This window comes from Myripristis murdjan, chromosome 1 (genome assembly GCF_902150065.1).
Source record: "Myripristis murdjan chromosome 1, fMyrMur1.1, whole genome shotgun sequence".
Taxonomy (NCBI): Eukaryota; Metazoa; Chordata; class Actinopteri; order Holocentriformes; family Holocentridae; genus Myripristis; species Myripristis murdjan.
In genome coordinates this window covers 20,942,272-21,013,133 of record NC_043980.1, presented here as the reverse complement: position 1 = coordinate 21,013,133, position 70,862 = coordinate 20,942,272, and the positions used below count along the sequence as shown (strand labels likewise).

The 70,862-nt window shown below is 41.1% G+C and overlaps 5 protein-coding genes across 10 annotated transcripts; 2 read left to right on the top strand and 3 right to left on the bottom strand.

The window, feature by feature from the left end:
* The first annotated feature begins 10,714 nt into the window (after positions 1-10,714).
* On the top strand, positions 10,715-14,444 carry cdk2ap2 (cyclin dependent kinase 2 associated protein 2). Of its 2 annotated transcripts, none has more exons than XM_030062366.1 (5): positions 10,715-10,840; positions 12,451-12,606; positions 12,827-12,918; positions 13,263-13,383; positions 13,592-14,444. In XM_030062366.1, the coding sequence occupies exons 2-5, from the start codon at positions 12,552-12,554 to the stop codon at positions 13,657-13,659; spliced, it is 336 nt and encodes a 111-aa protein (XP_029918226.1). In that variant the 5' UTR covers positions 10,715-10,840; positions 12,451-12,551; the 3' UTR covers positions 13,660-14,444. The 2 variants fall into 2 exon arrangements, with proteins under 2 accessions (XP_029918226.1, XP_029918216.1); XM_030062356.1 differs by having other exon boundaries at positions 12,451-12,639.
* Positions 14,445-15,115: 671 nt separating this feature from the next.
* aip (aryl hydrocarbon receptor interacting protein) lies at positions 15,116-21,069 on the bottom strand. Its single transcript, XM_030062643.1, has 7 exons — positions 20,937-21,069; positions 20,171-20,353; positions 19,873-20,061; positions 18,730-18,906; positions 18,392-18,533; positions 16,639-16,868; positions 15,116-16,469 (listed from the first exon to the last, which is right to left on the bottom strand). Exons 1-7 carry the CDS (start codon positions 21,033-21,035, stop codon positions 16,464-16,466), a joined length of 1,026 nt encoding a protein of 341 aa, XP_029918503.1. The 5' UTR covers positions 21,036-21,069; the 3' UTR covers positions 15,116-16,463.
* A 2,156-nt stretch (positions 21,070-23,225) lies between these two features.
* On the bottom strand, positions 23,226-29,384 carry tmem134 (transmembrane protein 134). Of its 4 annotated transcripts, none has more exons than XM_030062315.1 (8): positions 29,180-29,384; positions 27,500-27,827; positions 27,336-27,403; positions 27,133-27,219; positions 26,408-26,484; positions 25,734-25,787; positions 24,642-24,695; positions 23,226-23,627 (listed from the first exon to the last, which is right to left on the bottom strand). In XM_030062315.1, exons 2-8 carry the CDS (start codon positions 27,710-27,712, stop codon positions 23,545-23,547), a joined length of 636 nt encoding a protein of 211 aa, XP_029918175.1. In that variant the 5' UTR covers positions 27,713-27,827; positions 29,180-29,384; the 3' UTR covers positions 23,226-23,544. The 4 variants fall into 4 exon arrangements, with proteins under 4 accessions (XP_029918175.1, XP_029918170.1, XP_029918193.1 ...); XM_030062310.1 differs by having other exon boundaries at positions 27,500-27,793; positions 29,180-29,383; XM_030062333.1 differs by having other exon boundaries at positions 25,743-25,787; positions 27,500-27,793; positions 29,180-29,378.
* A 498-nt stretch (positions 29,385-29,882) lies between these two features.
* serping1 (serpin peptidase inhibitor, clade G (C1 inhibitor), member 1) lies at positions 29,883-36,481 on the top strand. Of its 2 annotated transcripts, none has more exons than XM_030062288.1 (11): positions 29,883-30,164; positions 30,551-30,598; positions 32,416-32,533; positions 32,835-32,984; positions 33,168-33,473; positions 34,124-34,339; positions 34,583-34,726; positions 34,900-35,103; positions 35,204-35,343; positions 35,430-35,652; positions 35,940-36,481. In XM_030062288.1, exons 2-11 carry the CDS (start codon positions 30,551-30,553, stop codon positions 36,185-36,187), a joined length of 1,797 nt encoding a protein of 598 aa, XP_029918148.1. In that variant the 5' UTR covers positions 29,883-30,164; the 3' UTR covers positions 36,188-36,481. The 2 variants fall into 2 exon arrangements, with proteins under 2 accessions (XP_029918148.1, XP_029918156.1); XM_030062296.1 differs by having other exon boundaries at positions 29,884-30,164; positions 32,425-32,533; positions 35,940-36,187.
* Positions 36,482-38,177: 1,696 nt separating this feature from the next.
* doc2g (double C2-like domains, gamma) lies at positions 38,178-70,639 on the bottom strand. Its single transcript, XM_030051961.1, has 11 exons — positions 70,566-70,639; positions 67,669-68,080; positions 66,971-67,050; positions 64,896-64,970; positions 59,897-60,006; positions 50,066-50,192; positions 49,717-49,773; positions 47,831-47,955; positions 43,975-44,056; positions 43,529-43,625; positions 38,178-39,858 (listed from the first exon to the last, which is right to left on the bottom strand). Exons 2-11 carry the CDS (start codon positions 68,060-68,062, stop codon positions 39,719-39,721), a joined length of 1,287 nt encoding a protein of 428 aa, XP_029907821.1. The 5' UTR covers positions 68,063-68,080; positions 70,566-70,639; the 3' UTR covers positions 38,178-39,718.
* Between the last annotated feature and the right edge of the window lie 223 nt (positions 70,640-70,862).

The following is a 70,862-nucleotide window of genomic DNA, read 5'->3' as shown; positions in this document are numbered from 1 at the left end:
TGGGCTCTTTTTTTGTGTATCACAGTGCAAGCTCAAGCCCAAAGTACAAACTCACTTGGGGGGGGGGGCAGCAGATTTTAGGTAATTTTCTGATCAAAGTTTGTGGCACATTAATGGCATCAGCAGGTGAAGTAAGGCATCAATCATGGCCAACAAATCCATCTAGAATTAGTGCTAGTTTTAAATCTTTGAGACCTTTTACCTCTCATCCAGGTGGCTTCATCAGCTCTGGGTGTGTGGATAAGATGGATAAGACAGAACATCTTTAAGATAAATACGTCTCGTGTCCTTCGACTTACACTTCTAAATAAACTTAACTATGACATGGATGAATGAGAGTCTACACTTTGTGAAGCCTTTGGCACCGCCACTTACTACTGCACCTTTCTTACATCTCTTCCCATAACTGAGGAGCAAGGTTGTCATTTTTAACAGCACTTTTATAGCTATCTTAGGCTGTATTGCTCCTCTGAGTGACACAAAAGATAAATCTGGAGCCCTACAGTGGTTTAATGAACACACTAGGGCTTTGAAGTACATCTGTAAAAAGGCTGAACATGGAAGACAAATAAGCTACAACGTAGACATTTTGAGAAAACACTTGCACAGACAGCAGTTAAGGAAGTTCATTCTGTTCCTCAGATCTCATCTCTCAGAGCTGTTATAACCCCAGAGTTTCATTCACCACAATTCAACATGTGACCAGCTCTCCTGTCAGCCAGAAGATCAAATCTTCCCCTGAAAATGTGATGAATTTCCAAAGCACTTCATCAATAAAAATTCTCTTATTAGGCTCCAGATTACACAACAGGGTGGCAACACTTCACCTCTTTGTTTCATCATTGGTTCTCAACCTCTTTGAATTCATATCTCTTCCATCTTAAACAGAGATCATTACACAATTGAAAGCCATATCATGTCCCCTAGATATCAGTTTCTATTACAGATTTTTGACTTCCTTGGCCGATACAGCTTACATATCATGAACAGCTCACTGGCTACTGGTTGCACTTGTGTTCCTTCTTATTTCAAACATGCAATTATCCAGCCACTTTGAAAGAAACCTAATTTTGCTCCTCTGCACCTCAACAGATACAGACTAATATCTACATTTACAGTCCAGTAATGTCAATGAATAACAATGGCATTTTTTAGAAATTTAAATCTGGTTTTAAGATCTTATCATAGCATAGAAACTGTCCCTTTGAGGATTACTAATGATCTCCTGGTTGCATCTGATTCTGGCAACTGCTCAGTTTTGATATTCCCGAGCCTTAGTGCTGCATTTCACACATTTGACCACAGAATCATGCTCAGTGAACTCGACCAGTGGGTCGGTATGTCTGACTCTGTCCGTTGTTGGTTCAAATCATTTCAACCACAGAACATTCACTGTTGATATTGGTAATGCCTCATCTTCCACTGCTCATCTTACTTCAGGATCTTAGGCTGTTACTGTTTTCAGTTTACATGTGTGGGAGTGGCTTGTGGGAGCAGTGCCAGAGTTAGCCTAATTGGCACTGATGCTACGTGATGTATGATTATGCTTTCTGCTCTTATGCAGTAGCTGTTGGACCTGAGCTCCCTCACACACTCTCTGGCCCCAGAGGAGGACAATTGTTGTGTTTTACTACTTTGTGAAACAGAACTGTGCACAAACCATGTTAGGCTATGTTAGCAGAGGTGAATGCATGCAAGTTGTGTATTCATGTTGGGAGTGTGTCTGGAAAATAAAGAGGGCAATGATGATAATGCTGGTGATGTTGATGATGATGGTGATTGTTATTATTATTGTTGTTGCTGCAAAATGAAGTACAAAAGCTTCTGTTTGTCTTGATATGAGTTACTTTGTGAAACTGACAAACATCAAGCAGAAAATATGGCTCTATCACTACTTAATATAGCTACTATACAAGAGATGAAAGACTATCTATGAAATACATAAAATCAACTGTATATCTCTCTGTTTGCTCGCCTAACGAGAGTCAAAAAAGTCACACCAAGACTACTACTATTGGTAAGCCTGACTTTGACTTTGAAAACAACTGATCCAAAATACAGACTCATGCTGCTGTGCCTTCTCACTTTTTAAATTATTCAGAGTTGACTGGCTGAGTCCTGCTCCACCTGCCAAAGCAGCTCTCCAGCAGGGGGTGAGATAACATTGGAGAATGAAAGAGAGTGGACCGGTATGAGGTGAATTTTTGAGGCTGCATTGTAGCCATTGGGACTTTGCTACACAATAGCTTATAACTGGGGCATGTAACCTAGTAAACTGGGTCAAGCAGCCGGATGGGCAGGGATAACCCTTACCACATCCAAATTCAGCCTGGGGCCAGATGCATATAACTCTGTGTAGTTTCAAGACTAAAAATCAGTGTACACACAAAAGCACAAATATGCATGTACACACATTGTCTCAGGTTTATAAAACATGTGTTCTGTTTTACACGTCTCAGTCGCTGTGGAATTGTTTGCAGTTGCATGAGTCTAATGCCCACTCCTTTAATGAGACACATGTGGAGGTTGACATACTCCTTATGAGCCTTATTTCCATATAAATTGCTGTAACTGCTCATTCATTCTTTAGACATTGCAACAACAAAGACATCAAAGAAAAAAAACACAATTTTGCAGAATGTGAAATTGAAACAATGGTTGGAGAGGTTGAGAAAATGAGGGGTATTTTGTTTTGAGGTCTCAACACCGGTATTGCCAAGAGAATAAAATATGTGGAGTGGCAAAGACTGACTGACAAATTCAGTCAGCCCTGGACCCTGGATGGAGTTGAAAAGAAATGGTGTGACTACAAGTGTGAGGCCAAGAAGCACATCAGCGTTCACTGTGCAAGTGTGCGAGCTACAGGTGGAAGAGAGGGGAACCCACCGCTCTCCAAAATACATGAAAGTGATGGAGACTGCATGGTTTCTTGGCAAATGTCCTTTTAAAAGCAGAGTCTCTTGGAGCACACAACTCCTGGACACGTGAAGCAGCACATAAGCTTCTCATCATTTTGGGCCAGAAAAAATAAACATCTGTTCTCTTCTCAGTCTTGCATCGCCTCTATCAATGCCAAAGCCAGCACTGAGTCATTATGCACAGTCATGATGCACGACTCTGCCTATTTATAGTCCTCATAATGACTATTAATCGATCAAGCATGTGCCGATCACGTGTGTTGCGCGACACATTGCAACAGGTATATTTTCACTCACAGTATAAAAGACACATAGGCTGGTGCAACAACTCTGTAGACATGGTGTTAAGCGTGCATGGAGGTGTGCACCTCACTGCATGCTCTGTATTACTAATTATTACAGCATATGCATTGTTTATACATGTGCCCCCTTGGTGTACGAATTTCATCGGTCAAGCAAAATTCACAGCCAAACACTTCACAAGAAGCTAATGTTAATGCAGTGTAAAGTAGGTTTCATTAACAAGTAGGTTAACTGAAAAGACTTATTAGCAAAAGAAGCTAAATGAACACTGAAGCTATTTTAAAAGCTTGAATTATTCACAAATACCTTGTATGCTTTTCAGTAAATGCTTTAGTAAAGTTTCATCATATATTTAGCATGTCTTTGTGACTTTAGTCTGGCTGGGATAAATTAATTTCAGCACATTTCACTTATTTATTTATTTATTTATTTTGCTAAGTAACTGTTAACTACACTCTGCTCCCACCCGTCACTTGTTAATCAGCAGTTAAGCCAATTTACCTCATTTTACCAGAGAATATTTGCTGAAAACATGTACAGGAAGAGGGTGCTTGCTTCGGCTGTTTTCGACTCAGAGCAACAAGAACAAAAGCTGACCAAAAAACACAAAAGAGCCGTGAAAAAGAAGAGGAAAGACCAAGCCAAGAATCATCAACTCGACCGAGGTGGTGGGCTAAGTTGCTAACAAAATACGTTTCATTGCAAAGTAAAGGCATTTACGCTTACACTGGAAAAGAGCAAAGGCCTTATGCTTTAAAAAATAAATAAATAAATAAAATAAAATTACAAACTATGATTTTATTTGATTTTCTTATTAAATGTTAAAATTTCATGTTCAAAGCTGCACATAACCAAGAAGTGTAACACTAAAGTAGTTTTCACTTGATTGTTTTCCCTCTCCATTATCAGAGTTTCTATCGTTTGTGCTGCCATTCCTCCTCATTGAGGCTCCGCTGCTACAATCATATACTGATGTTGATTTTTGCACATCCTGCTCAATACTGGCAGGTGGAGGAGACATGACCTCATAACTCACCACAGAATAAAAGAAATCAGTACTTACATGGCACAGTCATGATTAAAGCCACACATTTATGAGCTGGTGTTTACATAGAGGTCATCCACACTCCTGCCCAGAAGGCACAGGCACGTAGTCTGGTTTGAAGAGCATAAAATCCATACCAAGGAGAAAAAAAGAGTAATAGTATGTCTAATGACTTATTTTTAACCAATCTCTCCATGTGGTTTTACGTCTGCAGAAAGCCACAGAGGACAGGACCGGGTGCATCCTGTGGTGGGAACACTTTCCACATGATATCCACATATATTATTTTTTATAATTATACACTATGAGTATCTATCTATCTATCTATCTATCTGTCTGTCTGTCTGTCTTGATGTCAAGAATCTACGTACCCATTGACAAACTGATTTCATTAACACCAAAACCAAAAAACTCCAAGATGAAAGTTGTAAATTTAGAGCAAAAAAACTTGGATATTTTCTGAGATTTAAAGTTGTACATTTACAAGAAAAAAAATCCCAAATTCATGCGAAAAAAGCTTGAAAATTTGGAGATTATGAAGTCACAAATTTATGAGAACAAAACTTGGAAAAATAGTTTTTCTTCTTTTTCTCAGTCAAGGAACCACATTGCCTCACTCTGCAAGGTTGCATGAGCCACACACTGCCGACGCTGCCGCTTGCCATCATGGATGTGTAAGATTGCTGCGCGTGATGCTTGCAGTTCATGGCCTGATCATATTAATCAAAATATACTTTGCAATTGTTATGTTCTGAAAGCTAATCCCATCCCAAGCCAATAGGAGGCGCTATGTAAGTGCTGTTACAGAAAGAAGGAAATTCAAGGATTCAAGGATTTTTATTTGTCATATCTAGACATGCTGTGTACATGAAAGATACGAAATTAAGTACTGAGGTCCCGGTAAGCAACAACAACAACAACAACAAAAACAACAACAAAAACAAACAAACAAAAAACAAACAAAAAAACAAAAAACAAAAAAAAAAGCCTAAAAAAAACTAAACATACAGCAGGAAGACATACAAGTTTAAGACATAATAAATGAATGAATAAATAAATAAATAAATAAATACATAAAGTGGCATAGAAATGGAGATTCACAGTGGTTCAATTATTGAATACAGGGTGTCCATAAGGTCTCTTTACAATTTAACAAATTTATTACAAAAGCAAATGAAGAGACAAATCTGTGGAAATTATTACAAAATGAAGAGTAGATATTTAAGTTTTTTGCCTCATTTAATACACCTCTATATAGGCACCATTAGTTGCACGAAGCACATCAAGACAGTACTCAATTTCTTGCCATGTTCACTGTAGCATACACTCTTAGAAATAAGGGTTCCAAAAGGGTTCTTCTTGAGGGGCTGAGGTTCTACCCAGAACCATTTGCTTCTGAAAAACCCTTTTTTGAAGAAAGGGTTTTTCAAGGGTTCTTTGTAACACTAAATGTTCTGGTAAGAACCGTTTTGATCCAGAGAACCCATTTTGGAAGAAAGAGTTCTTCAAGTATTGTTGAAAGCATGGGTATAAGATCCTCACACTACATCCTACATTAATGTAATTAAACTTGCTCAATAAAGAGGCAAATAAACAAATATAATCATCCCAGGGAGAATTTTCCTGTTGAAAAGACACTTAAACAGGGTACCAGCTCTGAGTCTTGAACCCTGCTCTCCCATGTAAAAGATAAATGTGATACCACCCATCCACCTCTGCTATGTAATTAAACAATACATGTTGAATAGACCTCTATCCTGTCTTGAACCCTCAATCTTCAAAATAGCACTGCTATGCCGTTACCTACTGAGCCACCATGCTATATTGTTATGCTATGCAACTACAACCTCTGGAGGGAGGAGCTCATGAGCCATCAAAAGACAGATAAAAAAAAAAAAGAAAATTATTTTGTTTTTGGAGAGTGGGCAGTTAACCATCCTCATCGATTTTTCCTTGAGTATGGATAGTGCAGGGGCTGGTGGGATGATAATGCCGGGACTTGAACCCCGATCTCCCAGAGGAAAGGCTGAGGTCCAGTGTGTCAGGCCAGGGAGCTGGCTACCCTGTCAATGGCCATGTGCGTGGCCATGTGCGTATTCCACTCTAATATCAAATATAGACAAAGAAGTCTTCTTCTTTTTCTTCTGTCGCTAGTTCTATGTTTTCTCCCATCGATATCCTCCATGATATTTAAGTCTTTCATTAGCTGAAGGCGGACTGCAGTCTCCTGGCTCTTGCTGCTGTTCGCCATTCCGTTTTCCCCGCTTGCAGGTAACCATAGCAACAAAGACGCCACAGAATTCCTTGCGAGTCGAGCATGCGCAGTCGTGACTGAATATTCCGGTTTGGGGCATTTTCCGACTAAGGTGTTTACATGGCCCAATATTCCGGTTGGAACAGGCATATGCCAGGGGTCTGATTCGGAATTCTCTCTAACTGGAATATGAGCTTAATCGGGTTCGGTGCGTGTTTACATGACACGTGCACAACCGGAATATTCGCAATATTACGGTTAATACAGGAATAAGGTGTGCATGTAAGCGTGCTCAATGTGGATTGCGTCACATGGTCTGCCCTTCTCTACAAAACTGGTGTGACACATCAATAGTGATTACTGTTTACAAAAAAGGGTGACTAGAGGCTGGACTGAAGTGACAGAAGATCAAAAACTTATAACAAAAAAGAATTAAGGTAAGCTAAATCAGATTTCTTATTTCAGCAAGCTTGACTCTAGTTAAGGACTTTTATGGTGAAAGGTGGACTATTTTAATGCAAGCATTTGTTTCTTGTTTTGATTTTTTTTTTTTTTTTTTCGTAGAATGAGTTACACAGCTTGGACAACAACTGAAGTGTGCCACTGGCTTGAGCAAGAGGGTTATAACTTAATAACTTGTATTCCTTTTTTGTTTTGAAGAGAATGATATTGATGCAACCGTTGAAATTCTCTCTGAGAGGATGTCAGAGAGATTCAATCATCAATAAAAAAAACAAGCGCAATTCCTCAAGTATCTTGAGCTCTTGAGTTGAAGTCATCATCGCCATCATCATCATCATTGTCAACAATACTAGTTCCAGTCTGTTCAGTATATTTCACAAAGCTCGGTCTAACATATTCTTGCATTTTTCCATATTACAAAGACCTCATGATGAGCAAACAGCTGGACCTGCTTCACTGGGTCAGTTTGCTTTCCTCAAAGCATTAAAGGATGCACTTGAGGCAAGCGACCCAGAACTTTTGTCCCCTTGGAGAAATGATCCAAGCACTGTATGACATCCTCAGCAGCCAAACAATGTAGGTTACTTTTATCATTATTATGGAAAACTACTGCACATTGTAGCTTTAAATTGAGATTATACTCCATATAATGGCACTTTAAGACAATATGTTCAACTAATTCTATTAATTCTCTCCCCAACCAAGGTATTCCTCAGCTAAACAATATACAGAGATTTTAAGCCTGTTCATACGCAGATATCCCTTCATGCGGGAGAAAATTGGTTCAGGACATGTGAGTAAGCACAAAAATAAGTCTGTTAATGTATGTTTGCATATCTTAATTGTATAGATATAGCTAGTGTACATACTGTATCTCAATATATAATAAATAGGAAATGCATTCACCTAATGTTCACATTTGCCAAAAATGAGTGTATCTATCTTTTACTGTATAGATGAATTTTACAAAATGGCTTTATGTTGACAAATCTGGACAATTCTGAGGTCAACAATCATCTCATTTTCCACTGCACTATCCCCTTAAGTAAACGATTCATCTCTTGGTTGTAGAATGCTTTACGCGAGTCTAACAAGTTCAAAAAGGAAAGGCGACCCCTTATTGGTGACTCAATGGTGCAACAAATGCGTGCAAAATTTTCTGTGGCAGGATCTGGAAGGAAGCGCCATACTCTGGGTCAGCCAAGCCAGCTTCTCTACATAAGCAGGCCCGCTGTAAGTCTTTGGAAACAACATATAACTTAAGCATACTTTTTTTTTTAAAATGATCATGTACACTTCATCTGAGTGGTTACCTCTTACCATATTGTTGTGTCATGCATCATAGGCTCAGGAAGATGGAGACTTTGGAGAGGATGAAAGGACCATTCAAGCTCATATCCAAGATATGTCTACAGAGATGCTTAAAGTACACCCAGATGAGGAATCATTAAAGGAGGGAATGAGACGAACACGTGCTTACCGAAAAACCTTCATGGCAAATGCCAAGGCCGAGGAAATCACTGAAAAGTTTCCAGCACTGAGGCTTCCTAAAATAGTTGGTATCTTCAAGCATTGAATTGATCATATTTAAAAATGTCTATTATTGCATTTATGATAATCAAGTATTTAGAGCTAATATATTTTTTGTCCCTCCTTTCAGCTTCTGTGGGAGATGAAGGCACAATTCCTTGTTGAGGCTGATCACAAAATGGTCACACAGCTGGATCAAATGGCAACAAAAAATATTCAAAGAGCATCTCTGTGTGACATGATTTTTTTTTTTTTTTTTTTTTTTTTGCTTCATTAGTTTTCCTAATGTAATGGGTACTATTGGGTACATGAAATTCTTGTGTTATGTTTTGTTTAAAGGGCTATTTAGGTAGTCAACAAAGAAACATAAAGTACTTGAAATGTAAACTTTGGTAACAGTTTTAGTTTATGTTTGGGGTCAAACTGACCCCTAAAAGATGTTAGTAAATTTGAACATAACAGGAGGGTTAATGTGGAAACTTTGTGGGGTTCCCTCACTTTCATCTGATTCTATTCCACTGTCACCATTAGTGCTGTATGTGCCCATATGCTGATTGCTCTCATTGTACCATGCATTATTTTATTGTTTGTAGATAGTTAACTGCTTCATCTGGTGCAGTGTAAGTCTACCTTGGATTGATGCTTTTGTCTTCTCTCTCTGCCATGTCACCATTGCTGGAGATTACGTGATGTGATTATAGCATGATGTGTCTGGCCTGAATCCTATTGTCATGTTGCTGATTCCACAGGACCTATGCTCACTTTTGACTTGTTTTCCCCTCGGACCTACAAAGCCTCTCCTCTTCTGTTGGGCTGTCCTCAGAGACTCTCCCCTCCTTATCCATAATTGTTCCAAGTTTTTTTTTTTTTTTTTTTTTTTTTAAATAAAACAAAATTCTCATTAAAATTGTTTGAATGTGTCCTCAATCTCAACATTGTAAACAACCACAATATAGTATAAGTAATGAAATAATTGTTTTGCCTGATCTGTAGAATATAATATGGTTCGTTCTTCACAGAACTCTCAGAAGAGGGTTATTGGGGAAACCCTTGAAATATGAAAGGGTTCTTAATGGAACTCCCTGGATGGGATCTAGATGAAACCCTTCAAATATGAAAGGGTTCTTAATGGAACTCCCTGGATGGGTTCTAGATGAAACCCTTAGAAGGTGGAGACCATTAATGGTGGCAATGGCATCAATGATCTTTTGCTTCAGGTCATTGATGTCACGTAGCTTTGTTCAATACATGATATCTACACGAAAAACTTTGATAACCACTGATTACATAGAACAAAGCTGATTAACATATCTCGTCAATTGCTTTTGTAATAGATTTTTTAAATTGTAAAGAGACTTTGTGCACACCCCGTAGAAGCATTTGTACTTTGGAGGGACAATGCTCATTTGGATGAGGTGAACTATTTTTCACCTCATCCAGTTTTTTCTCGTAAATTTGTGACTTTATAATCTCATAATTTTTTCAGTTTTTTTTTTTTTCTCATAAAGTAATGACTTGAATCTCAGAAATTCAGTTCAATTCAATTCATTTTTTTTCTCTCTGAATATTACCCCATCTCCAGCTCTCCCTACAGTGGCACTAATATGCTGTTGTAGTTATGCATAATTCATAAAATAATTAGTCTGAACTATCATAAGTTTGATTAAAAATGTAAATGTAGGTTTGATAAACCACATTTTATATTCAATATTCCCTCCGGCTTTCCTGAACATGTCAAACGTGTGGTTTAAACCTGCTGCCGGACAAGCCAGACAAAAATCAAGAAAATGGATTTATGGTTGAAACATATCAGCAAGAAGTGCGAAATTAAGGAAAAAAAGAAACAACAAAATATCCCAGGTATCAGGGTATTGTTTCAGATGCTGGACTGTGCCTCTGCTTTTTTCCTACCTTTTTCCACTGGTCAGGGGGTGCTTGGCTGAAAAAATATTTCAATTATTGAAAAACGTTTGAGAATCACTGTGCCTATGTGTGTACTGCCTTAATTTCTTATAAACAAACAAACAAACAAACAAATAAATAGTGGTTTCCCCACTTGAAGAAAAGTTAAAATCGCGTCATATTCTGGCGTTGTTCAGTGTTTCAGCTGTTTAGTCCACTTGACCAGCCTCTACTTGATACGTTTGGGACACTCCAGGCCCCACTGTAGTCTACCCTCCTTTGAGTTTTTGACTTGCAGACTTCCGCCAACGGCGTAGTGGTCTGCGTAAAGAGCGCAGCTGCCCAGCCTGTCATGCGCAGACTCGCACACAAAGGAAGAGAAGCGCTTGCCTCCTGTAGAGGATCTGATAATCTCTCCCTAGAAAGGTAACAACTAACTGTTAGTTTGGATTTTATGTGAAGCTCTCAATGGTCGCCGGCTCACAAATTGCCTCTGTTTCCTCAAACCGGTCCTTGTTTTTCTGTAGCGGTGTTCGTGGTTGATGTGCCTCTCATGTTGTTGTGCTAACCGGCATAACGACCGAGCTAGCGAGGCTAGCCGCCGTGTAGCTAACCTTATGGTAGCTAGCTCGGCTAGTTTCCACTCAGCTAATGTTAGCTCTGTCGATTCAATACAGCTAGCGTAGCTCGGTTTGTGTGGTGTCGACCACCGGAATCTGGATATCCGTGTATTGAAAAGATTTTATTTGGTTTAACACACAATTCAACAACTTTCAATTCAGAGCCAGGTACCAGATTTGATTTATTAGTGATCAGTGTTCAATGTAGCCTGACAGCTCTATAGATTAACTTTACTCAGGGTTGAATGGCTACTCTAACACCGGACGCTAACAGCGTTAAGATAATCTTAAAACACTTAGCTAAGGACTTTAATATTGGCTTGAGTTTTATTTTATTATTTTTCAAGCAGACGGCAAGTGAATGAAGGAAACTGAGTGTGTTGTGTTAGCAATGTGATGGCAGGACGAGTGTGTGTGTGGAGTGTAAGTCTGCATCCGCTTGTAAAGTAATTTACAGCCCAGCGCCGGGATTATGCAACGCTAAAGCTAGGTCTTTTTGTTTTTCACTGTCTTAGATAATTATTGTTGCAACATCACCACCTCTCATCTGGGTCGTTGTTGTTCCCCATTGCGGGACTGCGCCTCCTACCGCACATTTGCCTACGATCCCCAGTTTGGATTAGTACTATTTATTTTATTTTATTTATTTATTTATTTTGCCAGTAAAGCCCCTTGTGAATTGTAATCATAATAATAATGATAATAGTCAGCCATAGTCAAAGTATTTTAATTGTAAAACTGTCTATTAGAGTAGTTTCATTTATTAGGTTTAAATGTGTAAAATTCAAATGTTTGTCCGTGTTTGGGTCCTAGTAAGCAGAGTTAACTATCCATACAAGAAAATACTAACTGCAAATCATCCAGTGTAATCATTCGTTATTCTCAGCCATTCTTCTTTGACATGCTGATCGCTTGATATAGCTACAACATTACTGGACAAAAAAGCTCATACTAAATTTAGTATGTTTAGACCACACTCAAGTTACAGTTTTGTAACAGATTCAAATCACCACAATACTGAAATTTGGTACAGAAAGTTGTATCATTTGAAATTTAATTGAAACAGGTGCTGGTGTGTGCTTGCCTATAAGCAAGGCAATGTTAGTCACAATTTGCCAGTAGGTTTGATATAAAATGCTGTCTTATAACAAAATCAGAAAACTTGCCTACTAGTCCTCATAGCACTAGTAGATGCACTAAAGCACCAGTCTTGCAAAAGATCTTAATGCTTTGCAGGACACTGACCTGGGCCACTTGGCTTGAACTCTCCATACATAGTCCATGCCTGACCTATATGATGAGTCTTTCAGTCAGTGTACATTAGGTTCCCTCCTGTTACTATTTATATCCCATGTTTGAAAACGTTTATGATATCTCTTTCTGTTGTCTTGTCTGTACACATGACCTGTTCATCAGCTCTTAGGAGCTCACCACCACCAGTAAAGCTGTATAAGCACCGGGTTGACGGGACCGACGGAAGTGGCGCGTCATACGGGGAGCTGTGTAGTGACATCGCCATGAGTTATAAACCCATTGCCCCTGCGCCGTCTGGCTCAAACCACACCCCTCCAGGTTCTCTGACACCAGACTGCTTTTATGTTGCTGGTATTCCTGCAGTTATTGGCCAGTTGCCTTGCCTGTGTGTTTTGCATATATAGTACACATCAGTACACATACATGAAACATGTTAACCCACCTTACTCACAATGCATTGTTTGTGGATTGGTTTTGTTTTTGTTTGCAAAACTTGTGTCATGTCAGACTCTCATTCCTGTTTCTCTCCTCTCTGCAGGTTCCAGTGTGCCCTCCCCATCCTTACCTTCCTCATCCAACTTTAGACCAGCTTTCAGTGACTTTGGCCCACCCTCCATGGGCTTTGTTCAGGTACATCCGGGCTGCAGATATCCCTGCTGTTCGATGGGCTTGTGCAGAGGTCATGTTTATACAGTTAAAACAGTATCCAAGCCATTACAGCTGTAGTGTGTTTTCTGTGGACTTAAAGTGAATAGTGATAGGGGCTCAGAAAATTGTGTACTCTCATGGCTTTGTTAGATCAAAGTGCATCTGATGTTAAATGTGATCATATTATATTAGCAAAAGTTCTGTATCTATTCCTCTCTTCATCTATACCTGCAGCTTACATTTGCAGGCAAGTTTTTTTGTGATTTGTTCATCATTTGCATTATTTTTTCCTCCCCAAACATGCATTTGTGCACACACATGAACAGCCGGTCAAAGTGTCCCAAGGGTCCACCTACAGTGAGCTTCTGTCAGTCATTGAGGAGATGAGCCGTGAGATCCGGCCCACATATGCTGGGAGCAAGAGTGCGATGGAGAGGCTAAAGAGAGGTATAGTTGACTGGCACACCCACCTGTTGTCATGTAATGCATTACGACATTGTCATCTCTGCTGTAAAAGCTGTTCTGTATACATCTGATTGTGCTGTAGCTTAAGTACACATGCATTGAAAAGACTGATATTTTTGCATCTTCATCCCATTAATGTTAGCCATAGACTGAGCTACTCTTTTGTGCATCTTTTGTTACTCTTGTTCAGGTATCATTCATGCCCGTGCACTGGTCAGGGAGTGTCTGGCAGAGACGGAGAGAAGCGCCCGCACATAACCTTGTGGAAAGATCCCCTCATCCATCCCTGTCTTTCTTCTGTAGAAGCCAGCGCTCATGAAGATCCCATCATCTTTTTTTTTCCCCCAACCTCTGTTTCTTTCCTTAATTTGTATCCCCCCACCTTTTGTGCTTTTCTCATCTGCTTTTTATAGGCTCCATTATGTTCCTCTTGTCTCCACTGTACCCTGAATTCCTTTACTCCCTTTTTCTCCAAGTTAAGCTCCAGCCTTTATTTTACCTATGGGGTGTATTCAAAATATGTATAGTTCAGGTTATAGGAAGAGCTCAGAGCCTTTTTTTTTTTTTTTACCCATTTTAGACAAGTGGGGGGTGGGGTGGGATTTGAACATGTTACTTAGCTGAGCGATTGGTAAAAGGCAGTCTTTATTAAATGAATATAGCAGTTTGCTCGTTTTTTTTTTTGTTTTTTTTTTGCCTAATATCTGACATCTGACCAAGAAAATTGTCAGTTTTATATTTAATGAATGAAATCAATGTACACACTTCATCTCTCCAAGCTGCTGTACTGAATGCCACTTGACAACCAAAAGACCTGTTTGGCACCATATTCATGTCTGTGCAAAATCATCTGGGCATCTTGAATATACCCCAATGCCACCGATCATTGCTTTGCGTTTCTAGCATTTTGTAGTAGCCATGCATACTAGATGTTTCTCCACTCCAAAAACTCTGTACATCTCAAGTCAGTTTGTTAGTACGGTAATTTTGTAAACCAGATTTTTGCAGTTCGGTATGTATATCTTAATTAAATAATTGAAAAAAAAAAAAAAAGTTTTCAGTAGGTGTTTTCATTTATGTCAATGAAATGCTGATAATGCAGTCTGTCAGTTATTGAAGACAAGTCGACTTTAAAGTGGGGTCTAGGGGCCCTTAAGGGGCTAACAAGGGGTCTTAAGCAAAATTTCACTCTAGTTGAATTTACTAGAAATTGCTGCAACATGAGCCTATGTTTAAGTCTTACCCACTTTGAATCTATAGCCTAATCTATGTCAGTGTTAATGTGTACGATCTTTTTTTTTTCTCAACACAAACCAATGAATGTTTTTTTTTTATCTATTGTAAAATCACTTCAAATCACATCTCAAGTATAACTGACTCTTCAATAGCCAACATCACCAACACCTTGGGGACGTCTGTTATTACCTGTCTTGTTACATAATCTCAAACTAAAGCAGCTTTTCTAGTTCTGACTGATATCATAATCACATATTATATGGCTCGTGGAAAAGCAGATGTGTACACGTAGCCATATTGTGACAAAACTGCTCCCAGCTTCAGCTTTTTTTCCACACAAATACATTAAGAAAAATAATACAAGGGGCATCGTGAAGGGGCTCAGCAAGGCGAGCACTGGATCTTGAGGGGTCCCATCACTAATTTTACGGGGCTAACTTTGACAAGGCAGCGTGAAATTATATGTTAAGATGCAAAGTCAAGATAACCGATGGGCTTTTATTTCCTTCAGTGTCTGCAGTGACTACAAGAACTTGATGTGGAAAAAAAGAGATTAAACATTTATTATCAGTTATACATATGCACAGCCTCAGTTGCACCTCACCTCATTTTAACAGGGTGGTTTAATGACCCAGTTCTGCTCATGAAGGGAGACACGTTTGTCTTTACAATAAAAAAAAAAAGTTAAGCAAGGGAGATACTGAGGATTTTGCTGAGTAAATATTGACAAAACATAATTGCAAAGAATAAAATTTGAGTATGGTGTATATATATAAACAAGACAAAAGTATGTGTGATGACGATAACACTAATAACACTACTCCATGTGTCATATTTAATGATTGTCACAACTTTTTCCAGCCCCACCTACCAGAGGAGAATGGGTCTCCTGCTTATTCCACTGCTTCCACTATGTGACCAATATGTAAAAGGGGCTTTAGCGGTGCAAGGCAGAGATATGCATCTGTGTGTACAATGTCCATGGTGCAATTTGGGAGGAAAAAAAGGACAAAATATTTGTAAAATTAGAGGGGTGGATTTCCTGCTGCAATACCTTGCAATCATTCCTGGTTTGCCTACAGTTAAACAATGAACTTAACATTACACAACAGCTCTGTACATAGTTGAGAGAAAGCAAGTAGCAAACGCCGCCTCAATCTATGTGAATTTAATACTGTAGCAACTTTGCTTTTGCTATTGACACTGCATAACCTACAATGCAGATTCCAGTATAAAATTCTCCTTCTGTGACAATTTTGCAAAAGGTGTCAAGGGTGACATATTGTAGACAGCCACTTCATGTGAGCAAGTTATTTACAGGGCTAACAGGAATATCAAGATTACTGAAACTACAACAGGTTAGGCAAAAAAAACAAAAACAAAAAAAAAAAAAAAAAAAATAACTACTGCTGCTGGCAAGTAAAAACCAAAAAAAAAAAAAAAAAAAAAAAACCCTCCACAGCTAGGAAGATTTTTGTATGACAGTGGGCTTTCATAACGTCAAGCTGACAATGTCCAGAAGCAATCTGCAACAGAGGCGAGATTTTCTATATAAAGGACGGGAGATAAAAAATCATAAGGCAGGAATGTCTTCCTCATGCCTTGGGTAAATCGCACCTCGATAATATCAGTACAGTGAGGGGTCAATTAAGTGTATATGTATGACATGACTGTGTGAATGTGTGGCATGGATAACAGTGTGGTGGGGGGGAAAGTGTATGGCTTTGGTGCACTGATAAAACTAGACATGTCAGCAGTGTCTACTGCTTCTCCTCCATCTTGAAATTCACAGTCACAAGCATCCTCTTGTTCCAACTCCATGAGATTCAGCCCTGTGAGGAGGAAGGGTAGCACCATTTTTTAAAAATTTAATACTTCACCATAATGCTACAATAGATCACATCAAATACAATTTTCATAAATAATTAATATTTGATGACCATGATAGAGACAGATGGAATAAGGTCAAGCAATATTACAATAATAAAAGCGCAGACTGACTGTAGTGGCGGTGGCTGGTGGCCTGTCGTTGTTGAACAGGCCTTTATAGCGACCCTTCTCCTCCTTTTCCTTGGCCCTGATTTTCTCCTCCATGGCCCGCAGCTCCTTGGCCACAGAGGGCGCCAGCGTTGGGTCCAGCTCCACCACCTTGGCAAAGTCAGCTCGTGCCTCTGTCTCATTCCACACTGCTGCATGGGCCTTACCTCGCTTGTATAAGGCCTTCACATTGTCTGTGAGGGACGGGAGACAGCAAAGGAAATGAGAGTTTTCACCGTCTAATCTTATTTATTGTCCCGGTAGCAAGCATTTACTTCATATGTTCAGAATGCCATGGTCAGGAGGGAGACCAAGGACATGGCTATAATAAAGAACTAAGAAGAAAAACTAAGAAAAAAACAAAACTCAGATCATATGGTTCGATACCACCTCAGGCAAGACATAGTTTGTAATTAAGTGACTGGGGCAGATGTTAAAGACAAAAATAAATAAATAAATGAACATGAGAGAGAATAGTCATGAAAAATTAAGTTATTATAAGATGGAAAAAAACAACAACAACAACAACAACAGAACCTATAATTTTACAATCGGTTTTACTTTATCAGCCACATGGTGCAGCCAGAAACAAATCCAGCAACAAATGAATATTACTGACCAAGAGAAAGAAACTTATATACACCTACACAGTAGATGATCATGAACCATAATGTAACTTAGTTGCATATGTTGGAGAAGAGACAATTTGCAGATTTTAAGATAGTTAGCTGTTAAACCAGACAAATAAAAACAATTTAAGTCAGTCATAATGATAACTTTCTAGTGATTTTGTTCAATCTCTGTTAAGTGTCTTTTTATATATCACGATACCTTGATTCTATTCATAATAGACTGTTTAATTATTATGTTACTGGATCCACTGCCAAACGTGTGAATTGCTTTCTGGTTTAATTTCACACTGTGGTGTTGCATACTGAGCACTGATATGTAACTGTGACTTCAGTATGTGTTAATTGAATAAAGCACTGGCTGTCAACCATCACTAAAACCCTATAGCTCACAACACCGGTGTTGCAAATCTAAAAACGATATACAACAACTACACAGCCACTGATTTCAATTTGTCCATCAGATTCAAAAGAATGTTGTGAATTAAAAATAAAAACTACTGTTGCAGCTGGGTGTAGTCAGAACCAGTCATATAGTTATCCGTATGGATCATACATTTATAGTTACATATAAGATGAATATAAAATCAGACAACTTATCTTTTCTAGATGATTCTGGCCATTTCAAACCACACACACTCACAAAATATCACAATTGTAGAGAAGGACATTTTAGAGGCACACAAGATGCAATGTTAGTGTTCCTTGTGTCATAAATCCGAGGTGAGCATTCACATCAATGAACTAATTCAGAGTTTAACAGCTTACTAGCATACGTCCGCAAGACAAGCGGCAATATTCACCAGCTAACTACTCTAGACTTTCAGAGTGAAAGTAGACAAGTCACTGGGGTGAACAAGTGAGCAAAGTCCTTCACTTATGTTTCACTGAATTTGCCACATGACACCATAACAATTCTTAACAGTGTATTCCAGCATCCCAGAAACACACTCACCTTAGTGAATCTGAACAAGCCCAAGTTCACTACACTGCTGCACCTTTGCTGACGACACTACTACTTGACAGTACATCCTGGACTGGTCGATCAATAGCAAACTACCTCTCTAGAGTCCAAAGCCAAGCCTTACCATCATATTTGAAGAGCAAGGATGAGCAGTGCTTGATGACTTCGTAGTACTGGCCCTGAAGTAACTGGCACTGGCAGTAGTTAAGAAGGAGGGGCGTGATCATGTGATCCAGCTTGATCCATGCCTCATCTCCAGGATGCTCCTGAGAGGAGGGCAAAGGCACAGGCAGGAGAGTTACAGAGGCACTTGGAGGCATTTTATGGCATATGTAAGTGTTAACACTGAAGTAGACATGACTGCACCATGATTATCTATTGAGCAATGGAGTACAGTGCCTGTACAAGAAAAAAAAACAAAAAAACACAGGAGGAGCATCAAAGGATTAACTGTCCTCTAACCTTCATCTGTAGATTTTTTAGGCAGGCAATGCCATTGTAGTACTTCTCTGTGGCCTGTTTTATCTGTCCCTGTTTGAAAAGGGTGTTTCCCTCTTCATGGATCTGAGGCACCAACTCGAGCTTCTCTTTGTCTGTCATGGCCCACATGTCAAGCTGGAAGGAGCCAGGAGGTAGCACCTGAGTGGAGGAGAACTGAGATCAATGGTGGCTTCGCACTGCACTTGGTAAAAATGAGTCAACTGCGACATGACAGGAATGGCAGGGCAGCTGTCTCTGTAGTTGTCTATTGTAGTGTTAATATTTATTTATAGGATACATAACGTAATGATAATGTGATGGTTTATTTGTAATTCTTTTTCCAGCTGTCCTCCTGCAGAGAGGTCAGAGTCACTGTCCACAGAGCTGGTATGGATCCAGTGTCTTGATAAGTCATATACGGTACTCAGTGGGGTGGATGCTAGCTAACAGACTGGCTGGGACCCACTCCAGTAATGTTTCTTTGTTAAAAAAGTTAGGGTTAGTAACAAGTAAACAGAAAATTTGTCTTTCAAGTTTAAAACATATAGGCTACATTAGAATACAAACACTGAGATACAAGAGCAACACTGGCCTGTAGAATTCAAGTGATAACAAAGCGGTTCAACAAAATGCTAATTTCAAATTAGAGGAGCTGTACCAGATGTCCTGATGTAACAATAAATACAAAGTGATTATTATGTGCTTTCATCATGATTTACAGCCCTGTAAGCATGGCTGCAACTTTAGGTGTTTCAGGCATTTAAGCATACAGCTTAAGTGTATTAGAATAAAACCAACTGAGTTATAGAGTGAGGTATCAAGACACTACCAAATCTAAAAAAAAAAATAGTAATGGTACTGGTTACAAATTTTGATTTTAACTTGGTATCTCAGTATTAATTCTGGTGACTTCCACAGTACTTATTTGCTATACTGCTGCAACAACACACATGCAAAGTTTTTAGTGTATGGTCAATGGCATTGGGACATCATCTTCACCAGGGAGGAGACATAATACCTAGCCAAACCACAAGTCAGTGGTTACTGATGTGTGCATGTATGGTCATGCATGTGCTGTCAGTAGATACAGTTAATGTAAATTCTCTTCAGTCTGTTCACACTGACCTCTAGCAGCTCTATGGTGAAAATGAGAGGCTGTGGATTGGCCTGGAGATGGTCCAAGTCCTGGTGCCCCAGAGAGTGATGGGAGTGGATTTGGGCGATGCCACAGCAGTGCCTCTGGCCCTCAAGGGGGTCTTTTCCCACACTGATGTTCCTCAGGGACTGGGACACCAGTGGGTACAGTGCTGTGTGCTGTCGGGTGAGGAGAGTATTTATCAGTACAAAGGATGTTAATATACCATATTGCAAGGTGAGCATTCGAAGGTGAGCGTATGAAATCCCTTTTGGATGTCTTACTGACCTTTGGGTCGCAGGTAAAATCTGCAATCTCGCCTTCCCTCATGGTGATGACTACCCTCTCCCACACAGCCAGCTTGAACTTCTTGCCCAGGATGAGCTCCATGGGTTTGCAGTGGCCTCCCATTTTTCTGGAGTCGTCCAGCACCGTGCCATCACACTGGCTGGTGCGGTAGTGGAAGACCACCTGGTCAAGTCGCACAGAGGAGGGTGAGATGGAAAACAAGCAGCTGATGAACACAAGAACTAAACAGTTAGCAGGACCGCATCACTAATGTTAAGTCATTTTTAGCACTCAATATCGTTGTGGTAGCTAATTTAGTTCAAACAATAGAAGAGGAATCGCGACTGGGCAGGCTCGGAGAACCTCTGATGTCCATCATTTTCTGTCCAACCACAACCACAGGAAACAGACTGACGGCACAGGCAAGCCAATCACAACTGGAAAACACATGCCATCCTGTCCCGCCCACTTTTCTTACCATCAGAGATGAAAAAATGTTCAAGATTTAGCGAAAAAACGCCCGAACGAATTAAACCTCACATATCGCCACAAAACCAATACGGTCTACAGGGTCGTGAGCGTTATCTGCACACAAACGCAACGCTTTCGCTATCACGATAAACAAAGTGACAGCTAAGTTACAGTCTAACGTTAGCCAAGTTATCTGATGGTAGCATTGACGTTAGCTAACGTCGGTCGCCTCGCTTATAAAAATCAATTCAGGAGGTCGGACTACACCCGTCGAGCCATGTAAGGATGATTTTACCTTGGTCCCATCGGGAAACGCCGATAGTTCTCCTCTACCGGGGCTAACCAGCTTCTTTTGTATCCCTTCTTCGAGTAGCTTGCGTGCCAATTCCTCCATCCTTGACTGAGTCAGTTAGTCAGTGACGATGTTTGCCGAATGCAGATCAGAAGTCACTTCGGGCGGAATCGGACGGGCAACGCAGCGCCCTCTAGAGCCCAATGTGGCCGAGACACAGTAAAAAAAAATAAACCCAGTTGAAATTGAAATGAAAATTAATCACAGCACTAATCTAATCCAATTCACCAAACTCACAAAAATCTGAATTTGAGATTTATTATGAAAAACGAACAGTAAGATTATGCTGATTTTCCTCAAACGTATTCTCATCATCATAAATCATCATGTATAAGGTCTTAAACATCTACTAGCTTTACTAGCCACTATTGAATAGCCAATAGTGGCTAGTAGACCAAATTCTGTAGAGCGATGAATAATCATTTCTCCATCTCTCTTACAAAGGAAATTGTATCCTCTGAGAGATTCCCAAGGACCAGGATTAACCACCAACTGGGGCTATATAGGGTATAAAAGCAATTTATGTCACATAAATGTATTTATTTAGCCCATAATCACAGTTACAGTCTTAAAAGGCTTCATAATGCACAATCCATATTATAATGAACACAACACTGAGATGAAAGCAACCTTAGATCCACAACCAAGAACATGGTAAAACTTCAATAAAACCTGATAAGAAAAAAGATAAAGGGGGAAAAAAATGCATGAAACCTTAGAAAGATCAAAAAATGTAACTTAGAGAAACAGTTGCTGCTAAAAAAGCAATAGTGGATAGAGAGTGATGTGGCTGTGTATAGTGATATACAAGGAGTACACAATGTTCTGTGGAAAGATGGCTTATTCAGTGTCAATAGAGATAAGAGAATAAGCCCCCTCAAGGAAGCTCAGTGCTTTTCAGTGACATATTTCACAAGTTAAGGATTACTTTTAATTGCAAATTCCGTGTCTTTATGGAAAAGGTCAGAAAGCCTCATATCAGGTGAAGAACTGAATAAGTGGGGATTTTAGATTTCAGCGGAGAAGTTCAAATATGTCATGCTGGGATGTAAAACAAACATCCTGATGATAACTTTATCTTTCTATGGAGTTCAAATGGAAAGAGTAATTTGCTGAAAAAACTTATTTGCAAGTCTGAGATGGCAAGGATATGAATAATTGTGAAAGATATCTTAATATTTTAAGACATCTGACAGAAAGGGAATGGGAAGCTGCCAGAGAGACATTAATGAGGATTTATCGAGAAATGATAAGCACTGGTTTGCATTATAGATTCATGGTGATTGGGTCAGCACTCACCTCGGTGCTGGAAAAAGATTATGAAAAGAAGAGTGTGTCGTGGAGCTTTGGAGCTTGCTTGTTAAGACGATGCAAATTCCTAAGATAAACACTGGCCTTGAATTGCTGATTTAAATTACTTAAAAATCCTGTATATAACATTAATAACGAAGCCCCCTCTCCTTTAGATCTGTTGAACTATGTGAAGCAGTAAGATTTATCACCACAGGAAAAAATATGTAAGCTACCCATCACTGTATTTTCCATCTAAATATTGGCTGGTCATATTTGCACATAAGCCATCAATTTCATTGGCATTTTTTAAAATATATAAAGCATCACTTGGTGAGTTGCCTGATTTATCTTTCATCTCTGCTTGATTCATCCTTGACAAGGTGTAGAAACTCTTGTTTATGTAAGTTGTTAGTGATCCACTGTAAAAACAAATAATGAAAATTATGCCTTATAATCACACCTACACTAAATATCAGCATTAGTTACTGACTTAACTTAATGATATGAACTGGGATTGATAACCACAATCTCTGACAACCGTTTTTGTTACAGAAACGTAACAAAATCACAAAACTAGTATTCATGTCAAGGATTTGAACACTGCAGTGGTTTCCTGCCCACAGTGTGTTTCTTGAGACAGTGATCCTGAAATAAATTAACTGTGGAAAAACTTTAAAGGTACCAAAAAACACAGCATCAGTGGATATTCCAGGAAGCTGTTGTTTTATACTTCCATTAAAAAAAAAAAAAAAAAAAAAAAAATTGGCACGTCAAAAACAGTAATCTCGATAACAAAAACAGTAGATGGCAGTAAACAGCTGTGTACTACATAGATGACAAAGCTGAAGGTGTGATCCTGCAGCGACATGCGCCTATTAAATAGAAGCAACAATAGCTCACATTGTCCCCATTGTGCAAACTAAATCAATAGACATAATGTTAAAGTAATATACAAAAAGTTTATTGTAATTTCACAGTCATTATTCACACATATGACATAAACACAAGCAGGGCAAATCTCCTTCTCATCCACAAACACGTACAGACACAGTTATCTGGTGTAGTGGAAACATAATTGAGGCACTGAGTGGTTCAGTTAGTAGTGGTCATAATAATGACAGGATAAAAATCTTTAAAAACAACAATGTGACAATCTCTTTTGTTACACTTGTTGCAATTTGTGACAAAAATGCATTTCATAATAAAGACGATGAGAACAACAAAAACATGTAGCTAAGATGTAGTGTGGCATAACTTGTCATTTTTCAAAATAAGGTAGGTAGAAAAGCTTGAAGCCTCTTCTCCCGCGGACAGCACAGCTGATGTATATCACATGGTACACTGGTGGAAACACAGGAAATCAGATTATTATGTCGACGAAGCAATTAAGGTGCTGCAGCCCAAAGCCAACTTAAAAAAAGAAGAAAAAACACTGAAAGTTTTTTTGTGATCATATGTGGTCAGAAAAGTGGAACAATAACATAACAGGCCCACAAAAAGCATACACATAAAGTCAGTCTAAGGCTACCTGCACACCATGGTTGGAACTGACTCAGTTCTGTTTTTTTTTTGTTTTTTTCCCCCTCAGATCTGATTTTTTTGCTTTCACTGTTCAAATTCATCTTTATACATGACCTGCATCTGACATGAGTGTGAACAGACCTGTACCATGAGCCCACATTTACAACAAACTCACTGCTGAAAAACCAAAAATGTTATTGGCACGACACTTCATCATGACAATTAATGAAACAGTGGCGCAGGCATTAATTTTTTCAACTGTTTGCTGTGGTAACAGTGGTGAGGGGCCCGGCTTGGATTGAAGCATTCCTCCTATATATCTGCAACCTGCTGTCTCCCTGTCATTGTTGCTGCAATCCTCCATGTTTTGTTTTGTCCAACACTGCTGGCAATGAATGAATAATGACGCTCTGACAGTGATAGGAGTGCTCAGCGGGTGGAAAAACAACAACAACAAAAAAGCATAGGATCTGATTGTTCTGATCTACCCATCACATCAGCAGGAATCTGATGTAGAACAACATATGAAAGTGTCCAAAATCATAACTGAAAATGTCGATGTCATGTTTTGCTGTTCATGCTGGTATAAAAAAGGACATCTGAGATCTCATTTGAGATTTGAAGAAAAAATGTAGATCTGGGCTACTTTCTACTGGCTGTTTGAGCGTAATTTAAGTCACTATAGTAAATGCACGAATATACATACTCAAACATACATGTATATACATACACACAGCTTACCCACAACCTACCCACATACACACAATTAAAAAAAAAAAAAAAGAAAAAAAAAAGTTAAAGGAGAAAGTTTTAAGAACAAGAGGTTCTACTTACCCCCAGGAATGAAGAGAAGAAATCCCGGTACGAAGAAAATGGCACTTGAAACACCTGTAGAGACAAGTCCACGGTTTATCAGCTAGAACCTACAGTCAGCAGGATATGCTGGTTGCTTGCAAAGCCTGGCTGCATCAGTGGGTTTGGCAAAACATGAGCTGGGAGTGCTAAGGAGATTTTTTCTTTTACAATGCTGGACACGACTTGAGCTTTTGCTATTCAAGAGTAAAGACTGTATCTCGTATTTTGACGAATGGTGAAAATGATAAGATACCAATTGCAATGTTATCGTCTTATTCTTTGTGTGTTTTTGAGCCAATCATTTAGCTTGCACATCTCCTTTACATTATTCCTGATGGTGTCTGCATATACTCAGTGTGAATTGGGGATATAAAAGTTCATTTTCTGGCCGTCCGAAGAAGCCAGTTCCTGTCATTCTTGTACAGCAGGAAAAGCAACTTCCACTGACTTGACGATCGCCCGAGGTACATAATCAATCACAGTAAATGTGAAGCTTTGTTTGGCTTTCTCCAAGTTTTTTTTTTGTTTGTTTGTTTGTTTTTTTTTGTTTGTTTGTTTTGTTTTGTTTTTTTACTGTGTCTGCATTGAGTATTTTCAAGACAGTTCTAAGCAGCCAAAACACATTACACTCTGCTGTCACCCCCAGGAAGAAATGGAAGCCTCTGCCAGGAAACGATCCCTCAGAAAAAACATGTTGCCTTACAAACTGACACTGCTGAGCAACACGGTAAAAGATCTGCTTTCATGTTTTTGTTTCTACTGTGTTTAATATTGTTGTTTACCCAGGTTTTGTATAACTATGCCCATAACTGTTTATTCACTGTTCCTGGTGCATTTACTTATCTGATAATTAAGTAAAGCTTTTATTTTGAAATATGTACAATACATAAATTCATTATTTACTGCTTGTAATGCTGCTGGGATTACTGGAGATATTGTCAAGTACAGCTTATATGGTTATTATCATCATCATCATATCATTTTGATTATGAATATGATTATTATTATTTCTGAACCGCCAAGAAGAAGCAAAAGTACAACAAGTATTGATGGGCCTGCATATCCTTTTACCTTTCTTACCTGCATCTGGGCTCAACTGTATGACAATACCCGTGAAAATAAGAGCTGGGGAATTAAAAAAAGAAGAAGAAGAAGAAGAAGAAGAAGAAGAAGATAAATTAACAGTAGTAACAGAACAGTAAGCTATAATTTATTTTTCTAGTGCCTGAATGTAAAAAAAAAAAAAAACTCTCAGTTATACACAGAAGATCAACATGGGGACAAAGTTCACTGTGTGCTGAAAGCATGTCACAACACTGAACAAACTAACTGCTTTAAAATTGCACAACATTTGAGGTAGAAAACTAAACTATGTGTGTACTGACAATCAGGGATGTTTACTTGGGTCTTACTGTCTATGATGCACACCTTTTGTAATATACAACTGCATCCATTTTATTTCTTTATTTACACCATAGTCAGATTCTCTTACAATCAGTGTAAAAGCAGAGTAGAGTTAACATCCTCGATAATGTAACCGATACTAAAGAGTGCAAAGGTGAGACTGACTCAGGCCTGACATTCTTCCTGTGACCTTTGAAATCATGAAAAGAGGTCTTAGAAATCATAAAATAAGAACTGTAGACATTGATTTGTTTTCTTCAGGATGAGAAATACTACACTCGGTGAACAAGAAAAATTTCAAGAAGCAAAGTGTCTTGGCAAGGCCTCTTTTGAAGACTTACCCACTCCAGTGATGAGGAGAAGGAATGAAGCGAGAACAACTCTTCGGTTTTTTTTGACCAGTGGATGGGACACCCATCTGAGGAAAATATATATATATTTTTTTTTTTTTTTTAATTAGCTGTGTTTGTTTCAGTTGTTACTTGTCGTGTAAATCACAAGCGTCATCATGATACAATATTATATTGATTCTTTGGACAATGATTTGATATTTGCCGATATCACAACGACAGCCACAATATCATTTTGATTCGATTCAATTAGACAACATCATATGCCCATTTAACACAATCTGTTACATTACAACACTGTTTTTCTGTTTTAGGTGCTTCTCCAGGTTCGTCATGATTCCTGAGCTTTTTATTTCGTGCTGGAATTGTTTGCGTATGGCATGCGTTTTGTCACTTGACCCATCTTTCTCTGATATCCAAAATATTTCCACACTGCTGATTTATTCCCGAGAGGGGAGTAGATATCCTTATTGTCTCTGGTACTATTTCATCACCTAGGAAAGCCGTGGGCTTGGATGGAAACAGTGATACAGACGTGCAATGGGAATTTCAAAATAAAAGTGTATCTCAAAGATGACAATATGGATTGATATTTTCACTTAGTATCTATTATATTGGCTCAATGATCATTATATCAATGTATCGATCCAGATCCATGGAGCATTACACCCCTAGTTGTCAGTGTGTATGTCTTTGAAGTGTGTGTGTGAAATTACCCGCAGCAGTGCGCCGACAGCTGGGTGACTGAACTCAATGTGCTGAAGGACCACTGGGAGCTGCAGTAAGACAGAGTTGCAGGATCGCTGTGGGGCAAGCAGATGCATACATACTCAGCCTCATCTGACCAAACACAACAACCCATATTCACAGAGTATAACGGGGTGTGTGTGTGTGTGTGTGTGTGTGTGTGTTGCCCCACCTGATTTTGAAGAAGTTATTGAAGGAGGAATTGCCACTGCTGCCTAAAACATCTTCATTTTCCAGATTCTAAAGATGTAAACAGAACAGATTAGAAATAAACTGCAGTTTCAAGAAAACAAAAAGTTAGATAATCTGTGTGCAGAGGTGGGTGTTTGGGGTTACCTGGTATTTTAGATTACTGTGCTCAGGGGAGCCAGCTGCAGCGGGCACGGGATGGCTCTGAGGTTTAGAGAACGATAGAGGACCGAATGTCATCTCTCCTCCCTCTCTGTCTTTGTCCCTGCCTTTCCATCCCTCTATCTCCTCATCAGACACGGCTACTTCCTCCTCTCCTTCCAGCACAAAGGCATCATCAATACTAAAAGGCGTTGCCATGGTGCCCGCCTCTTGGACTCTGTGGTCCTGTGGGCTGATGCACGCAGTGGGTTGAGAAAACTGTCACCCACAGAAGAGCAGCTGCAAAGAAAATAGTATCATGTTTCAGTTGTAGCTGTGGAAAAAAAAAAATCAATAAGTTTAATATCATTAGTTTTAAGAATATTGATTCTCTAGTTCTGTGTATAACATGATATTTTAATGTTGTTATATAAAGAGATATTTGATAAGGACTATTTATGCACCTCATTCTCATATGTTATGACATTTACATTTTAGAGCACTGTGTTAAATCTGAAATAGTACATGCTGAAAGAGTATATTTAACTAAGTCTATCCAGGTGTTACGCAGTAAATTTTATTTAGAGTTTCATTTACACATTTTAAGTCAATTCTGTAAAGCTTTGCGGTTTACCATGATACAAATCCTATCAGTGCTTTTCAGTAGGGATGGGCAATATGGACAAATGAAACATGGCAATATTTTTTGGATCGAATACCCTGTTATTAATATTGTGATCATACGGTAGGGGTTACTATTGGTGCTTTCACAAAATATATATACACCATGAGATTTTTCATAAAAACAATCATTAGTAATGTGGATATGATGAACACAACCAGCAGAGGCAAAACACAGAACAGCTACCACAGCCTTATACGTTCAGATAACTCCATCCCAATGCAACAAACAAGGGCAACACTAATGCCACATCATACTATAACCAAAATCCCTCACATCCCATGGATATTAAATCAATATACACTGTCTAGTACCTGCTTGCCAATGCCCAGCAATAGCTTCAGTAACACTGTCTACATTTCCCATTGTTTTGATGGTAATGACGCTCTACAAATCCCAAGAGTGACTGCTGGAGTAATGAAACTAAGAAAATGTTTGCAAAAGCTTATCCAACGCCCTAACAATATACTCGTACTAATAGTTATGAGTTAGTATAATTATGAGTAGTATTTTATATGTTGTCAGAGGTGTTTTTCCTGGCAAACACCATCCTTCTTTTTTTAAAGGACCATAATAATAATAATAATAATAATAATGGCAAAACTATATTCTGCACTATATTCTGTAGTAGCAGTAGTAGTAGTAGTTGTTAATTGGTGATTTTGCAGCGCAGAATACTTTTCTCTCTCACGTGCTCTAAGTGCACGCGCACGCACATTCCCACTCACACGCACATAAGAAACAGGTCGGCGGTGGCTGCACATCGTTTATCCATCAGCGCTAACAACACAGCAAACAGCCCAAACCTCTTAGTCTTAGATAACAGCGTTAGCCGGGCTCGTTTAAAGGCCAGGCGTCGCCTCCACACCGCAGCAGACTAGCAGTGCCGCCGTCGCTCGCTGCCATTGTTTGTCGGCTAGCGTTACTCTGCGATCAGATGATCTGGAGGAAGCTAAACTCTTTTTTTAAAAAAAAACAAAAACAGCTCTAACGGGGAGACTAACCTCGACTCCACGTTTTCATGTGAGCGTTCACATGTCTGCATCAGCTGTGGCAAGTTTATAAGATCCCATTGTACAAAGAAAAAAACACCCTTTTACTCTCGAGCACGAAAGAAACTTTTCCAAAACTTTCGACTGTTTTCTTTTTCACGCTCGGCGCTCGATTGCACAGACCTGAGTACGCCCAATGGCCTTTCGCTAGCCGCGTTTAATCAAGTGTCGCAAAGTCGATTGACCTACTTAAAGCGTCTTACATAATCATTGATCTATACCGCTTGCACGAGGGTGTACGGGTTAAAAGTATGCAGATTTCACCTCTGACTATACTACATAAAATCATTTATACATCCAAAAAAGCGTTAACCTAAAAAAAAGTCATATAGCGCACATGATATATATATGTTTTAGCTATATGTCGCCTACACATATGGCAAAACTATATTTTGCAAACTCCGCGACATAGTCCTGCATGTAGAATGCCTCCAGACAATCTGCAGGTCACTATAAGAAGAAAAAAAAAACGCCATTATTAAAGATGCAAACTGGAAAACGTTTAAACTGATAATTTATGCTTAGTTTCTTTTAATCATATTTCAGATGTCGATATTGTGTATGTGAAAAATGTGGACAGTAGTTGAGCTAAATAGTGATGACAGTAGGCTGTTATTTAATGAAAGTAAAAAAAAAAAAGTAAAAAGAAGAAGAAGAAGAAGAAGAAGAAAGAGGAAAAAGAAGGAAATGATCTAACTGGCAATTTCAAGGCTATACTTGCGCCAACTTGTGAAATCATGTGATTTCCAGAAAGTCAGAAGACCCGCATAGTGCAAACAAACATCTCTAAACCAACAATTACAGATTAGACATTGTTCGTGGCAGTTTGGTTAAGCGGACATTCAGAGGTGGACCAATGAAGTGAGCAGCGCAGAGACGCGGAGGAAACATTATTGGACTTGAACTGAATTTGGATGTTGTTTGAAATTCAAGCAATGTGAGTTTTTCCATGCCTTTTTTACTATCCACAGTGTAACCACAGAATTGAGTCAGCATTATATACATTATATGCTATACTGTATACATAGCATTCCTTTGTTTTTCAGCATTGTAGTGGCAGTGGTTGGAGTTTTTGTGGTTTTGATCTCTGAGATTGCCTCTTAAATCAGGAATAAAAGATCTAACTTGATGATCAACCATTGAATTATTCACTGTTCAGATTCTGGGAGAGGGAGTGTCCCCGCAGGTTGTGCCATGTATTGATTTTTTTTTTCCCCCAGCTTGGTGCCAGATTCATTTTAAAGTCACCACACACTAAATAGTCGTCATTAACTTGCTGGTAACATTTTATTTTCTGTCTTCCTGTTTTCTTCTCCCCCTCAGATGAGACGTCTCGCCTTATTTTGCCTCTCGCTGCAGCTCATGTTTGAGGTGAACACATCTGCCTGAGGCACAGCATCCTCTCTGTGCAACAAAAAAAGCATTTAGAGAAAAGAATAATTAGTTCATCAGAACTTGGCCACAATGTTTCCATGATACCAAGCCATCATGTTTAGTCACATTTACATCATGTAATCTTAACCCTTAGATGCATGGCTCACCAAACCCTACACTCTTCCATGAGTGGGGTCAAAAATGACCCCAATTGAAATGAATGGGTTTTCCGCTGTAAACTTCAGAAATGTCTTTCATTTTAGTTAAAGATGATGATTTTTATTGTATTTTAGTCAACAAAAGAATTATTTCATGTTTGACATGTCCATTTATCACTTTTAATAAACATTTTATCAAAAAACATATTTTAAATAGGTCAAAAAAAGTAAACATCCAAAAATTATCCCTATTAGAAACTATGTGTTTAATGCAATATTTCTTCATTTTGGTTTTAAAATAATGATTCTTATTATATTTTGGTCAACACAAGAATAATTTCATGTTTTACATGTTCATTAATCACAGGGCTACTCAACCCATGGCCCAGGGGCCACATGCAGCCCGTATATCATTTTTATGTGGCCCGCCACTATCATATAATAAAATTGTTATGATTCTTTCTAATCTTTTTGGGAATAAAGCCTCATTTTGTTGTAACCTGATCATTTCATCATTAATCATTGTATGACAATCTTTTATTCAGTGAGGTTTGGCCTTGGATGGAAATGTAGCTGTTTTCTGTATGTTTCATTCATTTGACAAAATTATTGTTTAAACGTCCAAAATAGGACAGACTTGTGGCCCTTGGACACAGCTGAATTTTGCTGAGTGCCCCCTGAGCCATCTTAAGTTGAGTAGCCCTGATTTATCACCTTCTTTCATTTGATCAAAATATTGCTATCAATGCAGCTGTCAAAACATTCATTGTTTGTCTGTCCGCCTGTCTGTCTGTCTATGCACGTCCACATATGTACACACACACGCGTGTCTTCTCTCTTCTCATTGTGAGCAGCTGTTACAAACTGCTTGTTTGTGGCTGTGAGCTGCACACAGGGTCACTGCATTTCCAACAACTATTGGTGGCTTTGCGATCTTTGTTTCTTGGACATATCTTACACCTCGTTGTCTTCTGCTGGCCCTGTCTGCTTCTCTCCTGTGGCTGGATTGAAGCTTTTGTCATTCTACACCTTCCCATTGCTTCAGTGATGTAGGTTGGTAGGCGTGGGTTACCTTCCAGTCATCACATATATATTCTGAGGTATAAAAATGATGATAATACTTACATGTATGTTGCTGTGTAAAAATAACCTTCAGGGTGGTGAGACTGCTGGCATTAGATGTGTGGATCAACACTAGATGTATACCTGACATCCACAGTTGATAAAAATCAAAGGTTCCTAGGGTTAAGCCTTGAAATTCCATAGAAAATGCTTGGGGTCATTTTTGACCCCACGTATGGAAGAGTGGGGTATTGATATAAAAAATGCAATTACTTAAAAAATATAACAATTAGATACAAATCCAAATGGCCTCATGTCAAAGACAACCTATTTGAGGAATACATAGAAGATTAAATGATAAAAATTTAAAATGACTAAGATATTGCAAAAAAAACACCTCCGGGGTCATTTTTGACCCCACGTATGCATCTAAGGGTTAAGAAAAGATACTTATGAAAACATGACATTATCAAGTTGTCTGAAAAATTTACTGCACCACCCACACATAACAAGTGCCAGTGTTTGTTCAGTAACAGCTTTATGTGTCAAAAGCAATAAAAAAGCAGATTTTACTTCGATGTCTGTCTATTTCAGTTTGTTCAGCTTTCCTCACCCTATGAACTCCGTGTTGTGCCTGATTCCTCGCTGATCCTCCCATGCCGTCACGGCCAAAGCGACTTAAATGGAGTGCTCGTCACCTGGACTTACAATGGTGTTTTTGCATTTAAATACTTAGCACAACTACTGCATATAACAGTGGGAGTAACTTAATGTCAGCTTACCTTTCACCCCATTGCCGATATAAGATGCATAGACAAATGAAACACTTGTAGGCCCATTCAGCGCACACCCCCGTATTTTAAAACTTTGCACAAACATTAACAAGCAAATACATTTTTTTGGTATTGACTTAGTGCAAATCTTATCAGTCTTAAGTTTGTGATTCTTGTGATTTCTGTACACTGAAATGTAAATTTTCAGCTGGAAATGTGATTGTTTTTTTCTTATAACAGGTGGAAACATAAGTGCCAAGACTCCTGTTAATCCCTCTGATGGGGCGCTCTCCATACCTTTTGTAACCGTGGACAGCGAGGGAGAGTATTTGTGTGTGGTACAGGAGGACAAAATTATGTGGCGCACAGTGTACAACATCAAAGTTGATGGTGAGGAATACAAATACACATCTCTTTATTCTGACTGCATACTGTAGTCTGTCCATGTGGTAACACAGTGGAACATGTTGGAGTTTGGGGAATATTTGAAATGAATCATCCACAACTTTTGGTATTCACAAGATTTAATGCTTACTGGCAGCTCAGACATGTTTCTTTTGTCTTTCTCTTCAGCATCAAGTGTTTATATGATTGAGCTGGTGGAGGGTTCTTCTGTCTACCTACCCTGCCGTCGCCCACTTTCCAGCCAAGACAAGGTCTATCCGAATTGGTTCAAAGTAGCAGAAAACGACAAGAGGACCCAACTGTATCCTGTTGAGTATTCAAATAGAGAGGAAAGGCTAGAATGGGGCTCTCCAGATGAATCTCACAGTGATCAGCCCATCAACCTCATACGCGCTGTTGTGAAGGATACTGGAACTTATCACTGCGAATCTGCCAAGGGGGAGAGGTTCAGCACTATCCATCTTGTTGTCAAAGGTAAGCTTGACGGCTGTCTCTGAAACACTGAGGCATCACTGCTTGGTGGGTCACTGCATACTGGAGCCATCAGTAGTAATGTGACAAAACAAGAAGCTCTAATGAGTGATTGTGCAACAAGTTTTACTCATATTCATTCACTATCTTACAATGGGTACACAAGAAAGTTGCAGAATGAAGTAACTGGAAATTGGTTGTTAGGTTTTTGGTATGATAAGCCCCTTCTCTATTACAAGATAAAAGCAAAAGTTTGGGGTAGTATCTGGTACTGGATAGTCCTTTTGGAGCCACTGCCGTTAAAGTTCAAGCGAGCTGTGAAGATACTAAAAAATGAAAGGAAACTGATTGGTCAGAAAGACACTGAACAGCTGTGTGTACAGCCAGGAAATCCCAAAGTGAGACTTGGGAAACTTGTGTCGTTGTTGATAATGTATCCATGCAAATATATACACACACACACACACACACACACACAACTTCTCAACTCATCCACAAGCCACTGGTGGGGCTTTGCTGTAAGGAGGTACTATCTCCAATGGAAAATGAAATCCAGAAAAGTAAAGCAAGAAGAGCTGAGGTCATTAGAGGATGTACTAGTAAAAGTGCCTGTACATGGTATGTAGTTAATCATTTGATCAACTTTCTTCCAGCCTCTCCCCAACGCCCTCCTTTCTCATGCGATAACTTCACCACAGCGTGGGAGCCATGCCTGGACAAGACCAGCCGCTCATGGGCGCCCATCTTGGAAGAATCTCAAGCAGAGTTTTCTATGAAACTGTATTCCCACCTCAGTCGATCAAAGACTTCTGAGAACTTACTCTTCTCTCCTATTAGCATCAGTGGCGTGCTCTCCCATCTGCTGCTAGGTAAGAAAAGGGATGCTACAAGCCTTTATCTTGAATTTGATGATGAACCAGAGAATTATCAAGATCAGATAACAGTAGCAACTCTTAAAATAGCTAGACGAGAAACAACCTTTGATATGACTCAGGTGTTATATAAACAGGTGTCCTCACGTTGAAATATCACATGTTTTGTTCTGTTACTATTAGTAACTGACATGCTACATATAGTAACTGAAATGTGATGCTGCTTTCTCTCTTTTCCAGGCGCACGAGGTGACACCCGTCGACACATTGAGACGGCTGTCTGTTTGCCTCATGACTTCCACTGTGTTCACTTCCAGATGAAGAGGTTGAAAGAGAAGTTGGCCGGCTCCATGCAGATCGCATCTCAGATCTACTATAACCCACGTATTACTATTACTGTGTGAAAAGCACATAACACCTGCTCTGTAAAGAGTAATGCAGTCCAAGAAAGGATTACGAGTGCATACGAATCTCAGTCTAGCCAGGAGGCCGCATTATATTCTCTACATCTTTTTCCATCACTAAGCTCATTGCATTTTCTATGTGCTCTTCCTCAGACATGAATCTGAGTGAGACCTTCACCAACGATTCAGTGGAATTCTATGAAGCTGAGCCTGTCGGGCTGCTGCCTACCAATGCAGAAAATATTGAGATGATCAACAGCTGGGTGGCAAATAAGACCAACAATAAAATCACACATCTGGTTGACGATGTACCACCAGATACTCGGCTGATCCTCCTCAACGCTGTCTCCTTCAGTGGTCAGTAGTGTGGGTGTGTCTGTGTGTGTGTTGTGTGGGGTATGTATGTATGGGCATGCAGAGTTGGTGGGAACTAATAGGTTGTGTGTGTGTGTTCCAGGTCAGTGGAAGCTCAAGTTTGACAACAAAGCCGAGAAACAACTTTTCACAAAACTGAATGGTGAGCTAGTAAAGGTGCCTATCCTCAAAAGCAGTAAATACTCTTTAGCTGTGGATTATGTCGCTGCAGTGAAGGCACAAGTAAGAAACACATACACACAAACACAAACACACAACAAGCACACGAACCCTCTGCAGACAAACACACCATTTCTTTTCCCCAACAGGTGGGGAGGTTCCCCCTCACAGATGAAAACAGTCTTTACATTCTGCTGCCTCGCTCCCACCAACAATCTGACATGCAAACGATGGAGGAGAAGATGACAGACAGTGCAGTGCGTCAGATGATTGAACACATGAAGGTGGTATCTCCTGAAGTTATGGAGGTCATCTTACCCAAAATCAAACTGGATATCAAGACAGATATGAAGGGACTTCTGAGGAAATTAGGTTTGTTAGTGTCTTGCTTCCTGTCCATGAGATTGATTTCTAATTCTTGTAATTAGCCCCATCTATATGGGGCTAATTACTGTGTTGTCAGAATTATGTTGGTCTGTCTACCGGCGATGCTGTATGCATGCATCATCACTTCAAATTAGTCTCATCTGTGTTTCATCTTTCATCTCCCCTCATCTAATCCACTCACTTTGCTTTCCTACCCCTTTTCCCTTCACTATTATGCCTCCTTCATCTCTCTCAGTGATCTTCCCTTGACCTTATCCCCTCTCCCCTACCAGGGTTGTCATCGCTCTTTGAGGAGCCCAACCTGTGCGGCATCTACTCTGAAGACAGGTTGGCTCTGAATGACGCCCAGCACAAAGCTTTCCTTACACTGACCGAAGAAGGGGTTGAGGGTGGCGCTGTGACATCCCTCTCCTATTCGCGCTCCTTCCCTACCTTCTCTGCCCTGCGGCCTTTCATGCTGTTACTGTGGAATGACCGGGCCAACGTGCCTCTGTTCATCGGCAGAGTGACTGACCCATGAGAGAAAGAATGGAAAAGGACCAGAAGCGAATGCACAGGAAGCAAACCAAAATATGGTGAATGAAGACAAAGTTAATACTGATTATTCTTGCTGATTACACATATTCTGAAATATTATATTGTGCTTTTTCAAGAGCTGACATAGGTACTCAACATCAATATACACCAGCTTTAAGTAGATGTGCAATAAGCCTTACCCGTCTCCATGTGGTGGGACACATATTAGATGCAGACAATCATGCATATATGAATGCATATGGCTTGTTTTCAAAGATGAAAATGAATACATGAGTATTTCCACGCCTGTTTTGTCTGCTTTGTATTTTTAAGAAATATGTATAATGTGAAGTGACATCACATGCAAAAGAAGACACAAGACCACTGAAACAACTTCAATTTATTTTGTGAAGTAGTTACACAAACCCACCACAGGATGGCAGCCATACTGCATGATCGACACCGACAGTGAACACACAGGGACAGCAGCAGTGAATTCCCCATCTCATTCACCCCTGCCTTCCTCCATCATTACCATTGATATCAATTCAAGGAAGACAAGTGTCAAAATCTGTGACAGTAAAGGTTTTTAAAGCAATAGCTCACTTGATAAAGCACAGCAACTGAGCAAAAATACCCTGAATTATCTCATTCACAAACAAACAAATACATAGCAATGGTGAGAGACTGAATGTATGACATAAACTGTAAACACATCAACATTCAGAATGATCAGCTAAGGTTGAACTCTATTCTCTACATGATGGTGTTTGATAAACATGCAGCTCTACCATAGATAAAATGATTACATGAGCAAAGCAAGTTAAGTAGACAAGTGTCAAAAAATCCAGTGAATATTAACAAAACCAACAGATCCACAGTAGGTCTCTGAAACAGGAGTAAGCAAATGTCCCTTCTTAAGTACGAACTCCGTTTGATCACTGTTGTCCAATCTATTCACATGCCTTTAGAGAGCAGGCAGAGACACAAAAGTACTGAGTATTATAAATCCCAAAAATGCACCAGTGATGCATGGATTACATGATAACATTGATGTTTGGTTTGATTATCTCACTGCTGACGTGTCAGGGGTTTTGATGTGCATAGAGAAAGAACAGAACAACCCCCTATCCTAGCCCAACCCTGTTGTTAAAGTCATTCAAGGTCTAATTGAAAAAAAAAAAATGTGTTTAAGCCCATTGGTAGAACACATAGTTTAGCTCCAAGCTTTGATAATGCCAAAGCCCTTCTTATTTTTTTCTTAACTTCATTCACCACTGCAATTGTTTTTTTTTTCTTTTTGTTTTTTTGTGCAGTCAATGATGAAACATTCACAAGGTTGTCAAAGGACAGCAAGAACATGAACAGACAGACTGACTCAACAGTTGTAAAACTCCTGGAGGCCACTGACTGAGAGAGTGTGTGCTTTTCTGAACCGGTGTAGGGCCAGAACAATTGTGACTGATGAGCTGTGGGAGTACCACTGATCACCCCAGCAGGAGCATAAAGACAAATCAGCGACAGTGTGTACCCCATATACACCATACACAGGTAGATATGTGCACACATGCATGTAAGGGTCAGGTGCACATGCACCGTCACAATCCAATGTAGTGTGTCGATATCCTTTGATTGGGATGGGCGATTATCCGCTGTCCACTGCTCTCAATTGGCTTTCCTTGCGGGGTGTAATCCCTCAAATCACAAAGGGGTTCCACTGTCTATTTCCACATCTGCTAAACCAGAGAATTATTTATCTCTGTAGGCAATCCTGGCTTTCACAGAAACAGATACAGCAGTCCCGGTGGTTTTGTCTCATGTCCAGTGTCTCCAGTGCCTGCCTCTAGACCTGATAATTCAACCAGAAACAATGGGAAGAATGGAACCAATTTGGACTCCCTTTGATGGCTGATATAGATTTCAGCTATATTTCTCTTACATTATCTATTTCTTAGGACCCACAGAGAGAGAGAGAGAGAGAGAGAGAGAGAGAGAGAGAGAGAGAGAGAGCACGCCTGAAAGTGTAGAGCTGTTGATTTGGGGAGCTTTCGAGGCTTTGGGGAGCCTTATTCTGATGTATCAGATAATAAGACCAATCAAACAGCTAGAAGTTACTATATTATTGATTTGAGGTTGCCCTGCAGGAGCAAAATGTTGCATCATCTGTGGCTGTTGGAGTGGAATTGAAGTCACTGAGGTATATTTGTTTCGATGCTGTTGGAGGCCGGTTCGTGCTGCTGCAGTGGAATGATGGCTCCCAAAGATACCTCTGAAGGCAACATCCTTTCTGCTGCAGACAAAACCTCAGCCTTCCATCAGGGGATTCAAAAGGTCCAGGCAGGAACAGAGGTCAGAGGTCACAGATCAGGGAGTGCTCCACATTAAAAAGTGCCTTATGACTGTCTGACAATGAGAGAGTGGAAGCCGTAGTGATTGACAGCTTGTCAGTGTCCTCCAGCCAGGAACACACACCGCTGAGGTCTCATATTGTGGTGAATTTCTCTTTCTTTCTTGTCCTTTTAATTTTTTTTTCCTTCATAGCTCTGTGCTTCTACGTTGGAGGATTGATAGAGACTTTTCAGATAGGGCATGATGTGAACACAGATATACACATACTGCACAGAGAAAATGTAGGCACTCATATTCTCATAGCTCCATTCATCTGCACTGTATGCACGCACACACACATGCACACACACACACACACACGCACACACGCACACACACACACACGCACACACGCACACACACAGAAATTGGCACATTTAATGTCTGATATGAGAGTGTATGGACAACCACTGTCACTGAAGGACACTGAAAGACATTAGAACAAGTACACTGAGACGGTAAAGGTACAAATCCACCAAATGGATCCTTTTTGTGCTTTAAAATATGTTGTGGTGTTTTGCATCAGGTCAACACCCACTAGAATAAAGACTCTGCAGGACAGAGAGAACAGAATCACCCTCTCATCACGTTCTGGCACCAGTAACCATGATATAACGCCACCTTATGAGTCAGCACAGTACTCACACTGCTGACCCTCTCAGTGAATCAAGTTTCCAAACAGTTCAGAATTCATTGCTTTTTTTTTTTTGGGTGTAAATTTGAACAATATGTGAGTGACTTCCACAATACAAGGGCTAAAGCACAATTTTGTGAGTATTGTTTGTTTACGGTCAACACTTGAATAAGAACATTTTCACAATTTGGTTTACCTCAGGAAAAAAAAAAAGTATTCAGATTACACCTTATTACCATCATTAATCACTATTATTGGTACGGATAGTGTGACAATTCTTGGTGCTGTAATTATTGGCATTATGTGACATATTTCTTTTTCAACATCATTACTATTGCATGTTTTATCCATTGTTCCTGTTGCTGCGTTACGTAGCCATCTTTATTATCAAACATCTCTCAGTGAAGAACGTGTATGTGTGAGTGCATGTGTTAGTGTTTGTGTGTGTGTGTGTGTGTGTGTGTGTGTGAGTGTGTATAAGTATGTGTGCACATGTATGTCTTGGTGTGTAACCTAGTCTGGTTTGTCACTGCTTGGGGCTCCTTGTTGTGTGAGTGTATGCCAGTACTCGACTTTCTTCCCTTTGTTTTTGAGGCACTCAAACCAGTGTCTGAGTCTTTGTCCGCTGGCATTTATGCCCAGTTCCACTCCACCTGAACCAGCAAGGAAAGACAAAACAGAGAAGAGAGATAGTGGCAGAGTGAAAAAGAGGCAGTCAGTAGGTAATAGGAGCTTGTTTGTGGATGAGAAAAAGAGAGACAGCAGGGAAATGAAAGGAGACACAAGGCAAGAAAAGAAAAGGACCTTTATGTTCTATGAAGGAAACCACAATAAGCCATTGTCTGACAGACAAGAGCCTGGCATCAGAATATAAACAAACAAGAGGGCATGCAGGGCGAAGGCCATCTGATAGACAGACAGGCAGTCAGGAAAGCAGGCAGCCAAATGCGCAAGCAAGCAGACAGTCATTAAATACCTGTGGACAGAGAGCCACACAGATAGGCAGAGGATAGGTAACAACAAGAAAGAGAGACTGAGATAGGGAAACACTTAAATGACAAAACCAATGAATATGAATGGTGGTGGTGGCAGGTCATTTGAGGGGGCATAAATATGCAAATATGCAGGAAATGACTCAGGTGAAAGGGAAAGGTGGTAATGCGTAGGTGGATGGATCGACCAAGACCAGAGAGACAGGCAGTTGTCACACCAGGGTTATTACAGAGCCATTCCCCTGGCTGTGATTGCACAGCTGATGGAGCGTGAAGTTTTAAACACGCTATTTTAGCGATGCAGCCTTCTCACCGAGCCTCAGAAAGCAACAGCCGCGAGCAAACAAGGCTCAGTATCTGATGTGCGACTCATCTGACCTAAACATTAAACATTCCCTGAGATGCTGCTGCTTGGGGGGGAGAGGGGGACCGGGGACAGGCTGAAAGTGCTTCATACCTTATCCTGCTGCCTCCCTTTCTCCCTTTCTCTCTCTCTCTCTCTCCGTCTCTTTGTCTCACTCACACATACACACACACACACACACACACACACACACACCTTAAAAGAGGCCAGATGTGTTGACAGAGTTTGGGTGGGTTAATTATGTACAAGCATTCAATAGTTTCTCACTTCTACTCCTCCCACTCCCCTCCACCGCCAAACTGAGATCAATGCAGTGTTCCCTGAGTCTGTGGGGGGCTAATAACAAATGGGCCGCCATCCTGACATAAGTGTGTGTGGGGGGAGTGGGTGGGTGAGGGGCGGCAGAGAAGGGATGAGGAACTGCTGGCCCTAAAGATGAAGCTGACACACACAGACACACACACAGGTTTGCCCCTGCTCACACATCCCTCACATCCTCCTTGTCTCCTCTCTCTTCGATCTTTACACTCAACAGGTGGTGCAGTCCAACTGTCTGCAGGTACACACAAGCTTTTCAGGTGCTTGTGGTGAGTACCAGGGCACTCAGTGGTGAAGCTACCAGTCTCTCATTCTGCCTGTTAGCATTATAAAGGCATCAGCTATCACCACTATACTACAGTATCCTGGGCTCTCGCTGCTTGTTCCTTGATTCATGCTTTGTCTAATGTAATGTTCATCTTATTCTGCTTTTCATTTGATTCATTTTGATGTGATTTAATTGAAAATTTAATTGACTTTATTTGATCTAATTATTTGATTTAATTTTAATAATTGGCCACTTGGCACCTACTACATTCATGGCTGGCCTGGAACAGTCTTCATAACATTTCTTTCATTTTTCCTTTTTTTTTTGTTTCTGTTCTCTCTCTCTCTCTCTCTCTCTCTCTCTCTCTCTCTCTCTCTCTCTCTCTCTCTCTCTCGTCTTGCCTGCTGTGAGGGTTTAGGTCAGTGTTGTTTTTGTTTTCTATAAATCACAGGCCTGTAAAGCCCCCTGTGACTTTAGACAGTGATTTAAAAAAATTAACATGTGGTCAGCTGACATTACAGTCAGTCAAGTATGTAGATCCATTTAGACAGTGCCACAGACTCTTAGGCAAAAACGGAGCACAGGGGAGTTGGCCAAAGCTTTTGCAAAGAGTAACACCAACCTTAGGGGAATCTTTACTAATTACCACTAAACTGACTTCCACTGTATTTTGTATTTTGGAAGAGCATGCAAGCATGATGTTCAGCCCACGAGAACTGCTCTCCAGGCTGCAGTTGGTGCCCAGATGGTCACAGAGGAGGTCTTAATTGAGACTGAAGGCATTCTGAATTAAAAGCCTTTGGTCTATGTTACCTGTAACATCGTTGACCTTGCCTCTCTAACACAAAACCATCCTCTAATGGTGTGGCCTGGCAGCTCCTTAGCACTGGTTTGGCCATGTGCGGTACTTGTTTCATGCAACTAATATGCATGTACTTGAATGTGCAGCCTGCAGGAGTGTTCACTCATGAATGAGAGAGCAAGACAGTGAAGTGACCCTAACTCGCTGCGCTGAGACATAATTATACTGCAAAGGACTGATTCCTCACAATTACTGGAGTGTGACTTCCCTTTGTGTATGTGTGTGAGTGTGGAGTGTATTACAGCTTCTCTCAAGTTTATCCATAATTTTTAGAACAGATCACCGAATTTACATCTTTGTCTCTTTCTGTTATGACTTTTGACCGACACATTACACATCCGGAAAGGCAACAGAAATGCAACATAAAACTTTAGATCTGGTTCCCTGCTTTGAATGGAAATTTACAAATGGGAGATTTGATTTGTTTCCCCTTTTTTCAGTTTTGCCTTTGTCCCATGCCTCTGTATGTATCTATTTCTCACACAATTGGTGTCCTACTTTAGAGACTGGTGCTCCTCTCTCGTGTATGTATCCTCTCACATTATCGCCCTTTTGTTGTTTTCTTTGTATATCCCCGCCACCCCTGTTTCTGTCGCTTCTCTATATATCTTTAAACCAAAGCTATTAACCCTCTGCTCTTCCCCTTGCTTTATCACTCTCTGCCACTCCTTCTGCTTTACTAATGTACAAAAGCACTGAGATCATGTTCAATTTAATAAAATCATGTTCACTAAGGCTCTTTTTTATCAGCTGTTGCTCTCCATTCGTCTTTGTCTCAATATCATTTTTCCTTGCAGCCTCAACTAACACATATGGGCAGACCGCTGTACCTACGCTGTAATGAAAATGGTCAAGAGAATAGGTGTAGCTGCGGTTGCTGCGATGGCCTTTTGTCCCAGCGAGGCTAATAACTCATGTTCTTATCTAAACATTGGACGTCTCTCCCTTTCTTTCGCTTTCTTTCTCTCTTGCATGCACAAACACACACATGCACGTTTGCACACACACAACCCATGGCAGAACTAGTCAGAGTAAAACACTTTGATCTCGTGGCCTTCGAGCTCACAGGGTGGTAATCCATTCTCTCTCTGCCTCCCCACTAGTTCCCCACTGCTCTTTAAGCTCCTTGCACTCCATTGCTGTGATATACACACCAGGCCATGACAGAGCTGTTTAGCAGTCTCACGAAGCATCAACTATCTGGTGCGCCGAGTCCATGAAGGATAGGATCCAAGGAAAATGGCTTCCTTTTTGATTTCGAATGCCTCTTCGTTTCCTTTACCACTTAACCCCCCTCTCCCGTTTTTCTCACTCAATTGCTCTCCTCAAGCCTCATCATTTCCCCCCTCATCTCTCTTCATTTTTTCACTCCTCTGTACGCCCACACTTGGCCTCTTTTTTCATGTTGTCTGCAATTCCAGCGCTTTCAACACTGAACACTCAAATCCTCATGTTCAGTCATCCACTTTCCTGCTCATTTCCTCTTCCTTCAACTTGTCACCTTGGTGTCCTGGCCTACCTATGAAGTCGTTACTCATTCCCAAGTCGTAGTCCCACACGGAGATCTCCAGGGTTTTCTTCGCCAGCTGGTCCAGGGACACTTCATATGAAAACTCCTGTGCAGGTGGTGCACAAAGGGAAGTAATCATATCAGTACTTCCTAAACACCAGAGCTGAAAAGAAGCTGCATTCCTAATTCAGGCCATTTATTCTCGGAACATTTACAAGTACGCTGTCCTAATGAAAGGGCTGAGAACACATAAAAAGATGAAAGATCTGAATTTATGTTAAAGGTATGCTTGGTTTAGTGGGGAACTTAATTGCTATGCTCATCTTAAAACATAACCCAGATGATTGGGTTTACTCTGTGTCTCAGGGAAGTAATCACACAAGCTGCAGTTGCTTGTTTTTGGCTTGTAAGGAAAATATATTGTGGTTATTTGTAGAACAGGAGTTGGGTTCTACCTCATTGAATTCAGGGTTGAGCGTCTTTTTCTTCACTGAGGTTTTGTACTTGGACTTTTTCCCCATATCGGGCTGCAACACACTGAGAAATGAGAGAGAAATAAGAGAAAAGAAAAAATCAATACAGTGGGACCATGTACACAGTTTTCATGTACAACATAATATATAATTTAGATTTGGTGCCCTCTGGCCATCGGCTATTGAGATACTACCACACAGACATGGAGCACATATTGAACATATATTAAAGAGAGGTGAAAAAAGGGACACTGCAGTTATAGACTTTATGCAATATAAGACCGAAAATGTGTTTTACCCTTCAAATATGGCGTGAACCGTTCATTCTTTGTGAGAAGATCAAAGCAAATTATCCACGACTTTGTCTTTCACCTTGATGTGACACTAAACCTTGCTGTAGTGAGACGGAGATAGAAAGTTTGCAATTTTCTCTTCCTGAGATAATTGTGAGCCAAAAACCTTTTGTACAAAGGCAGGGAAAGTGTGAGAGAGATGGGGGAGAGAGAGAGAGGAAGAGAGAGAGAGAGTGAGAGAGAGAGAGAGAGAGAGAGAGAGAGAGAGAATGAAAGACAGTAAACCAATGCAAGATCATAATCATGCCGATATGAGGGCAGAATACACTCTAGCAAAGAGGCAACAGAAGGATTCCCAGAGGGCACGGGGAGTCATCATCAGCATAAATTCCAAGTCAAGATGTTCAGGCGGTGAGATATCTCACTCCCCCAGCCTCACCCCACCAGTGACGAATCCTAGCCTGACAGCTGATGCATGAGATGGGCTTGGGGCTGTCACACCAGAGCAGAATGAGAGCAAGTGAGGGATGGAGTGATGGAGGTGGGAAAGGGGTGGCACGGTGGGAGATGGCGAGGGAACACCACGGGGGCCTCAGCCACTGTCCCTCTACACTTATTGTTGAAACTGCCCCTATTCCATGATTAGCAATTTATTGTCTAATGTTTGAGTTATTAGCGACAAATGTTATGCAAAAATTGTTCATGTGAATCACAATTCAATGCCATTTTCTGTTTCTACTTTATCAGATTAGACAAAATGAGCTCTGTTAACATGTTATGTGTGCTGGATGTAAATGCCATAACTGCCACAGGCTAATCAGCAGCTATCTTCCAATATGATCTATACAATGGGCAAACCACGATAATGCTGCAAAATGAAAAAAAAAAAAAAAAAAAAAAAAAAAAAAAGAGGATAGGGAAAAAAAAAATTAAAAAAGAAAGTCCATTGCCAGAGGCAAATACCCTCTGTATCCAGCTGCAGACTGGAGGGTGAAGCTCAGGGATCTCCTCTGGGTTTAGCCAAGGCGGAGGGGAATCAAATTTCACATATGGCCCTGAGATAGCTCAGATGGGGGATTTCGGTTTCCAGAATAAAACAAAAATGTATTGACAACCACATTAACAACATGATAGTACATGGAAAGAAAAATATTACAGTACAGCAGCAACCAAAGTATAGCCTACTTGAATTGTTGTTGAAAAATCTATGTGAGGAATTATTTGTAACAGGGTAGGCTGGTCCAAAGAGATAGGGAGGATTGTTCTCCTCTGTTTATTGAAATTAAAAAATAGATTGTTTAGTCTCAAATATACAGTAGTAGACTTATGAGCTGTACATTTTTGGAGCCACAGCCCTTCCATAATTTTACCAACCCCCGTATCTCCAGCCTTTACTGATTTATAATAAGATTTCACAGCTTTACTGTTACTGTCTAATAATATCTATGGTGTACATGAGCTGTTAAAAATACCGTGAGACTGTTTGTGTTTTTCACCAGAGTGACTGGAACAGGCAAGAACAACTTATCCGTGCTATGTGGGACATGAGTAAGCTTCCTTTGCATAAGCAATATTTTTGCTGGAGACAATCTTTAATATCTGAGAACACAAACAACAGCATCCGGTGATAACGCCATAAACCTAGTGTGTACCACAATTGAGCCACCCGGTGCCTGTGTTTGTACAAAGATGCCACTTTTTGCCATTTGAGCCGCTGCTCCTAATTTATAGTCTCTGTAGTTTTGGCAGAAAGTGAGAGAGGAGAGAGAAAGAAAGAGTTGGGAGAGAAGAATGAGAGCATGGCAGCCGTGAAAGCGAAAGTATCAAAACTGCACTGAGAACTGACATGGAGAGACAAGGAAATGTGTTAAAGCACCAAGTGACACCACAGTGAAACTGTGTGACGAATAAATGAAAAAAAAAAAAAAAACAGCGTGATGGAGAGGAATGAGAGTTAGTTAGAAAGACGGAGCCAAATACACAGCCCACAGTGGAGAGAGTCACACTTCACACAAGTATGCAGAGGGAGAGAGGGAGCGAGAGAGTGTGCTTTAGTCAGCAGGAAATATCTGACATCTCATGTTTTACACTTTTTCTCCCCTCAGATGTCTTTTTCTCTGGCAGCGGCTCGACAGAATATTAATGTTTTAATATTACCGTTAATGTGGCAAGAGCAAGGCGGAAGAATGTGGTCCTCCTGGAGGATGAAAACTCATTTAGTCTTTAAAATGCAAATTTGTCTTTTTAAATGGGACACAAATTGGTTCTGAGATAAGGCTGACCTTGTGACATTTCAGTGGGTTGAAAGGATTGACTGGGAGTCACAGAGAGGAAAGACCAGTCAGAAAAGCCCTCTGGACACACCCGCACCCACACACAAACACACGGATACCACACACATAGCATGTATGAGGAGAGACTGGCATCCAGACCGGCTATAGTTACAGAGCACTTGAGAGGATTGCTAGCTTTCCAACTGAAGGAAATCACTGCTCTGACAATTCAGTAAAGCCAGCAAGCCATTAAGCATTTCATTTATTATTGTTAGTTTGACTTAATTGCTCATTATACACTAGAGGCATAAATCACCCATGCACGTGCTCCTTTCACCCAAAAACCTTTTGGTTGAAAATAAACTACAGCGTTCTAATTATCCTGAATCTGCGGTGAAGCTCACAAAAGCATGCATTAAAAGAGCGGCGTATACTCTGCAGACCAGCAACTGAACTAAGGTAAACAAAGCTCTTTGTGACTGATATAGAGAGCCCTAAATATGAAAAGACTGAGAAACACAAAGGAAAAGTCTGGCAGACAGGCAAATGAAAAACCCAAACAAACAACTACAAACAGTGGCAGAAATCAGCATCATAATCAGAGCAGTAGCTTTAACAAAACCTCTATATTATAAAAGAGACTTTATGAGACATAAAAAATCAGTCTATGTGACAAGGATAAGGACCAGGGGAAGAGGAAGAGCTAATCATGTGGTCTAGGTGAAGAAATACTTTGCCAGTGATGCTCGGTTATATTGTGCATCAAAACTAAAGTACAGGAACAAATCAATAGAGGAAAGAAAAAGTGTGTGTGTCTGTGCGCATGTGTGTGTGTGTGTGTGTGTGTGTGTGTGTATGTGCGTGTGTGTAAGAGAAAAGGAAAACAATTTTTTTTGTGCAAAGAGTGGGCTTCCTCTCTCTGTTTCCTTTTGTCTGTATGACTTGACTTAAAGTTCACAAGGCCTTGAAAATACCAAGGCTGAATGAAAGTATGGAGAAAGTGTCCCTCTGTATCCCTGACTCATACAAAGTATTGAAAACATCATTTGAGAAAAATATACATTTTCCACCATTCATTCTAGGCCATCCATCTCTTTCATTCCAGTTCAACATTTTGCTGAATGAAATTTTGACTTAGAGTGGCTTGTGTAATGAACAGCCAAATGAACAACCAGAAAAACATTTTCAATAGACAGATAGATAGATATTAGATGAACCAAGGCATTGTCTGACTGTACTGCACTTCAAGAACACATATACTGCATGACTCACATCTTGACGAAGGGGTCAGAGTAACCATTGGAGTCCATGGCAGCCAGATGGGCGCAGCGTATGATGCCCACTAGCAGGCAGCCCTTCTCTGTGTTATAGCACAGTGACACCAGGATGCGGCCGCGCTGGGGACAGGGACGACAACAGAGTCAGCCACAGCACCTTTTTCATACTGGTGTTTCCCTCTCTGTTGAATACAGAGTGGGTCACCCTGCACCTGCTTCATTTGTATGACTTTCAGTGCATTTAGTGTCAAATGCCAGTGTGCTGTCTCACAGACCTTTCCACCCAGCACAGAAAAAAAAAATCAAGTGAGCTACAACAGTTCACTTAAAAAACAAACTAGTTCTCCAGCACTGCTGCTGCTCCTCTGACCTGGTGCATGTTGAGGTAATGCAAGTTGGAGGAGAAGGGGTTTTGAATTTTGGCCTGAGGGTGGCGCTAGAGGAAAGGTCATGAGATCACAAAAGTTTACAAGGATCATCCTCTGGGGAGCGAGAGTATGCACACAAAATTTCATGGCAATTTCCCCAACAGATTCAAGAATAGCAAATGTGACATCTTTAGCCTGAAGGTGGAGCTAGAGGAAAGGTCAGGTCATCACAATCAAGATTAATCTTTCTTTAGAAAGTGTGAATGCATTCGCCAAATATTACAACAATCTGCAAGGTTAACATTTTGGTGTGAGCATTGCAGTAAAGAAAAGGTCATAAGAGCAACAAAAAACTGACAGGGTTCATCCAAAGAGGAGCAACGATGTGCTCACCGAATTTTCATGGCAATCTACCCAATAGATTCCAAGACATGCTGCCTTGGAGATAAGAGTCAAATGTACAAATAGACAGACCAACCATCATTAAGCCCTGTCTGTCAGCAGAGCAAAATTAATACTTTCCTACTAACCCCCTAATGCAACCTATCCAAGCAGATAGTTTCTGCATGAGCTGATGAGGTTTCCAGTGTGTCACGATCTCCCTGTCTCCCAGCAGCCTAACACAACGGGGCTCCATATTAATTTATGGGCCTCAAACCATCAAAAATGTAGATGGGAGAAACTCGGCAGCAACAGTTCATTCCATAAACAGTGACTCTGATACCTTGCATAAGCCACTGCCTTTGGGGGTGGGAAGTTTTGTTCAATTTCCATTTGAAAAAAACTGAAAAACTTTATCTGAGTGCGAATTACAGGCAGATAGATACGTTTTGCCAGTGTTCTTCAGCAGGAAATAGCTGCCAACGACTGACAGGGAAACCTGCAGCAAACTGGAAAACACACCAAGGCAAAGTGGGATAAATAAATAAGTGATAAATAAAAATGCTTCACTCAAAACAATTCATAGCAAAATAATGACTGCAGCTACTTTCACTGTGTCTTGCTGAAAAACCAGTATTTTTTTTACTGTTAGGTATAGTATATGTTTTTAAAACAGGAATATTCAAATGAAAGCTTGTCAAAGCTTGACAAAATGACACTGCTGTCCTCCCTAAGCTTAGGGCTGAACCATACTCTGAGTCTCATCAGACGGGAGATGCTATTAACTTCTGTGTCTCAAATCCTGATCAGAAATAAGATAAGCACTACTGGAGCAGAAAAACACTCGAGCGCCAACAGTGGTTTAATTCACAGATCATTGCTGCAGTGTCCTGACAGCAGTTTCCCTAACAATGGTTTATTAAAGTGCATGATTCAGACGCCCGGACACCAATTAACATTGTATAATCAAACTTAGGACTGTTTTAAAGTGGTGAAATTAGAGGATTTGAATTGCTGAGAATCTAAGAAAATTCATTAGATAGATGGCAAGCAACAGCAAATTACAAGGAGCATTTGTTTTTGCTCCAAATGATAATGAGATTGCTAGCATTAGGGCTAATGAGAGCATTACCTCCTCCTCTGCTACAGGTGCTCCCTGCTCCACCGTTTGATTGTTGCTTTCTTTATTCTGGCACGCAGAGGCAGACAGATGAGAAAAAGGGAGGGAGAGAGAGATTGAAATAACATCATAGTTATAATCTACAGAGCCTCCAGGTGAATATCCATTACACACTATAATGCAACATTGGAAACTGATGAAGGTGCAGCCCACAGGCAAACATCCACAATGAATTGGAGCACGCCTTGATAAATCTGTGCACAGACACACATTCAGCACGTATGTGTTCACCGCATGCACAAACACAGATAGAGAGAAAGATACACACACACACACACACACACACACACAATGAATTTACCTGTGCAATTCTCTCCAGGCCCATATTGTACCTTTTGTTCTCTCCCTCTTTCAGTTTCTTCAGAGCCACTCTCACTTCACCAATGAATTCATTTCGGCCAAGTCGGTCCATGTCACATACACAGAGCCTAAATACACAAACGCACACACACACACACACACACACACACACACACACACACACACACATACACAGACACAAAAGCGCAGCAGGTGAGTAAGTGAAAAGTTACAGATGGATCCAAACACAGCTCTACTTCACTCATCATTGTGAAGGAGGCTTAGACTGAGCCATATCTGCTCTCCATAAGAGGGTGGTTGTGCTCCATTGCTCTCTCCACTCAGCTGTCTATCTGTCTCAACAGCCAGTCAACTCCTCTAATGCCCCTGTGCAACAGAAGAGAGACCATCTTTTATGTGATTCAATTAATTCAAACAAGAAATAATGGAAACAGCAACAACACACTAAAATGCATGTCCAATCAACATATCCTAATCACCCAAATTAAATTAAAAACAAGACGGCACTCAATGGAGCAGAGACCTCAGCCAAGGTCACAGCTGGAAGTCACAGCCTTGTTTGTGTTGAGTCATGCCCATTTTTGGCAATGCTGTTTCACTGGACGTGCCCTTTTCAGCCAATCAGCATGGAAAGTTGGTCAGTGCAGCCTTGACCCAGGACCAACTGTCCCACTGGGTTTCATTATGTCTGGACATGTTTGGAACCCATGACCATATTTGTGCTAAGCCCTACCCACAGTTACACCACCTTGAGGTTGATTGGCTCAAAAAAGATAAACATGACCAACCTCCCTGCCAGGTGTGATTGTGTTACATGGATGTGTTTGGAGGCCCTGTTTGGATTAAGCCCTATCCATTTTTGCAATGTTGTTGTCATAGGACACCTGTTATGGCCAATCTGTGTGGAAAGTTGGTCAGTGCTGCTTTGACTGATAATCAGCATCTTTGCTGGGTTTTGTGATGTTAGTATAGTCCCGTTTGTGCTAAGCCCCACCCATTGTCACAGGCTGGTTGGCCCAGAAGTTTTGTGCAAATCCATCCTCTACTTTCTAAGTTATCCTGCTGACAGACGGACAGACGGATGAACAGACGGACAGACAGACAGACGGAAATGAGCGATTACATAACCTCCTCCTGGAGGGTTCACCTCCCTGGCAGAGGTAACAGTGATATGCATCTGTTTTTCTATGTCCTAGACCCTGAGAGCCACAGATTTAGCTAGACTTCTGCAGCCAGCTCACTGAGGAGGCCTTGGTGGTTTTATATTACTAACATAATGAGCAGTGAAAAGTTGGCTGATAGCTGAAGAGGACAGCAGCTTCCAGACGATTGCAATCATTTCCTTTGTGGTGGTAGTCGAGCAGTGGCTCATTTTCAGAGTCTTAATTGGAACAGGTAAGAGAGAAAAAAAACATAATTTAAATCAGAACAGGTATAATCAGATTTTTTTTCATGTGTATCTTATCTAGTCCAAAGCACACAGTGACTTAACGTTTAATGCAAAGTGTAGGTGAAGCAATTTAGGAGAGTGTTGTCAAGTCCTCTGCACAGATGGTGTTTTAAATTTATTTAGCATGGTTCTCACTCTGTATCAAATGTAAAATTCTCTGAATTTTCCGTGACTTTCCATTAACAAAATGCAGAATTTCCATAGCCTATATAAATGTAATATCACAGTTTTTTCAATTACCAAAATTTTGAACACACTTCAGATTCAGAAGTCTTATTTAAGTTTTGTATTCAGCCAGGACATGAAATGAGCACAATGGATATTAAGAACAATGGCCAGTGAATAACTAGTTATTGATTTTTTTTTTTTTTTTTTTTTTTTCAGTGAGGCTGACAAATTTCCTTGATATTCCAAATCCCCTAAGTTTCCATGTCTGGAATAGAGTTTTCAAATCACATGGAAATCCTCATTCATATTTATGTCATATATCTGCACTTTGGGTTTACAGTTTATGACCTCAGTGTTTTGCATATTTTGAAGATTCACTATGCTTAAGTACATTGGTGGTTTTGTGTTTGTGACATGTACAATATGACTCTTTTGCATTATATGAAGGAGCTTCCCTCTCTTTTTTATGTTTCAGAGTTTTAAAAAACAAACAAACAGCTGAATAAATACCTGCTTTCCATAATATTGTTTCCCACACAGAGCAGACTGATGCCAGCCGTCTGATGGTGATGTTGGATGGTGGGTGGATATTCCATCAGCCACAGAGGAGCCCTCACTCCCCCATCGCTGCTACAATATTCCCTCTGTGCTCAAATGTTCCCAGAGGAACTGTCTCTGTGCCCCGCTTCTCTCTGGTCCCTCACTCTTTACTCTCTCTCTCTCGCTTCACACAGACAGACACCTTCCCCCTCTCTCTCTGTTCTTCTGACATTTGGACATTTGACATGCTGGTTCCAGCCTTTTAGTCATAACTGATGAGTATCTCTAGCGGAAGCCTTGGAATAACTCTGACTCATGAGCATGGCTGTGAGATGATTTATGTGCCTTGCTCTGACATACATGAAGCTCTGTGACGAGATGAAGGCTGCTGTGAGATGTGAGGACCAGGCAGCTCCAGCTCTCACCCTACTGGGCGAATGCTCAGTTCACTTCCACACACATGCTGCCACAACACAATATGAAAAATGTAATATACAGTGACTGACCCAATAGGCCTCATGAGTTACATGAAGGAATCACTGAATTTCGGCATTGTAATGCCTGACCGTAATTGTGTCTGTTGTGGCTCTCATAGTCCAAAACAGAATAAGAAGACTGTGTATCACTGCAAAATCTGTGATGCTGATCCACACTGATGCCCAGCTAGAAAGGATGACTTATATATCAACATGGATTAGTCTCTGTCTAGAAAAGGATATTTTTACTGGTTCAGAACAGATGCCAAGCATGGTAATATGAAGCTCATTTGGATGTAGAGGTTTAGATATGGAACATACTCTATGAATCCATGGTTAAGTCTTCCATTGATTGCAGTTGCTATATTGTGATTAATTCCATGCTGTAGGGATTAGTGTGATTAAGGGCATTAATCTGTGCTTTCTACTGTACATTTGGGAGATGCTTTATGTTCCCAAATATTAACTGGCTGATTTAAGCAATCTGAGTGACATACAGGGATTCCTAAAATGGATGCTGTTTCTCATTTCAATGTGGTAAATATAAATAGTATGGGTAATTATACTACTTCGATTTTAAGGAAACAAATGCAAGATGTACCCTTATCTTCGGGTGGCATTGCATTCTAGTTATGCTAGTCTATTTAAAGACGCATTACTATTATCAGTATCAGGCCATTTCTTTAAAGAAACAGGGGAGTTTTCTGTTTTATGCAAATAAAAACAAAATCAGCCCCAACAAAATATACACTATATCAGTCTCATCATAACATCTAACTCCAAATCAGTGTACCCAGGACCAAACTATATACACCTCATCTTAAACACACCCAGTGCCCAATCTTAGCCTCACCCTTCATTCAGCATAAAATCAAGTCCTAGATTTGTCGCTATCTCCCCACAGGGGGAGACAGTATGAGTCTATTACGAAGCCCGACACAGAGATGGAGAGATAGAAGGAAGAAATTGAGAGAGAGAGACCAGACCTGGCACTGGCATCATGCTGGTAATCTTGTAACCTTCACACACACACACACACACACACACACGCGACACTGAATCCCCTTATACCCACCCCTCATCAAAAACGCCTCAGCATGGTCTATCTCCTCTCTGTTCACTGACAGCCTGATAATCGTGTCAGTGATAAAAAGCCATCTAGGAGTCTGAAATTTGCCCCAAGGTATTCTCGACTGTACAATTCACCTCTATTTTGGTGCATAAGATGCATATAAAAGAGATGTGTCATTTAAAAGAGGGAAAGGATTTAGGCTCTTCATTATCAGTGCCATATTTCCCTCTCATTTGAAAGCTTTGTCCAAAGGCAGAAGCAGACTGCAGCAGCTGAAATTTGGTCCTGATCTTGAAATCCTGTCAACTATTTGGTTGACTTTCATTCAGGGCCTGAATACCTCAGCCAACCTTGCTGCACCAATTAAAGGATTAACCAGTATGAGGCCAACCGTGAAGCTTGGACTGAAGACATTTGTTATTAGTTTACTCAGCTGGTTCACTCTTAATAACATGCTGGACCCCTGATGGTTCTCTGAGATAATGTTTACTCACTGCACATGTTAGAGTGAAGAAGGCAGCAACATTATGAACCTGCTCCAACTTGGAGAGAGGACCAAGAAATGTTTTATCCAGGATGTGTAGTCAAAGCCATTTTGCTGCGCCTTTTACGGTAATTTCAGCAATTTTGCTTTAGCATAATGGCTTTACATAACCTCACTAAATGCAAGAAAATTCAGTTCACAAAACCTTTGCTCTCCCTCCATTTTTACACAGTAAATGACATTTTTTTTCCCAGAATTTGTCCTCCTATAGACAGAGTTCAGTTAAATGGTAAATGGACTGCATTTGTATAGTTTTTTTAGTCTTCCAACCACTAAAAGCACTTCATTATGCGTCACTTTCACTCATTCACACACATATTCACACACTGATGGCAGAGGCTACTATACGAGGTGGCAAGCTGCCCATCACAAGCTGTTAGGGGTTCAGTGTCTTGCTCAGCAGCACTTCGACACAAGTGCAGCCCAAGTTCAGAAGACTGGGGACAGAAAAAACATCTTCCGCCTCTCATCAGTGCCTCCAATGTGACCCAAAGTGCCATAAAGTAAGAAACTGCTTAAAACTAAATTGAAAATATCAAAATGAAAATGCTACTAAAAGGAAAAATACACCCAGTGCAATCCATCCATTCAGATAGTTTGTGTGATGTGGTGAAGTTTGCAGTCTGCTGTGGTCTGTTCTGGCTTCTGGTTATTCGACTGTGGAGCTCAAAACTTTGGAAAGTTCCATGAGAAAACCCAGCATCAACAACTCTTTCAAAAACATTAACATAGATGCCCAGCAGTATCCACAGCCCCTGGGGATAAGAGTTTTGTTGGGATCTACTTTCTGCTTACGAACACTGGCCCCCTGTGTCTGTCCGCCCCCAAAGAGGGCGAAATCAGGGCAGATAGGTAAAGTTTGTTGAAGAACACGAGCAAAGAGACCACTGAGGAAATCAGCCTTAGGGGTTTAATGGTGTTATGCTGACCTTTTTCTTACTTTTGGAATCACTACATTTGCTTTTTTGGACCTTGTAACACTGCATTACATAACAACACTGCACTCTGGAATAACTGTCCAAAATGTTATAATGTTTTCCCTCATTTTGTAATTATTACATAATGCGGGTTGCACTGCTTTTTGATGAATAAGTAATAATTTGGCGCATTATGGGATAACATGCCACACTGAGATTAAGTGTCACACCTTATTATTTGCGTAAGTGTGCAAGAAATTGTACGATGCTGACAAATGCAAGCGTCATGCTTCCTTGAGTATGCAATTGCAACTTGCAGACTCCAAAGCAACCCCTCCAAGACACACCTACACCAGTCTAAGACGCACACCCTGAGAGAGTTAAAAGGACCATGCCAGTAATTTTGAATTTTGCCCATTTAAATCCATTTACGTATATGTTACATAACAGAACATATCTTGATTTTCAAAGCCTTACTTCAATTTTCAAAGGTAGCTGATTCTGCATCAAAAGAAGTCGGGGACATTCATGAACCACGGAACTGATAATTTGCTGTGTGAAGCAAACGTTTCCCTGGGGACTATTTACTGGCAGAGAGACGTTGCAAGAGCACTTTGTCGTGTGGTTGGGCTGAAAGTGAATTTAGTGTCCTCTCTTCTGTGCTCCTCATCTTCAGACTTGTGATCCAACATTATTTCAAAAAAGTTTGTGCAGCTCTTGTTAGTAGAAATATTCAAATACAAGTGTTTTTGTTATCTCCATCAATCGAGTACTACCGAGGGAAACATACTACACAATTCTTATGGCCACTTTCACTAAAAACAATCAAATTCACAATTGACAAGACATTTTAAGGGATTAGCATGAGCCATCATGTGCTAACTAAGAAAGACGATCATGTATGATCTTGTGAATTCAGCAAAGAGGAACTGACTGGGTTAAGCATTTGCTGATTTACTGGAGAATCATGAGAACCCAAAAGATATTTCAAACTAGATGTCTCCTTTTTGAGTATACTACGTAGGGAAAAGTAATAGGATAACCTGTCCCTTTCTAAACTCTCTGTCCAAGGTCAGTAATCTGTAAAACTTAGTTTTATGGAGTTGGTATGCAATAATTTCCAATGGGTATGTTTCAACAAAGTCAGGAATCACCTTCAAGAGGGCATCACACATTTTTTTTAGAGGTATGGCACTTATACCCCTTTTCCATCAAAGAGGTTCCAGGGCTGGTTTGGAGCCAGCGCCTGACTTAGCACCAGTTCTTTATTTTTTCACCGCCCAAGCACCGGCCAAACTGGCTCCAAATTTCCCTGGCGGTTCCAGGCAAGCATCAACTTCAAGCAGGGGCTAAACAGGAGCCAGAGAAAGAACCAATGACGCAACCCACCACGTCATTGGTGGGCGGGGTTACAGACCCAAACGGGAACAGCGAACGCTATAAACGTATAGCTAAGCGTAGTCGTCGTTCGTTCTGACCACGAATACGATGGGTAGCCAGCAATAATTGCGTTTTTCGCCTCTGGATTCAATTCAATTCAATTTTATTTATTTGTATAGCACAGAATCACAAATACAAATTTATCCCAAAGGGCTTTACAGAAATCGCAATGTAGGCTTGTAAAGACACGAGCAGTATTTGCATCGCTACGATGAGGTCGTCCATTTGTCTTCCATGTTTGTTACTGTGATTCCGAGCAAGCATCTCGCACACCCACACCTAAGAGATCACGTTTTACGCTGACGTAATGATGTGGGTCTGACTTGTCTCCGCTTGGCTCTTGGCCAATGGAAAAGCAAACCGGTTCTTTGTTGGAACCAATTAAGCACTGGCTTTAGCACAGTGGAAAAGGGGCATTAATGGCACTTAGGGCCTTATCTTGTGCCACCCACTACCCGTTGCCACAACCCGCTACCTGTGAATTGTGCATTTAGCAGCTTCCGCTATCCCTTTTACAAGAGCGCACCCAAGCGGCTTCAATGCGCGTATACTTGGACATCTGTGGACGTGCACATGGGGCTCCACAAAACTGCGCCTCTCCCGTCAGGCAGTGACGGAATTATGTCACCTGGTTGCAGATGATGTAGACACCGCTGCCGGCTGTCCATATGCCTTGCCCGTTGCTGTTAGGGCTACTGTGGCACTATTTTTCTATGCTAGTGCATCATTCCAACACCCACTCAGCTCAATTGGAGGCATGACCCAATCTGCCCTAAGCTCGGCTATAACTGCAGTCACTGTCAGCATAGTCCGACATGCCAGTAGGTACATCACTAGTTCCTCTCTCCATCACGGGTTTCGGTCTGCGGATTTAGGATAGCGCAGCCTGCCCTTAAAGGCAATGGCACCTGGCACACTGATTGGTTTAATTAGCGTAACACCCAAACCACGCCTATGCATAATATAGCGGGTAGCGCAGGTGTTTTACGGATAACGGCAGGTGTACAAGATAGCAAATAACGGGTTTAGGGACTCTGGCACAAGATAGGATAAGACAGCAATTGTGGCATGTTATAACACAATGCACTGAATTATTACATATTCATAAAAAAAGTTCCACTTTGCATTATGTAATAACAGCCACATTATGTAATAAGTTATTACAAAATGCAGGAAAATGTATTACTTTTTGCATTCAATGATTGTACTGTAAAATGCGACAAGTTATTATAAATTTACTACATTAGGGAGAATCATTTCAAAATCCATCCAGATGCAAAATACACTAGCAGTAAGTGGGAAATATTTTGAGTATATTGGGTGAATTTTGGGTGAACTGTTCCTTTAAAAGCAATCCTGCTTTTTTTGTTTTTGTTTTTGTTTTTGTTTTTTGTTTTTTTTTAGAAAATTCATGCAAAATCCCCAACTAGCGCAGTGGCCCACCTACAAACTAACACTTGAGTTTAACTATTATCCTGTTGTTGTCTGAGCCTCCAGGCAGATCCACAGAGAGGCTGAGTCCTGGCAGACTCTACGCACTCAGCAGTGCATCATGTATGGGAACCAGAGAGTGGAGCACCCCCCCCTCCTCTGAGCCCTGCTGGGACTAGTGGAGCGGGGTGCAGCAAGGCACAAGCAAGTGAGTAAACATCTCCCCAGGGATCCCGCTCTATTCCTCCATTCTTTGCTCACCATGTCTTGCCCTGGTGTAATGAGAAATTCTTTTTATTGGCTCAAGTGTCAAACTGGCGTCAGAGCACGTCATCCAGAGTCTCTGAGCTGATTTTCCTTTCTCTCTTTTTGCACCTTTCCTTGCTCTTTCACTGTCATATTTTATTCACTCCATCACAGTTGCTGCTGTCTCACATATTTTCTCTGTCCCCATTCTTTCATTTTTTTTGGGTCCCCTTTTACGTCAAATCCTCCCCCTCACTCTCCCTTTTTTCTGTGATTTCTCCATTCATAAGCTCATCCGTCTCCAACTACTCTCTCCATGCCAATCCTTCTCGCTTTCGCTTTCTCTCTCTCATTTTTCCTCAATCTTGGCCTCCACAGTTTCCTTTCCCACTCCCTTCCTATCTGTCACTTGGCATCATTCACGCTTTTCCTCCTTTCCTTCTCTCCATCTATCTCAGTAGCAACCTCTCTCTCTCTCTCTCTCTCTCTCTCTCTCTCTCTCTCTGTCTCTCTCACTCCCGCTCTGTCTCTCTGTATCGCTCTTCATCCTTTGCTTGGCACTGTACACTCTGCTCCTCCTCCTCATTTGGCTCCCTAGAGCCCCCATACCGATTTGTGTCTGTGGGCTTTCTCCTTTCTCCTTGGATAGAGGTCAGATGGGCTTCCTCGAGACTGAGAGGTCTCTCCTCGAGCTGCCATGCACGAGTGTGTGTGTATGTGTGTGTGTGTGTGTGTGTGGACTACATTCTATTTCCGTGTGTGTACTTGCAAATGCTAGAGGACGTGCGTGTGTTGTTTGTTTTTTTCTCAGTGCACGTGTGTATTTTCTCTGGATGCATGTTTTCTCTTGCCAGTGATTGCCCTTGACATAAAAGCAAAAGGATAGGCATACACCTGACTGCCTGTATTTGTCTATGTGCTTGGAGCTGAGGATTGTGTGTGCATATGCGTGCATTTTAACTTGTATGAGTGTATCTCATGTATTGAGATGAGTGTGTGTGTGAGTGTGTGTGTGCGCAAGTGCATTTGTCTGAGTGTGTGTATGTGTTTCGTCAGGATAAACAATGCACTCGAATTCTACCATGAAACCTCTGAATAAACTGACATTCAGCGTATACACAGTGGACTCACTCACAACCACACAAAAACAAAACTCCCTCTGAATCAAGTTCGATTTGAAGGATGAGACAAGTGCGTCAGACTTTTTGGGCCAAGATGGCTACGCATGACCTCAATCACTCCATATGGGGAGCACTTGGGGACGAAGGGCCAGAGACGCTACAGCACAGCCAACACCTGAGCAGTTACCGCGGTGACGGCACATGGAGCAGTTGGCTGGCATTGTCTGAGTGCAATAATGAATTACCTGGAAATGCCCGCTGGGAAGCATTGATAGTTGCTGGCAATACACTGGAGAATTGGCGGCATGAATATTTGTCCTCTGCATAGCAAAGTGGTCATTTGGCTGTCTGGGGAATGGTGTTAATTGCAGGCCAAACCGGCTGAAATTCAGAGCGGAACGCCTACCTGAGTGTTTTGGTGGTCATGTCGGCTGCTGTGATACCGTGATATACCAGCGTTTCATTCCACACTGGGTTCAAGGTGTTCTTCAGGGTTTTTGTGCGTAGCTTGTTTGCCTGAAGGAATAGAAAGAGTGAAAATGAGAAAAGACATGAAAGGGGAAAAAGATAGTGGAATACTGACATTCTAGGAAAGGGAGGCAACAAAAGAAGGAAAGATGAACCAAGAATGATTAGAGTTGAGGGAGCAAACTTGTAAGATCAGAGTGAGAGAGGCAGAATCAGAGATCATGAAAGCGAGCAAACAGGAATGAGACTAAAAGATCAAGAGAGAGAGAGAGGAGAAGCATCATTTATCTCTCTCCCTCAGGTAATTGCAGACATCTGCCACCTACTTTATAGAGGAGAGGAAGAGGACGGGAGGCTTCCCTCACCTCGCCTGTCCGTCTGTCGTCCCCCACCTGACAAGGAAGGGCACCAGCACCAGCCAGACCCACAAAACAAGCACTGCTTCTCTAACACAACACACCAGCCAATTAGACTGCACTAATGCAATTTGCATGAAAAATTAAAGATTTCTAGGAGAATAAATGCCCAGAGGCCCCTGCTAACAATACCATCCATAGATAGAGTTCGCAGGCACTTGCTGGCTCATCTCCCACAGTTGCCTTTGGGATGTGCATCTTGTTTTTCATATTTTTTATTCATATTTTCTTTCATATTTATTATGTTGGTTACAATGCTGTTTTCTTTGGTACTGCACATCAGGCTCACATCCAAACAAAATTCATTATATACATAGGCACATTCACATACTAACTGGCCATACATAGACACATGTCTTGTACTAATCTTACATAGCCGCACCTCTGGCTCAATCAAAGGAGGTTGGGAGAAATTCTCATCATGAAACCTGGGATAACAATATACTGCCGAGCCAAAGGCAGCGCTGAGTATGAAATAGGATTAATGCACAAGCATCGGGAAACAGCTTCTGGTTTGTTTTTCTTCCCAAGCAAGGCAGGTTTCCATCAATGACTTAGCTACAACAAGTAAATCTGAGCACATATGGGGAGATCAAATAAGCAAAACAAAAATGAATGAAATCTTAAAATGAGGATTTGATTCTGTCTTGTCAAATCAGTATGCGCATTACACCCAATCCAGCCTCTAATGTCCTCCATTGTTTGTGCCTTGCCAAAACTTTTGCTTTGCCAGCTACCTAATAGTGTCTGGATCCACCATATGTTGCAGGTTGAGGTATGTTGTGTCATGACTTACTCATTTCTCCTATTCAAATTGAAACAGTCACATGTTTCCTCAATCCTGTTCTCTCAGCATATAAAGAATTTGCCCTAAACTAGACAAATAAACTTAATCTGATAGTATGTATTCAATAAGTAATATCCAAAATGGTGTTTATGGTCAAGCAGCTTCCAAATATAGTCTTTTATTTGAATACATTTTTATTAACATTAGAATGCTGGCATTAGTGTTGGCATGAGCAATATTGGCTGCTTACATAACATTAAATTTTATCAGCAAACATTTTCCCTCAGTCTAAAAAGAAATTATTTCCCATCATGTGCATGTCCTCTGGTGTTTAAACAACAATGCTGATAGCACATGTTCAGTAAATAATGTCTAAATGCTATTTGAATAAATCTCACTGAAAAAAATATGGGACTGTAGGAGCATATGACCTTGGGAGCGCAGGGCCGAGGGGGCACAGATCCTGTTGCAACTTCCATGTGTGCATGAGGCATCAGCGCCGTGCTCTGCCCCAGAAAAATTTGACCAGTTTGAATGATGTCAACAGCCAACAGCACTGCTGCCCTTTTCCAACCAACCGATGTGTTTTATATTTCTCCAGACTGTTGTTTGAGCTGGAGGTGTGGCTCTGCAAGATTACATAAGCCCCACAGCAATGGGGAGAAAAATTAAAGAGATCACTCCATATTCTCAGAATCTCTGTGTTTTTTCTGTGGCAATGGTTCCCAAACCTCGTTTCGCCTAACCATGTTATCGGGATTTGTGCACCAGGAATGAGACAGTCAGTCAGAAAGAATGTGGAGAGCCTGCAAAGATGCACAAAACTGTAATAGAGAACCAGGGTCATTCATCAAATATTGATCGTTCCTTTCTTAAGAAAAGATATTGTCATTTTTATGATATGTTCATAGGCAGGGATATAGGGTAAATTTGTTTAATTTGCATTATTCTTTGTATGTCATTTTTTGCAAATAAATGCCCTGAATAAGCTTAATTTTGTTTGAAATTATAATAACATGTGTTCAATAGCTCATAAGAAGTTAAATCTAACACCATAACATACCCACATAAACTGTAAAGCTGCAAGTTTCCACCTGTGAGATGGGAAAAGTGTAGACTATACTCTAAAAGTAGTCTTGCACACATCTGAAGGTGGTTATTTGGCAGCATCCTGGTGCTTTGAAGATAAATGCCCCCTTACTCCCTTTTCTGTCTTCTCTCCCTCTCTCCCTCTCTCTCGCCTCTTTCTTTCTGTCAGAGTCAGCCCCTTACTAGAGTCCCAGGGCCAGATTTTCCATCCATCCTCCCGTTTTTGTCCTTAGATCCCATTGTTCTGCTTCCACCGCCTCCCCTCCCTCCTCATCCTCCTCCTCCCCCACTACCCATGCTTGTCCTCCTTTATTCTCCATTTTCTGCTGTAAAGTTGTCCTTATCTTCAAGAGTCAGTCTTCCACAGTTCATTCCATGAGAGGAACAAGTGTTTTCGATCCATACCATTTGTTTGATTCATTAATGTGCAGGAGCAGCGGGGCGAGGTTCAAAAGCCGAGTCACGACTCACAGTGGTGTTGCACAGCTGTATGTGTGCCTGCATATAACTCACAAATAAACTCGGCAACTCGCTGCCACGGAACTAAATAAATAAATAAATAAATAGCCGTTCCTTATTGACTGAAAGGAGCTGGTAAAAAGCAGTGAATTGTTCCTCTGAGCCACCCCATTACGACAAGTTGCATAAACATTTAAAACAGCACCGGCATCTCATCCTGCCTCGTGCCACCCTCTGTCTCTTTTTTTCTCCCACCTCATTTGTGCTTTTACATCTGTCTCTAAATGTTTTATCTCTAGCCCTCCATCTGCCCATCACACTCTTCCTCCTTTTTTGCTCCATCTGTGTATGCAGACCCTCTCACTTCTTTCAATCCACCTAAGCCTCTATCCCTATATTTTCAGAGCTGCAAACAAATTGCAGGCGGCTGTGGGTGAATCGGAAATCTTATTTTCCATATACCTCGATTAGGAATGGGCAGGCATTGACTGGGAGCAGATGGAAATTCGACCAAGGCACTAAAACACAATGTGTGTGTGTGTGTGTGTGTGTGTGTGTGTGTGTGTGTGGAGGGGGGGGGGTCTGTAAAAGCTAGAAAAAGAGAGAGGGAGCTACTAGGACAAGCAGTGCTGTGACTGAGTGAAGCGTCATGTGATTCTCAACATGTGTCTTCAGATGAGCAAGGTCATGTCCTGAACGTGTGGCTGTGTCCATGTGGCCCAAAACAGCACGCATGTCTGCATAAGTATATGAGCAAAGAGCATCTGTGACAAGATGTGAGAGTGAGAGAGAGGAGGAGGAGGAGGAAAATGTGTGGGACACGTCTCTCTCCCACTAGGAGGAGAGAGTGTGTGTGTGTGTGTGTGTGTGTGTGTGTGTGTGTGTGTGTGTGTGTATGTGTGTGTTTGTGTGTGTGTCCCTCTCCCCACTGAGTATTTTGACAGCTCTATCCTTTGTGGAAACTGAAACCTTTTGTCTTTTGTAATACTGATTATGACACAAGTTTGTGTACAGCCAAGTATGTGTGTATGTGTGTGTGTGTATGTGTGTGTGTGTGTGTGTGTGTGTGTGTGTGTGTGAGTGTGTGAGCCCGTCATCCTCACTCTTACTCTTGCACACTCCCACTTTCAAGTGACGTGGCCCAGTCTGGTGGATATTTAACAAACGGTGGTTTGTGGGTACTTACCTACTCATTGACGCTTTCTCCCCCCTCCACCCCACGCTGCCCCACCCCTCCCCCATCAACACTCGCCTGTTGACGTGAGCCGTGTAACAATCCTCACTGTTTCCATGACAACCACCTGCTGCTGTCCTCCCCTCATCTGTCTCTCCCTCAGTCCCTCCCTTTCTCCCCCTTTCCTCCTTCTCAGTTCTCTCCCTTCTCTCCACACACTGTTGGTATTTCAAGGTCAAAGAGGGTCACGGCGAGATAGTGAGATAGTTACAGAGATAGGAGTGGAAAGTGGAAGAGGGAGACAGATAACAATGGAAGAGAACGCGGACACAGGGAGGCTGGAGGACAAAAATGCCCCAGACGTGATATAGTTAGCACCTTAGACCCCAGACAGTTGCCATGTCCAACCCATCTTGGCTCAGCATCCTCCCTGCTTATCCTAACCTCATTTTGTTTTGTGCCACCTTGAGCCAAAATGGCCGACAACAGGTTGCCATCTGCTGGGGCTGTTGTTGCAAGCCTTATCTTCCCTGCTGCTTGAGTCAAAAACAAGACAAGAGCAGTGAAATAGACCAGAACATGTTTGTGCTTGATAAAGCAGAGCATTGGCCAAACCACATTAAGCAGTAACCAACCAAAACACTCCCTGGTCAATGGCTCGAAATGATAGACTAGTTCAGCCTGCTGCCAAGTCTTTGCAAGTGCTTTTTGACCTTTCATGGTTTCTAATAAATAAGAATGAATTACTCCCAGCATTTTTCCATTATTTACCAAAAATTAAATAACTTCTTTTCTCATTTTTAATTAGGTATACAATGGGTGAGATAATTTTAGATCGGCATTTGCAAAAATCCTCCCAATAAATAATTTTCTGTTGTCGTCTGTTCCCCTGTGGAGATTTCCAGAGAGATCAGCAGTGTGTGTGTGTGTGTGTGTGTGCAGCAGTGTGTGTGGCATCCAGTGTGTGACAGGATAACATTAATAGCAATTGAGGTGAGGTTGGAGTAGTGACCTTGCTAGCCCCTGGCAGGAGATGGAGCTTGACATATGGATCCGCCAGCCCGTTGGAGTCCATGGCTTTCAGTCCCTGTGTGCACAGACACACACCCGCAAACGCATGCACGCACATGCACACACACATGCGCCCACATGCACCCATACACGCACACACACACACATACACTGGGTCAAAGGTGAAGTCATCACACCCTCAAACGCTTCTCACAACTGACAGACTCAGGAAAAGACGGAGGATATGACATGCCAGTTACATCTGAATAGTGCTGCCGGGTTCTGGGAGGATTACTGTACATAACTAACATCATCTGACAGAACACAATATATAGTACAATGACTGTGTCCTTGCTCTGTAGCCACACCGCATGTATTTTACAAGGCAGAGCAGCTTCAAAGGATAGGTTTGGCATTTTTCAACCCAGGCCACATTAAAATGTTGACACCCATGATCAGTAGCACCGTATGGTCGGATTGGAGGAATTTAGGATGATTGTAAGGGCTTATGACTGACTGCGGCTCTCAAACAATATTATAATACCTTGCCATTTTACATGAAACGGTTCAGCCCTGCCTCCTCACAGGATGCATCAATGCAAATACCTGAGAGTGTGGCAGGGGCAAAGTGAAGGGAGTGCCAATACAACTCAGCAAGATGTACAAAGTCAAAAAAGAAAAGCAAAATGAGAGAGAGAAGAGGTACGGCAGTATGTTTGTCCAAAACAAAGTTGGTTTAGTCCCCCAGGTGCAGCAAACATATTGGTTAAAATTGACCTAAGATCATTATTTCCATGCTGAAACTGCTTGCTTGCTCAACATTGCCTTCATAGAACATTCTTTTCACTAACGGAAATTTTGTTATTATTATTATTTAGTTACTGCCAGGTAAATTTATAGCAAGCTATTCACACTAAATCATTTGTCCTGATGCCACATCCAGCAAATGCATCTTCCTCTGCAGCCGCGTGCCCCACTGAACACAATGAACCAGCCGACTCCCTGAACGAGGTGAGCAGAGCACAGTGTCAGGCAGTTAGCCTACTTTTACTTTCACCTTGGTGACTGGCAGTGTTAAATTATGATCAGTCACTCAATAATATTAACACTGCTATGTACATGGTGTAGTTACAGTTAATAAGATGTACATATTTAAAAATAAACTAAGCAAAATTGTGGCAACTGAAATTAAGGTGATGTAATAGTAGTCTATGCTCTGTATACACTGCAGAGTCAGGACCCTGTTTAATTTATGAAGTTTTCAAAGACGTGTTCAGTGACTTTTCTAGCAGGGAGGCTCAGCACTTGGCTCTCAGGGAGTAAGGCTAGTGATAACTGTGAAAAAACACGAACAAAAGCTGTTGATACAAGGTATATAGGCTATGTGTAAATAAAAAAAAATGTGATTGGGTGGAAGAGCCCCTCCACCAATTGAAGAAATACAAATAAAAAATACAAAATACCACAAATGTTTGCAAATGGTGGTTACTAACAAATATTATTCACATTATCCAAGGTCCGAGGTCCTGAATGCAGCATTAACCTAAGCAGAATGGAGCAGGCACACACATGGCAATACATTATCATAAATGCTTAAAATATTGTTAGAAAACACCCCATGCCACCATTTCAAGATTTATTTGACTGTGCTGTGAGTTTCCTGTTTTCAGAAAGGACATGATATAATGTTTTTGAGGCTGAAAATGAGCCTGAAGCTGCAGCAGGGTGGTGAGTTAATTGAACCTAAAGCTGGCAATGAGGTTGTGTTATGCATGGTTATAAATAATAGGTATCAACATTTTGATATGTCCTGGGTTGAAAAATACTTTACCTGTCCTGTAATGCCCAACAATTTGTATTGCCATGAGACAATGTTTTTTTGTTTGTTTTTTTTTTAGCCTTGTAGATTTAACAAGCTATCCTCTCATGAGTATGAATGGTTGAACACAGTTGTCATGCAACTTTATAAAGGTAGAAATACAAGCCTCTGACAAGCACAATAGCTCCACAGTAGAATTCATGAATTGCTTTTTCAAGGAGAATTATGAAACTACACACATGCACAAAAGTGTGTACCTTGGCCTTGTGAATGGTACAGTGAAGACAGTTGTTCTCCTGATCAAAGTGCAGGCTGAACTCCAATGTGCCCAGGTAGGCTAGAAATAACACAATGCACAGATAGGCCAATCAATCACTGCCAGTATATGGACAGAATGCACACGCAAACACACACTGACAGTCACACACACCATCTCTGAGCCATATTTGCAGCAGATGGCCTTTTAAAAACATGACGTTGCTTAATATGAATTGATCTGCCTCGTTTGATTACTGTTTGGGAATGAGCAGAAACTTGCAGACTGAATCCCACTATTGCAGCTCTGCACAATAAATCATCACTGGTGCTTTGTCACAGAAAGTGGGAGTGACAAAGACATTTGCAAATCGCTTGACTCCACAATTACTGTGTAAGCACATGTGCTTTAGAGGAGTGTGTGCAGAAACTAATTTTGCACAAACAAAACGACAACTCTCCACTTTCAAGTTTACGGAGCGGCAGTGATCACTTTGAGCTCTATTAGGCACTAATTTTCCCATTGATAAACACAGCCCCCAGAGCACTTACACACACACACACACACACACACACACACACACACATTCACCCACGCATAACAAACACATACAGATACTCCCACTTGCATACAAATACATCCTACTCGATTCTGAGCTGCCATAAAACAAAACTTTTGTTCACCCTGCGAAAAACTTACTGTCATCATCATCGGAGTCCAACTCCTCCCCTCGCTCTCCATCAGTGTCCCCCCTTCTCTCCCTGTCCTTATCGCCTCCGCCCACCTCCCCGTTAAAAGTCTCCTCTTTCAGGATCTTCTTCTCCCGTGGTGGGGGCGGTGTGCATGGGTAGTCGTGGAAACGGGGGAAGAAATCTGAGATCTGCGGGATGGGGAGGATGGGGCCCGGGCACACGTTGATGGCAAAGTGCTCCTGCATAGAGATCTTGACTGGGGAGGGAGGGGGGGGAGCTGAAGAGTGGGGGGTCACCGAGGGAGAAGGGGAGGATGAGGAGGAGGGGGGGTTGGAGGTGGAGGAAGGGGGGATGGCCAGGTGGGAGGTGGAGGGGGGCGGCGGGGGTTTGGAGACGCTCATGTGGGCTGTCGAATGAGGCTATGGATTGATATGAGAAGAGTGAAACACACACACAGAGAGAGAGAGAGAGAGAGAGAGAGAGAGAGAGAGAGAGAGAGAGAGAGAGAGACATTACGAGTGGGATAGTAAGCAAGAAAAAGCTGAATGACAGACAAGTTTGAGTAAAGACGACAAGCGAGTAACAGATTTTGGATAAAGTTGTAGCAAGGGGGAGGCGTGAGAGGCACAGAACTACCACAGAAGGGTGAGGAAAGAACATAAACCAACACAGCCATGTCTCCTGCCTCCTCTCACTCTCTAACTTTCCCACTTTTCCCTAGTTTCAAGTTTAGAGCAGCAGCAGCGGGAGTCAGTTCCTTTCAAGACAAGCCAACGCGGGCAGCAGACATTGAAATTCAATTCACAACACACTCAAAATGTCCAGGAGGAAAGATTTTTTTGTTTTCCTCCATTGATGCAACTCTGACTCCTTGGAATTTGCCAGAATGTAATGGCACTTGAGCGGTGACTCACATATTGTTGCTAGTGCACCGCGGTTGTGCTCGAAATGAATATTCAAGTGTATTGATGTGAAGTATTAATTCTATCTAGTGATGTCATTTGTATCTGCACTTCACTCTAATCCCTCCCTTATCGCACTTTGTCACTTCTCTCTTGCTCTCATCTGCAGCCCCCCCCCCACCCCGAGCAAAATTTACATAATACTATTTCAGGTCTTTCTCAGTCCTTAGCGTGTTTGTCAGGAAATGAAGCATGGCAACTGCTATCAAACTCAGCCCATTATTAAACCAAATGTTTCCCTTTTCCACACAGTCGGAGAATGAAAAAGTCAGCACCACTGTGTCTGTGAGGTTATTAGGGAACTGTTTTGATTTCATTAATCACAAGAACATCCGTTAAACTGGTATGTCCATACTGCTTATTGCTGGTCCCTCAGTATAGGCTTATAGTATCTGTCCAATTCCATGTAAAGGATGAAATACATTATGTTTTTTATTCAGTGTATTGCTGTAATACCAAAGTGTATGGTGGAGTTTGGTAAAACTCTAAAATGGGCACATTTACTCTCTCCGTGCTCTGCACACTGAGATACACTGAAAGTATGAATTGGGTTGATGGGTCACACCTGTCCTGGATGACAGTGCTGATAAAGTCTGTTCAAAACAGAGCCATTACACTATAAACCAGATTATTCAACCACAGACGCTGCATCTGCAGTCTCAGATATACACAGATACGGACAGACGGGAAATAATCTTCGGACCACCTGAGCGAGATAAACAGAGCTAGCTGCTGCAAAGCTAATGTCACATCAACATATTTGCATCACCCAGTGCTATTTTACTTTCAGATTTCAGCACTTAAGATATTAATATATTCACCCTTACTTGTTCAGTGGATGACATTTTCACTCTTCAAGGCACGAGATGCTCCTCTGTCTTTGCTGTAGTTCACTGCCAGGGAGCAACAAAGTGCCAAACATTTTGCAGATTTCAGCTTTAAACTGTTTTGTATTTAGGGTTTGCAGCTGCCATGAAACCACGACTTCCTGGGTTTGAACCTGACCCAAGACCTTTATAGCATGTCATCTCCCTCTCCCCCACCCTGCCTGTCTCTCTCTGTTCTGGGCTCCCCAGATGAAGCAGAAATGCCAAAAAATAGTGTCAAAAAATTATATTTATAAATGACGACCACCACTATTAAGAGCTAGATAAATATCATCTTCCAAACACCAAATGCTGTTTGATTTCATTGAGATCTCTATCTGGAACATATATGACCAAAACTGATTTATTAAACAGTAAAACAAAGACAAACAGTACAGTCGAAAGAATGAAGGAGCGTACATTGGAAGTGGTAACAAATGAGTTCTTGGTGTGGATGAGAAGAAAAACAAAACAAACCAAAAAACAGAAATAAAATCCTTTTCTTTTACTTTGTGGCAACAACACACACACACACACACACACACTACACTATATATATTATGTACACACAAATCAAGGCTATCTGCCGTCAGCCTCCAGTTAAGCCAATACTCCAACTACATCCAAATGGAACATTTTCAAGACCAAACCAGCTGTAAACTTGCATTTTCCCCAAAGAGGGAGTCTCTCCTCCCTCATGAAGCCAAGTTACTTAAACATACTCTCTCTCACACACGCCTGCTTCTCACAGATAAGTGCTCAGAAATGCTCATTCAGATCCCCATCACAAACACTCATTCACATCGCTGTCATGTAGCAACACACAGATTCACACATGGGTACACACAGAAATAATACCTTCCAGCATGTTGCTTGTGTACACTTTCACTCATACGCTCTCCCTCTCTTGCTCTTTCTCTCTCTCTCTCACACACAGACAGACAGAGACACGCACATGCAGGCACACATGTGCACACATCCCCATATTCATACACACATAACCACACACACACACACACATACACGCACGCAGACATAGTTTGTGGATGTGCGTCATCCCAAAACAACACACGTACCCAGGGACAGTCTTCATCTGTGCCAGCGCTCCATCTTGCCTGCTCTCACGTCCTCTGTCTCTCACACACTGAGGAGCATGCAGACCAGCTTTGAGTCAATATATCCTTCTGTACTCCCTCTCTCTCTCTCTCTCTCTCTCTCTCTCTTCTCTCCCTCCCTCTCTCTCTCTCTCTCCCTCCTCTCTGTTCATCGTTCACTCTCCTCTTCTGTGCCACCCTCCTTCCCTCCCTCCCTTCCCCTTAGTTGTGACGTGTCTGGTTAAATTCCCTGTCAGTCGTTTGCAGACTGTGCATGTA

Coding starts and splice junctions, on each gene's coding strand:
- cdk2ap2 (XM_030062356.1), top strand. CDS start 12,552: ATGAGTTATAAACCCATTGCCCCTGCGCCGTCTGGCTCAAACCACACC. Junction 12,640..12,826: donor AGACTGCTTTTATGTTGCTG/GTATTCCTGCAG, acceptor TCCTCTCTGCAG/GTTCCAGTGTGCCCTCCCCA. Junction 13,384..13,591: donor GATGGAGAGGCTAAAGAGAG/GTATAGTTGACT, acceptor ACTCTTGTTCAG/GTATCATTCATGCCCGTGCA.
- aip (XM_030062643.1), bottom strand. CDS start 21,035: ATGGAGGAATTGGCACGCAAGCTACTCGAAGAAGGGATACAAAAGAAG. Junction 20,062..20,170: donor ATTTTACCTGCGACCCAAAG/GTCAGTAAGACA, acceptor CTCACCCGACAG/CACACAGCACTGTACCCACT. Junction 18,534..18,729: donor TAAAAAATCTACAGATGAAG/GTTAGAGGACAG, acceptor CCCTCCTCTCAG/GAGCATCCTGGAGATGAGGC.
- tmem134 (XM_030062315.1), bottom strand. CDS start 27,712: ATGGCAACGCCTTTTAGTATTGATGATGCCTTTGTGCTGGAAGGAGAG. Junction 27,220..27,335: donor AATAACTTCTTCAAAATCAG/GTGGGGCAACAC, acceptor CTTGCCCCACAG/CGATCCTGCAACTCTGTCTT. Junction 23,628..24,641: donor TCTTCTCTTCATTCCTGGGG/GTAAGTAGAACC, acceptor TGTTTCCACCAG/TGTACCATGTGATATACATC.
- serping1 (XM_030062288.1), top strand. CDS start 30,551: ATGAGACGTCTCGCCTTATTTTGCCTCTCGCTGCAGCTCATGTTTGAG. Junction 33,474..34,123: donor TATCCATCTTGTTGTCAAAG/GTAAGCTTGACG, acceptor ACTTTCTTCCAG/CCTCTCCCCAACGCCCTCCT. Junction 34,340..34,582: donor GCTCTCCCATCTGCTGCTAG/GTAAGAAAAGGG, acceptor TCTCTTTTCCAG/GCGCACGAGGTGACACCCGT.
- doc2g (XM_030051961.1), bottom strand. CDS start 68,062: ATGAGCGTCTCCAAACCCCCGCCGCCCCCCTCCACCTCCCACCTGGCC. Junction 49,774..50,065: donor GCCTGGAGAGAATTGCACAG/GTAAATTCATTG, acceptor TCTGCGTGCCAG/AATAAAGAAAGCAACAATCA. Junction 43,626..43,974: donor TCAACCCTGAATTCAATGAG/GTAGAACCCAAC, acceptor CCACCTGCACAG/GAGTTTTCATATGAAGTGTC.